We start from the raw sequence: 72,089 nt of genomic DNA, 5'->3' as shown, positions 1-72,089 counted from the left end.
GGAAAAGGCTAAGCTGAAATTTCTTTCTCAGTCTGCATTCACACATTCATGCTTATTTTTATATCCATGTAAAATGGACCGTTTTTCCTCTTGTGTCATCCATTCTGTCTCCATTTTGCATCTTTGTTGCATTATTAATTTTCTCATCCACTTTTAAACTTTTAAAACTCAAGAAAGTAAACTATCTTTACTTTAAGTTATCAATTGACTTTTAGGGTATGTGCCCACGTTGCAGTTTTGCCTGCAGAATTATCTGCACAGAATCTGCACCTGTGGCGCCCATGAGGGTCCAGTCACCACAGAGGTACTGCACCTCCCCCTTGAGGTGTCGTACCCCATTCTCAGGTAAGGAGGGAGCACCACCCAGGGTTCAGACACCTGCACCCAACACACACTATAGAAACAGTGCACCTTGGACTTACCCTACAGGAAGTTGGTCTCATCCCTGGCTGGGTAGTAAAGGGTGTTGGGAGGTGGTGGCGCTGGTAGGAAGAGAGCAGGGGAAAGACAGTGCAGTCTGTCAGGAGGAAGGGAAGTGGAGAGATGTGTTCTAAAGCAGCTCCCTGTCAGAAGGAGCTGCAGAAGGAAGGAAAGAGACAGAAGGAAGCTCCTGGAGAGCAGAAGGGGTCTTAGGGGCACAGGACCTGTGACAGCCACATTTGGGGCCTGATCCAGAATTGGATAGACCAGGTTGTATGGGGGTACTGGCCCCCTAGCCTCGTAAAGAAATCATCAGACTCAACTAGCAAGCCGGAGGCAGAGGCAGCTGTAGGTACCTCAGCCATAAGCCAAAGTTATCTTCTACGGAAAGGCAGCCATAAGGGAGCAAGGGGATGCAGAGAGGACGTCACCCGACATGGTCCATGGCTACTGGCCTGGGACACTGACTGTTAGGTGTTCGGCAGGAGAGGTGGATAGCCAACACAGTGAGACAGCCATGAGAGGCATATATTGAAGGGAGTCCTGGGAAGGTTGATCCTGATCTACCAGGGAGTTTGCTGGACCCCTCACCTGGAGGACGCAGTGCCAAGCGGGCATAAGTGCACCAGAACAGTGAGTAAAGCTTTGGAACTGCACTTCACTTGTGTCCTCTGATCATTCCTGCGTCACCCACCAACTCTGCTACATCTATCATCATTACCTCTAAGGCTGGAGTCACACTAACCTGCGCAAAATACGCTCCATATTTTACATGCGTAATACGGATGAATGACCCCTAAACAGTGCTCCGTAGGTCATCCGTAAGCAAGGTGAGGTCGCGTATTTTGCGCATGTGTGCATCCGTATGTAATCCGTGTGGCATCCGTATGCAATCCGTATGGCAAGATTTTCTCGCAGCCCTGCAAAATGGACATTTAACGGTTTTGAGGCCTGCAAACAATTTAAATCATTAGCCTGCACCCTATTTAGACACTCAGAAACAGGTGGCTGCCTACATTCTGTACATTTGTCACCTTGCTTTCACGAGATGTGTTGGTGTTCTTTGTGCAGCATGGCAGAGGGTCTGACATTCAATACAACTGAACAGGTTCTCTTTACCTGGCTTTTGTCACGGCGCTTTGGCCAACCATATCCTGTGATAGTGGATCCGCGGAGGAGGAGACGCATGTGGGTACATCCACTTTTGAGGCAACAACTCACAAGAGGTCATTTTCACCGCCTCTATTTGTCTCTGCGGGAGCATCCGGAGAAATTTTACCAGCACTGTCGAATGAGCATTTCCACATTTGATCGCCTCTTGGAGACAGTGCGCCCTGGGATCACCTTTCAGGACACAAGGATGCGCAAAGCCATATCTGCAGAGGAGCTACTCACAATACGGTATGTACTACACAACCACATTCTCTATGTTCATAATGTGTGTGTTAATTTATGTTTTTTGGCCTTCTTGGACAAAGTTTAATACCCTCATCTTACTCAAAATATGTTTCACCTGACACAGCAGAATGTTACATCTAATATGTCCTGCATATCACTTAGTCATTGTGCCACCAAATATGTGTGTGTTGTTCTCTCTCATTTCCTAACAAGTTTGGTCGGCATGTAACTGATTTTTTTTTACTTTAGCCATTCTAAACTGTACTATTTCTGTTGTTCTACAGCTTCCTGTCCACTGGCCTGTCTTATGCCGCCCTCCACCATGAGTTTCTCATTGGAAAGTCAACCATTTCAGCATAGTGAGGTCTACATGTGCACAAATCTGGACAAGACTCCATCAGGTGGTCCTACCCGAGCCCAGGATGGAAGACTGGTTAAGGATTTCAAGGGACTTTGAGGAGGACTGCAAGTTTCCAAATTGTATTGGGGCCCTGGATGGCAAACATATCAGGGTGCGTAAGCCGCCGAACTCAGGCTCCCATTTCTTCAATTATAAACAATACTTTTCTGTTATATTGTTGGCTCTGGTAGACCCTCAATACAAGTTTATAATTGTTGACATTGGGGCCTATGGAAGGACGGGAGACTCTAGAGTCTTCAATACTTCCATAATGGGTCGGCGGCTACGCACCAACCAGTTGGATCTACCACCACCACGCCAGCTACCAGGCTCCCCCGAACAATCAGTCCCTTATGTCCTTGTGGCAGATGAGGCCTTTCAGTTATCACGCATTGTCATGAGGCCATATCCCCGGCGCAACCTTGACCACAGGCGCAGAATTTTTAACTTGCACCTATCACGTGCTAGGCGACTGGTGGAGTGTTCCTTTGGGATTCTTTGTGCCAAATGGCGGGTACTCCAGTCTGCCATTCAGTTGAGTGAGCAAAATGTGAATGAAGTTGTCAAAGCCTGTGTTGTTCTGCATAACTTCACCAGGATACATGATTGTTCCTCCTCTGATGGTGTTGTGCGTAGGCCGGACAATGTGCGCAGGGTGAGACCACCTATCATCCCTCAACGTAGACCGCTCTCTGGCCTCAAAGTGCGTGATATATTCACGAATTACTTTATCTCACCTGAGGGGGCAACTTCTTGGCAAGAGAATGCTGTGTCTATGTTATAATTTGTTTCTTTAAAAGTGTGTCTAAATATATATTACTCAAGCCTTTATGATTCTATGACTGTTTCATTGCATTGGCTGGTGTCTGTTAGTATGTTGTGAGGGATTGTGAAAAATCACACAGAGACGTTAACTAGAGTAGACAAATTTTTAGTTTTGCCTTTTTTTTTTGTTTTGCTTAAAGGCAAACATAATTTTGCCATAACACAAATTTGGCAATGGCCAAAATGACCCTTTGTGCCTTCTTTAACTTGGTGTAACATTAACATTACAGAAAAAAACTGCAACAAACATTATGCAATAACAACATTGCTGCATGCCTACATTAACCTTGATTAGGCAACAAAGGGTGAGCTCCATCACCTAAATAAAGTCAATAAGATAACACTCACATTTCCTTATAATGTTATCCAATCATAGAAAGATTCCACCATGACAGGCAAGGCTACCTCACATCTTTCACACAGATATTACGTGTCTGTAGAACAGACAATATTTAAGCATGCTATACTGGAAAGGATGAAAATACAAAACTCACTTGTTAAGATATAGAGAGAGCGTGATATTCTGAATGCTGGTTGCCTCAAATTGTTTTACTAGAGATTGCTAACAACAAAGTTGACTACTTAACTAAAGGCAAGCACGCCTTTCCTATGCGTTAGCAAGTGACTAGTGTATTTTCATCCTTTCATGTAACAGTATAGCACATTTAAATATTCTCTTTTATACACACATGTAATATCTGTGTGAAAGGCGTGAGGTAGCGTTGCCTGTCATGATGGATTGTTTCATATGTTTGGAAAACATTGTTTAAAAATGTGAGTGTTAAATTATGTTCTAAATGTTTTTGAAGGAGAACACCTGTTTTTTTGTCTAGATTAGAAGCACCAGTTACACGTCACTGGACATCTCCAAACTTTTGAATCATAAATCCTCATATGTAGGGGAAGGGGAACGTGGAGGACCAGCCTGTGGGTGCTGCTGGACATTGTGGGCAACATCGCCCCGTGTGGGGCCATACTGTTGCCCATGATGCTGTAGTTGTCCAGCCTCCTGGGCCTGTTGGGGATACTGGCCAGAGTAATGATGATGGTGAGGGGCTTCTTGTTGGCTCTGGTAGGCCCGTGGCTCATACCCACCAAGATAGCCAGATCGTCCCCAACCAGGTTGGGACCAGCCTCCAACACTGGGTGGGTACAAGTGGCCATATTGGTGGGGTTGGCTTGAGGAAGACATTTGGGGCTGCGGAATAGAAGGATGGGTAGGGGGAGGAAGGGGTTGAGGTGTTGGCCCACATATTAGGGGCTGTTCAGACCCTGCTTGAGCACGCATCTGTGTGGATGGTCTCATGCGCATTAAATTTCTTGGTGAGAGCTGCCACCTCTCCAGAAATTCAAACACCTCATATAGGGTATTGGGGGGGGTGCTTGCATCAAGCAGGATCTGAATACATCCCCTAATATGGAGCCTGACCTCACGGGTAAGGGCACGGAGATAAAGGGTGAGGCTACGTGCATAGGCCTCCTCACCATCATCTGTAGTGACTCTGGACAAGTAATTCAGCACCCCTGTGTCCACATTGGTCCTGCTCTCTTGAATGGTAACCTGGCGCCTTCTTCTTATTCGCCGTGATGCTAGAGCAGCCTGTGGGGAGGGCCTGATCTGGGCAGTTGGGCTGCTGCTCAAGTTGCCCGGCTCTTCCAGGATGGGTGAGGTTGCAGCAGCAGACCGCCCTGGTGGTGTGTTGTGTAGGGCAGCCATTGTGTGTTCTGGTGATGCCTCCTCTTCAGCCATCCTTCTTGTAGGGGGAGAAGATGGGCCAGCCACCTCATCCCCTACAGGATCTATAATGGGCTCTGCCTCTGAGGCCGTTCCTCGATCCGTAAGATTGGATTGAGTTCTGTTATGAAATAGAACAGAGGCAAAAATACATCAATATTTTTGTCCCTGTAAAGTATTTGTGTAATGTTTTTGTGTCATGTGGTGTGAGGTATGTACTTACGGTCTCAGAGCCAGAATTGGGGCGAGGAAGTTCAGCCGGTCATAGTATATATATTTGCGCTTTACATGGCCAGCATCACCACTCCTGGACCGCTGCTGCTGTTCCCGGCGGTACTGGTCCCGGATGCTTCTCCACCGTTTCATCACATCTTCCACTGCAACGTGACAGGAAAGATTGTCAAAATCACATATTTGAGAGGTCACATTTTCTACCAGTAGTCTAGGCATGGTGCCTTCTGGGGTGTGGGTTCTACCCATGGTGGCATATGTAATTGGGCCGATACCCAGGGTCTCATTAGCTCCACTGAAACTAATTTTATTGGCTAGGAGGATGAGGAGCTTGTGGCCTAACCCCTAATTATGGCTGTGTGAAGCCACGTGTCACATCCTAATGTAACGGCCTCATGAGGCTAATAAAAGTACATGCACAGGAAGGGGGGGTGCTGATTGTAGATTCATTTTACAGCGCGCGCTAAGGTTAATGATATTTTTATGGTTGCACTTATGAATTTTCTGCTGCTAATCACGTGGTCTGTCACCAAAGTCATGGTACATCTGGCGACAGATGCGCCTCCATGACGCCTCCTATCTTGTGCGGTTCGCATAGTTTGCATCGCGTGGGTCCCATATTTCTGGACGCTCCTGCACCAGCACAATGAGCATCTCTACATTAATATATGTGGACGCCATGCTGCTGCTGTACTCCGTGGAGGCTGACTTCCTGGATGTCTTGAGCGGTTTTTTAGCTCATTTGCATGTCTAGGCTTCCTGATGATGGATTGGCCCATTTCCTGTTCACCAGCCAAAAGACCTGCGTATTGCTCGCAGGTCACATGTGTGTTCCGTGTGTAATCCGTATTTTTTGCGCACCCATAGACTTGCATTGGCGTACTACGGGCGTAGTACGCTGACAATCGCAGCATGCTGCGAGTGGCACGGAGCGTAGGATACTGAGGAGAGTGACCCCATAGAAAATCATTTGTCCGTGTCTAATGCATGCTTTTTGCGCCTCTCACTCTCCCGTATTCCTCGCCAGTGTGACTCCGGCCTAACATCTACATACCAACTGCCCTGGGACAAAGCTATGCCTGTGGAGAGCTGTACCAACTCAGCTTCATTACCATTGGTCCTGGAGGATTTGCTCTGCAGTGCTGGTCAATTCTGACTAGAAACCATAGGTGGCTTCATGAACACGTTATTACAAACTTTATAAACTTTATCCCTTGTAAATATCCCCTTTTATTGGATGCCAAGGGCCACGGACCGGATCACAGCTGCCGTGACACATCCCTTTAACCCCTTCACCCCAAGGGTGGTTTGCACGTTCATGACCGGGCCAATTTTTACAATTCTGACCACTGTCCCTTTATGAGGTCATAACTCTGGAACGCTTCTATGGATCCCTGTGATTCTGACACTGTTTTCTCGTGACATATAGTACTTCATGATAGTGGTAAAATTTCATTCAAATAACTTGCGTTTATTTGTGAAAAAATGGAAATTTGGCGAAAATTTTGAAAATTTTGCAATTTTCCAACTTTTAATTTTTATGCCCTTAAATCACAGAGATACGGCACACAAAAAACTTGATAAGTAACATTTCCCACATGTTTACTTTACATCAGCACAATTTTGGAACCAAAATTTTTTTGTTAGGAAGTTATAAGGGTTAAAAATTGACCAGCGATTTCTCATTTTTGCAACACCATTTTATTTTTACGGACCACATCACATTTGAAGCCACTTTGAGGGGTCTATATGATAGAAAATACCCAAAAGTGACACCATTATATAAACTGCACCCCTTAAGGTGCTCAAAACTACATTCAAGAAGTTTATTAACCCTTTAGGTGAGTCACAGGAATTTTTTTGAATATTTAAAAAAAAATGAACATCTAACTTTTTTCACAAAAAAAATACTTCAGGTTCAATTTTTTTTATTTTACCAAGGGTAACAGGAGAAATTGGACTGCAAAAGTTATTGTGCAATTTGTCCTGAGTACGCTGATACCTGATATGTGGGGGCGAACGACTGTTTCGGCGCATGGCAGAGCTCAGAATGGAAGGAGCTCCGTTTGACTTTTTCAATGCAAAATTGTCTGGAAATCAGATCGGACGCCATGTCACGTTTGGAGAGTCCCTGATGTACCTAAACAGTGGAAACCCCCTACAAGTGACCCCATTTTGGAAACTAGACCCCCCCAAGGAACTTATCTAGATATGTGGTGAGAACTTTGAACCCACAAGGGCTTTACATAAGTTTATAACGTACAGCGGTACAATTAAAAAATCATTTTTTTCCACAAAAATGATCTTTTCACCCCAATTTTTATTTTCCCAAGGGTAACAGGACCCTAAAAGTTATTGTGCAATTTGTCCTGAGTACGCTGATACCCCACATGTGGGGGTAAACCACTATTTGGGCGCATGGCAGAGCTCGGAAGGGAAGCAGCGCCATTTGACGTTTTTGGCTGGAATTAAGATCGGACATCATGTCGCGATTGGAAAACCCCTGATGTACCAAAACAGTGGAAACCCCCTACAAGTGACCCCATTTTGGAAACTAGACCCCCCAAGGAATTTATGTGGTGAGAACTTGGAACCCACAAGGGCTTCACAGAAGTTTATAACGTACAGCGGTACAATTAAAAAACCATTTTTTCCACAAAAATGATCTTTTCACCCCCAATTTTTATTTTCCAAGGGTAACGGGACCCTAAAAGTTATTGTGCCATTTATCCTGAGTATGCTGATACCCCACATGTGGGGGTAAACCACTATTTGGGCGCATGGCAGAGCTCGGAAGGGAAGCAGCGCCATTTGACGTTTTTGGCTGGAATTGAGATCGGACACCATGTCGCGATTGGAAAACCCCTGATGTACCAAAACAGTGGAAACCCCCCACAAATGACACCATTTTGGAAACTATACCCCCCAAGGAACTTATCTAGATGTGTGGTGAGAACTTTGAAACCCCAAGGGCTTCATAGAAGTTTATAACATACAGCCTTACAATTAAAAAATCATATTTTTTCCACAAAAATGATCTTTTCATCCTCAATTCTTATTTTTCCAAGGGTAACAGGACCCTAAAAGTTATTGTGCAATTTGTCCTGAGTACGCTGATACCCCACATGTTTGGGTAAACCACTATTTGGGTGCATGGCAGAGCTCGGAAGGGAAGCAGCACCATTTGATGTTTTTGGCTGGAATTGAGATCTGACACCATGTCGCGTTTGGAAAGCCCCTGATGTACCAAAACAGTGGAAACCTCCCACAAATGACACCATTTTGGAAACTAGACCCCCCAAGGAACTTATCTAGATGTGTGGTGAGAACTTTGAACCCCCAAGGGCTTCATAGAAGTTTATAACATACAGCCGTACAATTAAAAAATCATATTTTTTCCACAAAAATGATCTTTTCACCCTCAATTCTTATTTTCCCAAGGGTAACAGGAGAAATTGGACCCCAAAAGTTGTTGTCCAATTTGTCCTGAGTACGCTGACACCCCATTTGTGGGAGAAAACTACTGTATGGGCACACGTCGGGGCTTGGAAGGGAAGTAGTGACGTTTTGGAATGCAGACTTTGATGGAATGGTCTGCGGGTGTCATGTGCGTTTTGAGAGCCCCTGATCGACCTAAACTATTGAAACTCCCCACAAGTGATCCCATTTTGAACACTAGACCCCCCACGGAACTTATCTAGATGTGTGGTGAGTACTTTGAACCCCCAAGTGCTTCACAGAAGTTTATAATGCCCGGGCATGAAAATAAAAAATCATATTTTTTCCACAAACATGATCAATTAGTCCCCAATTTTTTTATTTTCCCAAGGGTAATAGGAGAAATTGAACCCCAAAAGTTGTTGTCCAATTTGTCCTGAGTACGCTGACACCCCATTTGTGGGCGAAAACTACTGTATGGGCACACGTCGGGGTTCGGAAGGGAAGTAGTGACGTTTTGGAATGCAGACTTTGATGGAATGGTCTGCGGGTGTCATGTTGCCTTTGGAGAGCCCCTAATGTACCTAAACAGTGGAAACCCCCCACAAATGACCCCGTTTTGGAAACTAGACCCCCTAAGGAACTTATCTAGATGTGTGGTTAGCACTTTGAACCCCCAAGGGCATCACAGAAGTTTTTAATGCCCGGGCATGAAAATAAAAAAATCGTATTTTTTCCACAAACATGATCAATTAGTCCCCAATTTTTTATTTTCCCAAGGGTAACAGGAGAAATTGGACCCCAAAAGTTGTTTTCCAATTTGTCCTGAGTACGCTGACACTCCATTTGTGGGAGAAAACTACTGTATGGGCACACGTCGGGGCTCGGAAGGGAAGTAGTGACGTTTTGGAATGCAGACTTTGATGGAATGGTCTGCGGGTATCATGTGGGTTTGGAGAGCCCCTGATCTACCTAAACTATTGAAACTCCCCACAAGTGAACCCATTTTGGACACTAGACCCCCCACGGAACTAATCTAGATGTGTGGTGAGCACTTTGAACCCCCAAGTGCTTCACAGAAGTTTATAATGCCCGGGCATGAAAATAAAAAAATCATATTTTTTTCCACAAACATGATCACTTAGTCCCTAATTATTTTATTTTCCCAAGAGTAACAGGAGAAATTGAACCCCAAAAGTTGTTGTCCAATTTGTTCGGAGTACGCTGACACCACATTTGTGGGAGAAAACTACTGTATGGGCACACGTCGGGGCTCGGAATGGAAATAGTGACGTTTTGGAATGCAGACTTTGATGGAATGGTCTGCGGGTGTCATGTGCATTTGGAGAGCCCCTAATCTACCTAAACTATTGAAACTCCCCACAAGTGACCCCATGTTGGACACTAGACCCCCCATGGAACTTATCTAGATGTGTGGTGAGCACTTTTAACCCCCAAGTGCTTCACAGAAGTTTATAACGCCCGGGCGTGAAAATAAAAAAAATAATTTTTTTCCACAAAAATGATATTTTTGCCCCCAATTTTTTATTTTCGTAACGGTAACAGGAGAAATTGGTCCCCAAAAGTTGTTTTGCAATTTGTCCTGAGTAGGCTGATACCCTACATGTGGGGGTAAAACACTGTTTGGGCGCATGGCAGAGCTTGGAAGGGAAGGAGCACCATTTGACTTTTTCAACTCAGAATTGGCTGGAATTGAGATCAGACACCATGTTGCATTTGGAGAGCACCTGATGTGCCCAAACAGTGGAAACCCCCAATTCTAACTCCAACCCTAACGCCAACACACCCCTAACCCTAATGTCAGCCCTAACCCTAACCCTAGCCCTAACCCTAGCCCTAACCCTAACCCTAGCCCTAACCCTAACCCTGGCCCTAACTCTAGCCCTAGCCCTAACCCTAATGTGAAAATGGAAATAAATACATTTTCTTTGAATTTTACTATTTTTCCCTTACTAAGGGGGTGATAACGGGGGGTTTGATTTACTATTTATGGCGGTATTTATTTTTGGCGGTTGTCGCACGCTAAAAGACGCTTTTTATTGTAAAAATAGTTTTTGCATCACCACATATTGAGAGCTATAATTTTTCCGTATTTTGACTCACTGAGTCATGTGAGGTCTTATTTTTTGTGGGACGAGTTGACGTTTTTATTTGTACCATTTTCGGGAACGTGACATTTATTGATCGCTTTTTATTCCGATTTTTGGGACGCAGAATGAACAAAAACCAGCGTTTCATGAATATCTTTTGGGGGGGTGCGTTTACACCGTTCCGCGTGCGGTAAAATTGATAAAGCAGTTTTATTCTTCGGGTCAGTACGGTTACAGCGATACCTCATTTAGGTCGTTTTTTTATGTTTTGTCGGTTTTATGCAATGAAAACTATTTTATATAAAAAATAATTATTTTTGTATCGCTTTATTCTGCAAGCTATAACTTTTTTATTTTTTTGCTGACGATGCTGTATGGCAGCTTGTTTTTTGTGGGACAAGATGACGTTTTCAGCGGTACCATGGCTATTTATATGCGTCTTTCTGTTCGCGCGTTATTGCACTTTTTGTTTGGCAGTATGATAATAAATCATTATTTTTTGCTTCGTTTTTTATTTTTATTTTTTAAGGGGTTGGCTAAAGGGGTTAACTAATGGGATAGTTTTATAGGGCAGGTTGTTACAGACGTGGCGATACCTAATATGTATACTTTTATTTTTTTTTTATTTCAAAAAAATGGATTTATTGTGGGAATATTTTTTTTTTTTTTCTAATTAATTTGGCGATTTTTTAAAATTATTTTAACACTTTTTTTTTTTTTTTTAAACTCTATTACATAGTCCCAGGTGGGACATCACTGTCCTGTGACAGATCGCTGATCTGTCACATCACAGATCACTGATCTGTCACATCACAGATCACTGTGACAGATCAGCAATCTGTCACAGGCAGTTCTGCAGACTTCCTCATGCCTGCGCTTTGCAGGCACTGAGGAAGTCAGCTCCCTACAGGCCCCTGAAGGCCCCCGTCGCCATCTTGGATTCGGGGGCTTGTAGGGAAAGAGACCCCCCAGCAGCGCTGCACATTGCGCTGCTGTGGGGGGCTCAGGGAAGCACGGAGGGAGCCCAATCCTTGCCGATGCTTCCCTTTAACCCCCGGTACACCGTGATCATGTTTGATCACGGTGTGCAAGGGGTTAACGTGTCCGCCCCTGACACATAGTGCCGGGTGTCAGCTGTGATAATCAGCTGACACCCGGCCGCGAACAGCGGTGCCCACGTGTAGGCGTACTATCCCATCCATGGGCATAGGGGCCGGGTCCCATGGACGGGATAGTATGTCTGATGTCAGGAAGGGGTTAAGAACCGACCCAGTACCGAGTATTCCCCACTGCCCTGGCGGCCAATCTTACACCTCTTAGCAGAAAATGCAGGTAAAAATCTGAGCGCTTTTGATGCGTTTTTCATGTGTTTTTGATGCGGATTTTCATGCATTTTTCATGCGGATTGTATGTGTTTTTGTAAGCTAAATAAACATATGTTATTTAACAAAAAAAATTTGTGATGTCAGTTCTGGCCCAACCTCCTCTTTTACTTTTGTGCAACCCACACTCCATTACAGATAGCTAGATAGATAGATAGATAGATAGATAGCTAGATAGATAGATAGCTAGATAGATAGATAGATAGAGCCTTGATAAAGTCTCATTGTGAGACGAAACATCACCATGTTATGTGGATCTGAATAAACTCCACTTTTTTTCACCTTTTGCAACTTGGAGTGCTGCCTTCCTATTTGTTTGGTATAGATAGATATAGATATATCTATAGATAGATATAGATATACCTGAAAAAAAATTAGAAAAAAAAAAAAAAAAAAAGCGTAAACTCCCTGATCTGATGCAGTCCCTCATTAATAGTGACAATCTCCCCGATAGATCTGTCATATTAGCAGATGTGACCACTCTATAGGCCTCCGATGACACACTGACTGGATATAACCCTCCCGCAGTGTGTCATCGGAGATAAGCCTTTCGCTTTATGGCACTAGAGCATGAGAAAATTCTCACGCTGTAGTGCCGCAAAGTGACAGGTGAACTCAGGTGACCTGTCGGCGGAGGAGTAATACAATGTGGAGGATTATCTCTGTCATTGTATCACTGGAACCCCTGGAGAGTGGTCACATCAGCTGATGTGACAGCTCTCCAAGGGAAATCGTCGTGAAATTATCATATTAATTGGACTACATCAGACACAGGAAGTATAGTGTTTGTTTATTATTTACATTTTTTTTCAGGTGAGAGTGGGCTTTGGGGATTAGCAGAATAGGGTGAGTATGAACTATATGTGTACTGTATGTGTTTTTTTTTTGTTCAATACATTAGCCGGATGATGGGACTACTACTGCCCCATCATTGGCTAATGTGTCACTGTCACTGTAACAGACATAGCCGGATGGGACTTGTAGTCCCATCGGACAATGCCTGCCTACACACACACACACACACACACACACACACACACACACACACACACACACACACTGAAAAAGCCCTTCAGACCCCCGCCAACCCCACACACAGCCCTGCTGACCCCACACACAGTCCTGCTGACCCTGCACACAGCCCCGCCAACCCCTGCTGACACCACACACAGCCCCACAGACCTACACAGACACGCAGACTTCACCCCGCACACAGACACGCACACAGTCACCACCCACAAACATGCACACAGTCACCGCCCACACCCCGCCCACACACTTCCCTCCTCTCAATCTGCAGCTTTTCATCTGCAGCAAAACCACAGGTCTTTTTTTAGACCTGCGGTTTTGGTGCAGAAGCGCCCGACTCAATGCAAGTCAATGGGTGCAGAAACGCTGCAGATCAGCATAAGGAAATGACATGCTGCAGAAAATAAAATTCTGCGAATCCGTGCGTTTTTTTCCACAGCGTGTGCACAGCATTTTTGGGTTTTCCATTGATTAACATTGTGTGCACTCTGCACTGTGGATTTGATGCAATTCCGCGCGTCCAAAAATGCCGCAAAAACGCATCAAAATCCGCAATGTGTGCACAAACCCTTAAAATGGTTTACTGAAAATCAGATAAAACAGAGATGGAACATCAAAGTATAAAGGTTGTATTTGTTTTTTCCATTACTGTTTACTGGATCTCAATCGAGTTTAATGAGTCTTATCTGCAGAATGAATGAGAATAGGACATTCATGAGTCTCAAGTTCAAACAAGCAAATCCAATTTTAAAAAAGATTTGTGTATGGAGCAATGAAGAATTATGCCTCTATTTGCTGTCCATTTAGCCACTTAATGACCTTGGACATACTATGTCCTTCATAGGTCGCCTCCCCCTCTTTGGTGTGGGCTTCGGTGATGAGCCAGCACCTTTTCCGGCACATGACAGCTGATCCGATCACTATCAACCCATGGCGATTAACTAGTTAAATGTAACTGTCAATCGCTGACAGTGGAATTTAACTTGCACAAACCGCATGCGCGTCTGCGCTTCTTAGCAAACAGCACACAGACATAATAAATAAGAGTATTTAAATATAATGTGGTGTGAGCATGTGCTACTGTTGAGCTACTCAGGGAACAAAAAAAATCAACCTCTTCTTAAAACTTATCATAGGCATTATTTATTGTGATCTGTGAAAGTCAGAACAATAGTGATTCTGGCATATTTAACATAGCAGAGATGCATATGCTTTGACTTTGAGAAACCAAAAGCCTTGATTGTGTGACAGTTAAGACACTTAAAATGGATAGTAAATGCTGCAATGTCATTTTCATGTCTTTGAAGTCAAGGCTGAAGCTTGTCTTTTTTCAGCTTTAAAAGTCTTTTGCAAAAGTCAAATAAACCTAAAATATCAAAATCTTTAAAGGCAGGATGTCAAAAATAATGAAAACAATGTTTTCCTAAAATGGATGACATGAAGTTTGATCCTGCAAGCACCATTATGAAATGATGGCTCTTTTCGAATGACATACAAAGGACATTTTCAACTTTTTTTAACTTCATATTTATTATAAAAAATAGTTTATTAAAAAGAATGTGTTATCGCATTTTATTATCATAGAAAATAAAGCACAGACTTTGTATTAAGCAGAAAAAAACACTTTTTTCACTGTAACATATGCAGTACAATGCAATGGCTTTTGCAAGCAAAGTCACAAATGTTGAGTTTTGCAAGACCATTAACACAAAAAGAAAAGGAAATCACAACGGATAAAGAAATATCACATGGAGCAATGTCACATATCAATTGCATTCTCTTAGATAAGCATTTGTATAGCAAGGTTTTACTAAAGCAGAATTTGCACACATCACTTATACATTTGGTTCGGAAAATATTGAGACCCATTTAAATCTTTCACTCTTTGTTTCATTGCATCCATTTAGTAAATTCAAAAAAGCTCATTTTTTAATCATTAATGCACCCCATCTTGATTGAAAAAAAAACAAAAATGTAGAAATTTTTGCAAATTTATTACAAAAAGAAAAACTAAAATATCACATGGTCATAAGTATTCAGACCCTTTGCTCAGACACTCATATTTAAGTCACATGCTGTCCATTTCCTTGTGATCCTCCTTGAGATGGTTCTACTCCTTCATTGGAGTCCAGCTGTGTTTAATTAAACTGATAGGATTTGATTTGTAAAGGCACACACCTGTCTATATAAGACCTCACAGCTCACAGTGCATGTCAGACCAAATGAGAATCATGAGATCAAAGGAACTGGCCAAGGAGCTCAGAGGCAGAATTGTGGCAAGGCACAGATCTGGCCAAGGTTACAAAAGAATTTCTGCAGTACTCAAGGTTCCTAAAAGCACAGTGGCCTCCATAATCGTTAAAAGGAAGAAGTTTGGGACCACAAGAAGTCTTCTTAAACCTGGCCATTCAGCCAAACTGAGAAATCATGGGAGAAGAGCCTTGGTGAGAGAGGTATAGAAGAACTCCAAGATCATTGTGGCTGAGCTCCTCAGATGCAGTAGAGAGATGGGAGAATTTTCCACAAAGTCAACTGTCACTGCAGCCCTCACCAGTTGGACCTTTATGGCAGAGGGGCCCGACGGAAACCTCTCCTCAGTCAAAGCCATATGAAAGCCTGCATAGAGTTTGCTAAAAAAAATGAATGACTCCCAGACTATGAGAAATAATATTATCTGGTCTGATGAGACAAAGATAGAACTTTTTGATGATAATGCTAAGCAGTATGTGTGGAGAAAACCAGGCACTGTTCATCACCAGCCCAATTGAATCCCAACAGTGAAACATGATGGTGGCAGCATCATGCTATGGAGGTGTTTTTCAGCTGCAGGGACAGGACAACTGGTTGCAATTGAAGGAAACATGAATGCGGCCAAGTACAGAGATATACTGGATGAAAACCTCTTCCAGAGTGCTCTGGCCCCTAGACTTAATCAAAAGTTCACCTTCCAACAAGACAATCACCCTAAGCACACAGATAAAAGTAGTGGCTTCAGAACAACTCTCTAAGGCTATGTGCACACGTAGGAAAAGTGGTGCCGAATTGTCTGCACAAATGTTTTTATGCGGATTTTGTGTGGATTTGCCGCGGATTTTCTGCAGTTTTTGCCGCTGCGGATTTCTATCATGGAGGGGTCCAGAAACGTTGCAGATCCGCACAAAAGAAGTGACATGCACTTCTTTTAAATCCGCAGCAATTCCGCACTGATTTTTCTGCACCATCTGCACAGCTTTTTTTTTCCATTGATTTACATTGTACTGTAAATCGCAGTGCGGATCTGCAGCGTTTCTGCGTGGAAAAATCCGCTGCGGATCCGCAGCAAATCTGCATTGTGTGCACATAGCCTTACCATTCTTGACTGGTGCAGTCAGAGCCCTGACCTAAACCAAGTTGAGCATATCTGGAAAGACCTGAAAATGGCTGTTCATCAACGTTGACCATCCAACCTGATGGAACTGGAGAGGATCTGCAGGGACGAATGGCAGAGGATACCCAAATCCAGATGTGAAAAACTTGTTGCATCATTGCCAAGAAGTCTCAAAGCTGTACTACCTCAAAAGGGTGATTCTTTGCAATACTGAACAAAGGGTCTGAATACTTATGACCATGTGATATTTCAGTCTTTCTTTTTTAATAAATTTGCAAAAATTTCTATATTTCTGTTTTTTTCAGTCAAGATGGGGTACAGAGTGTTAGAAGTCAGGTTCCTGCCTCTACACGGGAGGAAGCCCGAGCTTTGCTTTCTGCGGTCTCCCATTCTGCTCCAGTTGCAGAGGAGGCTGCTCAACAAAGGTATCGATCCCGGCGTCTTGTTCAAGCTAGTGCTGTCATTTTGGTATCTGCTGCCACCTCTGCGCCAGCTTTAGCAATCTGCATTAGCCAGCAACGAGCAGCTCCAGAGTCTATGTCCTTTTTGCAGCCTACTGAGCATGTCCGTCGGATGACCTCTCATTGGAGGTCGGAGGTCACATGCTCACGTCCTCAAGCAGCTCGGATTGGACCATCAGGAAGGTCCCGGAAGGACACTGCTATAAAAGGTTCGGATGGCTGCTCGGTCATGCGCTAGTATAGACTCTATTTACTATTTGTGTGTGTGATGATGGATGCTTGAGACTGGTGACTGACTCATTATGACTCCCCTCCCTCTGGTTGTGCTTGTTTGTAGGGTTTAGAGTCAGTGCCACTAGTGGCATGGTCTTTCACCACTAAAGCTACCTAGTCGCAGCACCTCACTTAGCGCCATACAGTGCCGTTCTCTTCAATGCACCTTTGTACCTAGTTAAGTAACTGCATCTGCCAGTGCGGCGCCGTGCGCAAGTCTAGCGATTTTCTCCCTAGTCCGAGTGGTTAATGGCATCCGCCAGAACGGTGCTGTGCGCACATAGTGCACTTTATCTATTTATTCGTCTCTTCCTGGCACCGCAGTTGCGGTGTCGAGCACTAGTGTGTCTAGAGGGATTCTAACTCAGTGTCTCAGGGGCAGAGTCCTGTGACTATATACTAGCGCTCACACTGCCGAGCTCTGTGAGCATAAACAGGCTATGACATTTTTATTTGGCAGTCGTGCGGCTCTGTGAGGTAACAGAGTCCGCTTCTGTACACACTGGATGAAGTTAACCCTGTGTGTTCCTCTATTATACCGCCATATAACATCCGCCATTACCGAGCAACAGTTAACATCTCTGCACGGTGGACCCCGGGCTGCGAACATTCCTAAATACCATCTTTATTATTTGGTGTGTTCCACCAGCCATTAACAGTATACTAATGCCAGGGTCTGACTAGTAATGGCGACCGAACAGAGACTGCTGCGGCACATCTGGCAGCGGGAGGGCAGGTTGGCGGTTCTCAAACATTCAGCCTCAGTTGCAGATGTTACTGCAGTCGCTGTTCCGGCAGCCACGGAGGCTGTCTTCCATGTGACCACTGCCATCCATGCCCCGTCTTTGTCCCGCCTCCCGCTGCCTGAGAAATTCTCTCGTGATAATGCTTCATGTAGGGGTTTCATGAGCCAGTGCGCTATACAGCTAGGGCTGCAGGCTGCACGATTCCGAGTGGGCTAAGGTGGGATTTTTCCTTTCCATCTTGTCAGGCAGGGCTTTGGAGTGGGCTACACCACTGTGGGAGCATGGTGATCATATGGTGCAGAGTGCCTCTCAGTTCTTGGTCACTCTGAAGCAGGTCTTCTTGGGACTGTGAGACACCCATGTCACCGCGCTCCAGCTGCTGGCATTGTCACAGGGATCGTCCTTGGTCAGCTATTTCGCCATCCAGTTCCGGACTCTGGTCTCAGAGTTGTAGTGGCCAGATAAGGTCCTCATTCCGGCATTCTGAAGATGTCTGGCTGACCATGTGATCCTTCACCTGGCTACCAGGGAGATTCCAGCCACACTGGAGGAGCTTATCACTGTCTCCACCAGTGTAGATCTTTGCTTCACCGAGCAAAGGTTGGAGCGGTCCCAGTGTAGGCAGAGGTTTAGGTTGGCACCTAGTTTTGTTAAACCCCTGGAATCTCCCGATCGGGCGTCCGAGCCTCAGGGGGCATCTCACGCGGGATCTAGGTCCTGGCCCCCTCGAGCACCTGTGGTCTGTCATGTTTGCCGGCAGTCTGGTCACATTGCCAACCGGTGCCCACAGCGGTCGGGAAAATGCTTGCTTCTAGTGGTCATAGGAGGAGTCTCACTACAATCAGCGGCATTTTCCTCCAAGCTGTCCTTTAAAGGGACGCTTGAGTTTGGTTCGTCCACTCTTTGCGGTGGAGGTTTGCATGGACTCCGGAGCTGAGGGCAATTTTATGTCATCTACCTTAGCTCAATGGCACACAATACCCCTGGTTATGATATCTAAGCCAGTCACCGTCAGACTGGTGAACAGCGTGACTCTACCCTCACAAATTACCCACCAGACCTCCCCGTTGATACTCTTGGTGTCTCCATCTCATCAGGAGATGATATCCCTCCTCGTCATGCCTGAGGGTTTCGATCAGGTCCTTCTAGGGGTTCCCTGGTTGTGGTATCATTCTCCCCATATGGAGTGGTCCTAGGGGAGAATTCTTAGTTGGGGTAAATCCTGTGAAGGTAGATGTCTGAGGGAGTGCATTCAGTTTGCCTCCACTGAGGTCCCTGCAGATCTTTCCTCTCTCCCCAAACACTATCGACAGTTTGCAGATGTGTTCTCCAAGAAGGCGTTGAGACACTTCCATCTCAACGCTCCTATGACTGTCCTATTGACCTCTTGCCTGGTGCTGAGCTTCCCCGGGGTCGGGTCTATCCCCTATCTCTACCGGAGACTGAGGCTATGTCTCAATATATCATATCAAGGAGAATCTGGCAAGAGGATTCATTATTAAGTGGGTGTCACCAGCGGGGGCGAGATTCTTCTTTGTTCAAAAGAAGAATGGAGAGCTACAGCTCTGCATCGATTACAGGGGTCTTAACACTATCACCGTTAAGAACAAGGATCCTCTGCCCCTGATATCGGAACTGTTTTCACCAAATTAGATCTGCGGGGGGCCTATAATCTGATACGCATCCGTGAGGGGGATGAATGGAAGACGGCATTTAATGCCAGGTATGGCCATTATGAGTATCTGGTCATGCCCTTTGGGCTCTGTAATGCTCCGGCCGTCTTCCAGGACTTTGTAAATGATATCTTTCAGGATATACTCTCCACCTCGGTGGTTGTCTGTCTGGATGATATTCTCATCTTCTCTCAAGATTTGGACTCCCGCCGGAGAGAGGTTTGCAATGTCTTCGACCGCTTACGAGCTAACTCCCTCTATGCCAGAGTGGAGAAGTGCCTGTTTGAGCAGGAGCCCTTGCTTTTCCTGGGCTATATTAACTCTGCCCAGGGTTTGGCTATGGATCCTGCCAAGCTGCAGGCAGTGTTAGAATCTGTTTAGTTTGTGACTATCCACCATTTTCTTGTAGTGTTCTGGCTGCTGGCCTTTTTCCTCTGGTGCTGGGTTTGTCTTTGGTCAGGTGATTGTATCACCCTTTATTAACCTGGACCTGTCCTTAGATCCTTCAGGGACCCCCTTCCCCCTACCTATAGGTCTTCACTTGAGATTAACCTAGGATCATCGGTGGGTCTATTCACAAGGAATGGGTCGTCCACTCCATCGTAGGGTATCAGCCTACTCGTAGTGCTGGTTCAGTTTTCCCCCTTCTTCCTCAGTCCTGTGCTGCAGATCCATAACAGTTTGTTAAGCCTGAGAAAGTATATATATAAAAAAACCCTCCTGGATTTTTGCAATATGATCAGTGTTCAGAATCTTGCTCAACGCCTGCAAAGGTTAACGTTGGAAGTTGCCAGCTTCCAACAGCACATGAGTAATTGCACTGTAATCCATCTTGAGGAACCTAAGGTGGGTGTGCCTGAATGTTTTTCTGTTAAGCGGCAGGGATTTTTTTCATTTAAAAATGCATGTTTGTTTTATTTTCGGCTTAGACCCAGGTCTTCAGGGGCTGAATTACTGCGTGTGAGGATTATTATGTCGTTATTGCGAGGTGAGCCGCAAGTTTGGGCATTTTCATTGTGTCCAGATGACCCTTGTTTGATGTCAGTAGAAGTGTTTTTTTTCTACTATGGGGGTATTATATGATGACCTTGATCGGGTCACTACAGCCGAGGAAAAACTCAGATGGCTGAAACAGGGTTCTGACGACGCTGAAAGATATTGTGCCCAGTTCAGACGATAGTCTTCAGAAGTCAGCTGGAATGATCCAGAACTCAAGAGTCAGTTTTTAGCAGGTTTGAATGACAGGGTTAAAGATTTACTCATTGCTTACCCTGCACCTGCTACACTTGAGGCTGCCATGCAGTTAGCTCTCCGGGTGGATAGAAGATTGAGAGATAGACAGAATGAGGAGAAGGTTTCATTTGTGCTGGACCCTGTCTCTCAAGAGACCCCCATGGACTATGGGGAACTGATGCAACTTGGGGCGATGTCCTCTCATTCCCAAGAAAGGGAGAGAAGGTTCTCTGAGGGGCTATGCCTTTATTGTGGTAAGACTGGCCATTTTATTAAGCAATGTGAAGGACGCATAAATCAGGAAAAGAGAAAAAACTGTTAGTCAGAGTAATCCTCCCGTTCATATTGCATTTTTACAGTCCACAGGAGTTTCTTTTTCTGGTTTCTCTACCTGTCATGGTCATTCTCTATTGATTTTCAAGTGATGGTGGACTGTAGTACTGCACTTAATTTGATTGATCAGCAATTTCTGGACAAGTCTAAGATAGATTCTGTACCTTTATCATCCCCTTTTCCTGTAGTGGTGATTGATAACACTCCTCTAGAGCATGGTTGCGTTTCTCGAAAGGTCACCGGGTTTCCACTCACTGTGAATATGGAACACCAGGAATCTTTAGATTTGTTTGTACTTGATAAACTGCCTTTTCCAGTTGACCTGGGGTTACCCTGGTTAAAGATGCACAATCCTGTATTGGGCTGGTTGGCAAGTACGATAAGATCCTGGGGTCAGGGGTGTTATGGGAAATGTTGTGATGTGCACATTGCTGCTGTGGTGAAAAATGAGCTACCTGAAGCCATTCAGGAATAGTGGAAAGTATTTTCAGAAGTGGAGCCACAAGCGCTATTGAGTTCGTCCCAGGTGCTACTCTCCCTAAGAGTCATTTATTTAATCTGACGATTCCCGAGAGGGAGGCCTTAAAGGAATACCTGCAGACTAGTCTTGCTGCAAGTCATATAAGACCCTCCAAGTCCCCTGTGGCCATGGGATTCTTTTTTGTAAAAAAAAAGATGGGGGTCTTAGGCCGTGCCCGGATTTCAGAGAGATTAATAAGATCACTGTGCGCAATCCTTATCCCTTGCCGCTAATTCCGGATTTGTTTAATCAATTAGTTGGAGCCAAGTGGCTCTCTAAGATGGATCTCTGTGGGACATATAATTTGCTGCGAGTAAAAGAAGGCAATGAATGGAAGACAGCCTTTAATACCCCGGAAGGTAATTTTGAGTGTCTGGTAATGACTTTCGGCCTTGCAAACGCCCCGGCATTCTTTCAAAATTTCATTAACGACATTCCGAGGCCGTTGATCGGTAGTAGTGTTATTGTTTATTTGGATGATATTTTGATCTACCCGCCCGATCTGGAGTCGCATTGGCAGAGAGTCCGTGAGGTTTGGCAGATTCTGAGAAAAAAACACGGTTAGGCATCGGGTTCCGGCCTCTGCACAGGAGGAATCCCGGGCCTTGCCTTCTGCAGTCCCCCATTCCTCTCCAGCTGTAGAGGAGCCTGCTCAGCAAAGACATCGTTCCCGGCGTCTTGCTCAGTTTACTACTGTTGTCTTGGTTACTGCTGCCAAACAGGGTTCAGATATAGTAACCTGCAATAGCCAGCAGCGAGCAGCTTTTGGGACTAAGTCCTTCTTTCGGTCCTCTGAGCATGCCCGTGGTAAGTCCTCTCATTGGAGGTCTGAGGTCACATGCTCAGTTCCTATTGCTGCTCCCAATGGACCACTAGGAAGGTGCCGGAAGGATGCTGCTATAAAAGAGTCACATTGCCGCACGGCCATGCGCTACAATAGACTCTTATAGTATTAAGTTGTGGTATGTGTGATGATGGATGCATGAAACTGGTGAATGACTTATTTTGAAACCCCGACCCTTGGTATGCAAGTGTTGTGTAGCCTAGCCTGTCCAGCACCCAGACTTAGGGTTGGTAGTTGGTGGAGTCAGCACCGAGTGGTGGCACTGCATAGCGCCGCAGTGCTTCCTGCTCCTCTCACACGTTATGCCAGAGAGTGTCATCTGCATGAGACACGTCTGTACCGCATACACCGCAGTGTCCATCTCAGCGGCACCATGCGCAGTTACTGCGCTTTCCAGCGCTAAGCTTAGGCTGGCTAGTGGCATCTGCCAGGGTGGTGCTGTACGCACACAGTGCGGTAACACAACTGTCGGCTGCACCATGTGACTGCTAACAGGGCACAGCAATTCTCTAGGGTTAATCCCTGGCGCCGCAGTAGCGATTCCCTTAGCCGTAGTCTGTGAGGTAACAGGCTTCGGCGTCTCTTTCTGCGGCTATGTGCTGTAACAGAGTTTGCGCCTGCACACACCGGGTCAGTGGTTACACCGCTGGCGTTCAGTTACTGCCCGCCAGTACCAAATAGCAGTTTACCATCTCTGCATGGTGGACTCTGGGTTGCGATCGCATTTTATTATATTTTCTATTTAGTGCGATCCGCAACTCTAACAAACACACTCTTTGCTAAACTGGAGAAATGCGAGTTTGCGGTACAGAAAATCAGCTTTTTGGGGTACTTTGTTTCCAGTGATGGGTTTGAGATGGACCCGGTGAAGGTTCAGGCAGTATTGGAGTGGCTTACAACTGAATGTTTGAAGTCGATTCAGAGATTCTTGGGGTTTGCTAATTATTATAGAAAATTCATAAAGAATTTTTCTGTTATCGCAAAACCCCTTACTGATCTGACTAAGAAGGGTTCAAATACTGTCCAATGGTCCCCTGAGGCTGTTAAGGCCTTTGAGCATCTCAAGGAGAAGTTTAGCTCTGCTCCTGTTTTGATCCAGACAGATGAGACTAAGCCATTTCTGGTAGAGGTGGATGCCTCATCAGTAGGGGTAAGGGCTGTTCTGTCACAGGAAGGAGAGGATGGGGTACATCCCTGTGCATTCTTTTCTAAGAAATTTTCAGAGGTGGAGCTCAACTACGATGTTGGGAAATGAAAATTGCTGGCTATTAAGTTTGCATTTGAGCATTGGCAACACTTTTTGGAGGGCGCTAGACATCCTAAACAAGTCTTTACTGATCATAAAAATCTGATCTATGGATGCTGCTAAACGTTTGAATACCCGTTAAGCTCAGTGGGCATTGTTTTTTGCCGGGTTCCATTTCTCCAGCACCAGCAGCAGGGTTGCTGTGCCTGTTAGAGGTTCCTAGTTTCCCATGGACGTATCTTGCAATGGATTTTATCACCGACCTGCCGGTCACTGATGGTTTTTCTATCACCTGGGTTGTAGTGGACCGATTAAGTAAGATGTGTCATCTGGTCCCATTCAGTGAATTATCCTGCGCTAAAACACTTGCCAGGGCATTTGTGAAAGAGATTGTCAGATTCCATGGTGTTCCCACGGAGATTGTTTCCGATAGGGGACCACAGTTTGTGGCTCGATTTTGGTGTGCCTTTTGTGACAGACTTAAGGTTCATTTTTCATTTTCGTCCGGTTATCATCTGGAGTCCAATGGACAGACCGAGAGGAAGAGCCAGAGCGTTGAGCATTTTTTGAGATGTTTTGTAGCAGAGAATCAGGAGATGTGTTCGGAATATCTACCATTAGCTGAGTTTGCTCTCAATAATCATACGTCTTCTTCGGCTGGGTGTTCTCCTTTTTTTGTTGTACTGGAAGCATTCAACTTTCGGTCCTTTCTCCAGGATTGGGGCGGTGGTGCCTGAGGAGGAGAGTTTCTCTGGAACTTTGGAAAAGGTTTGGACCAGTGTGCACCATAATCTGAATTAGGCTAATAGGAGATGTAAGAAATATTTTGACAAGAGAAGAAAGGAGCGAGGTTTGTTGTTGGGGAAATGGTGTGGTTGTCCTCTAGGAATCTGCAGTTAAAAATCCCTTCTAAAAAGTTGGGGCCTACGTTTGTAGGACCCTTCAAAGTGGTTCATATTGTCAACTCGGCAGCGGTGAGATTGGACGTTCCTTCGTCCTGGAAAATTTTTTCAGTTTTTTAAGTATCTTTGCTGAAGAAAGTTGACACTCCAGATAAGGTAGCTATGCCGTCTGCTCCTCCAATTGATGAGGACTGTGAGTTTGAGATTTCACGCATTCTTGATTCCAGGTGGCATAGAGGAGGCTTACAGTATATCGTGTCCTGGAAAGGTTTCGGTCCCGAGTACAATACCTGGGTGAAAGCTGTGGACGTCTCAGCCTCAAGATTAATTAAGGCTTTTTGCAGGAGATTTCCGAATAAGGCCCGGCCTAGAGGATCCGGGGGATCCTCGTTAAAGGGGAGGTATTGTTAAAATCTGTTTAGTTTGTGACTATCCACAATTTTCTTGTAGTGTTTTGGCTGCTGGTCTTTTTCCTCTGGTGCCGGGTTTGTCTTTGGTTAGGTGATTGTATCACCCTTTATTAACCTGCACCTGTCTCCCAGTCCTTGCTGGACAACAGTGTTAATCCACTTGAGTTCTGGCTTGGAGCTTTGCTTTGCCTTCTGTGTGTTTAATTAGTTCAATGCTGGGATCTCTGGTTCTGCTAGTCTTAGTTTGTGTTTTCAATTTGTTTCTGCAGTCTTCTCTTTGTTTTCTATTAGGAGGTTACCCGTTTTTGTAACCAGTCCTTAGATCCTTCAGGGACCCCCTTCCCCCTATCTATAGGTCTTCGCTTGAGATTAACCTAGGATCATCGGTGGGTCTATTCACAAGAAATTGGTTTTCCACTCCATTGTAGAGTATCAGCCTAGTCGTAGTGCAGGTTCAGTTTTCCCCTTCTTCCCCAGTCCTGTGCTGCAGATCTGTAACAGGCGGTAATGGACTGGCAGGAACCCCACTCTCTCAAAGCAGTGCAGTGCTTTTTGGGGTTCGTTAATTACTATCGCCAGTTCATTCCCCAATTCTCTACATCGGTAGCACCCTTGGTGGCCCTCATCAAGAAGGGAGCAAACCCCAAGTTGTGGTCGGAACAGGTCTCCAAGGCCTTCTCCTCCATCAAGACCCACTTTGCTAGCGCTCCCATTCTACATCACCCCGATGTAGATAAGCCATTCATCTTGGAGGTTAATGCCACTTCCGTCGGTGCTGGAGCAGTCCTCTTCCAGAAGGACACTCAAGGTCGGAAGCAGCCTTGCTTTTTCTTCTCCAAGACCTTTTCGCTGGCATAGAGGAACTATTCCATCAGGGACAGGGAGTTGCCAGCAATGAAGTTGGTCTTCTCATAGTGGAGACAACTCCTGGAGAAGGCCCGATTCCCCTTCCAGTTTTTCACCGACCACAAAAACTTGCTGTACCTGCAGACAGCCCAGCGTCTAAATTCTCGCCAGGCCAGGGGGTCCCTATTCTTCTCCCGGTTCCATTTCACCCTTCATTTTTTGTCCGGCGAGAATAACGTCCAGACTGATGATCTCTCCCTCTCCATGGTGTCTGTGGAGGAGGAGACAGAGCCTCAGCTGATCATCCCATCCAAGAGCCTGAGGACCGTGGCTCCAGTCGCCCTTGAGTTGGTGCCTCCAGGCAAGACATTTGTCCCCGCCCGTCTATGACCAGAGGTTCTCTCCTGGGCTCACTCGTCCAGGGTGGGTGGATACTTCGGGACAAAGCAGACCTCTGAGCTCCTGGCGAGGATGTACTGATGGCTGCATATGGCCCGTGACATCGGAGACTACATTCAGGCATGCGTCTCCTGCGCCAAGAATAGGTCTCCTCAGCAACGGCCTGCTGAGATACTTTACCCTCTGCCGGTGGCGGACAGGCCCTGGGAGATGGCTGGCATGGACTTTGTGGTAGGCCTACCCAAGTTCAGTGGCAGCACGGTTATTTGGGTCATCACCGACCATCTCCCGGTTACCTTCTGCACGGGGCCGGGCAGCGTTGTTCATCAAGTATGTCTTCCGCCTACACGGCATGCAAGACAAGATTGTCAGTTACCGGGGCCCTCAGTTCGCTTCTCGGTTTTGGAGAGAGCTCTGTCGCTTGCTCAACATTGAGCTGAATCTCTCCTCGGCTTATCACCTTGAGACAAACGGGTTGGTAGAGAGGGCCAACCAGACCCTGGTCACATACCTATGACATTTTGTCTCGGTAAGGCAGGATGACTGGGCACCCTTGCTGCCGTGGGCGGAGTTCGCCTTGAACAACGCTATGGCCAACTCCACCGGTCAGACCCCATTCCTCTTTAATTATGTCCAGCATCCACTCGTCCCTGTGCCCATGCCAGTGTCATCCACCTACTCTAGGGTGGCAGACTGGGCAGTGGAGGCACGTGACATTTGGGATCGCACCCAGGATGCTATCCGGGCCTCAAAGGAGAGAATGAGGGTCTCCATGAACACACACCAGCGCCCTGCTCTGACCATCGCCCCTGGCGACTTAGTGTGGCTCTCCTCCCATAACATCAGGCTGCGGGTCAAGTCCACTAAGTTCACGTCTCGCTACATGAATCCTTTCAAGGTCCTCGAACAGGTTAACCCTGTGGTCTACAGGCTGGCCCTTCCTCCACCCATCCCTCCTTAAGCCCGCCCACATGTCCCGGTTCTCCGAGACATCTGTCAGGACATCAGTCTTGTCAGACAAGTTTGAGGTGAATGTCATTGTGGGGTGCAGGGTGGTACGTGGAAAATAGTATTATCTGGTCGACTGGAAGGGTCATGGTCCAGAGGATCGGACCTGGGAGACTATGGAGAATATCCACTTTCCACTACTCATTGCAGCCTTTGAGTGTACCGAGGCTCAAGCGGAAGGGGCCCTAGGGGCGTAATGTTAAGCGTCAGGTTCCTGCTTTTACATGGGAGGAAGCCTGAGCCTTGCCTTCTGCGGTCTCCCATTCTGTTCCAGCTGCAGAGGAGGCTGCTCAACAAAGGCATTGATACCTGCGTCTTGCTCAAACTAATGCTGTCAGGTTGGTTGCTGCTGCCACCTCTGGGTCAGCTTTAGCAATCCGCACTAGCCAGCAGCGAGCAGCTCCTGAGTCTAAGTCCTTTTTTCAGCCTGCTGAGCATGCCCATGGGATGACCTCTCATTGGAGGTCGGAGGTCATGTGCTCAGGTCCTCAAGCAGCTTGGATAGGACCCAGAAGGACGCTGCTATAAAAGGTTCGCATGGCCACTTGGCCATGAGCTAGTATAGACTCTATTTGCTATTTGTGTGTGTGATGATGGATGCTTGAGACTGGTGACTGACTCATTATGACTCCCCTCTGGTTGTGCTTGTTTGTAGGGTTTAGAGTTTAGGCTAACTCATTTATATTTGGTGGTCGTGCGGCTCTGTGAGGTAACAGAGTCTGCCTCTGTACACACTGGGTGAAGTTAACCCCGTGTGTTACTCTATTATACCACCATATAACATCCACGATTACCAAGCAGCAGTTAGCATCTCTGCACGGTGGACCCCAGGCTGCAAACGCACCAAAATACCATCTTTATTATTTGGCGCGTTCCGCCAGCCCTTAACACAGAGTGTACATTAATGAGAAAAAAATTAACTTTTTTGAATTTACCAAATGGCTGCAATGAAATAGTGAAAAATTTAAAGGGGTCTGAATACTTTTTTGTACCCACTGCAGCTTGGTGTACATGAATTTGATTACAAAATATATTATTTTCTGAAAAAAATGCGGTGAGATCCCTTGACATTTTATTAACTAGCAGAGGGAAAGCGAACAGCTGGGGGCAGATACTTATAGCCTGTGAAGGGGGTAATACCATGGAGCTTCCTAAGCTATTAATATCAGCTCACAACTGTATACTAAGCCTTTAGTAGTTATTGAAATGGGGGACCCTGAAAAAAATGATGCATGGTCCCCCTAGAACTAATAACCAGCAAAGGCTAGGCAGACAGCTGCCGAATCATATTAATAGCCTAGGAAGGGACAATAGATATTGGTCCCTTCTAAGGCTAAAAACATCAACTCTCAGCTGCCCCAGAAAAGGAGCATCCATGACATTCACCAATTTTGGTGCTTAGCCTTGCTCTCCCAACTTGTCCTGGTACGTTAGCAAGTGGGATGATAGTTGGGGGTGTGAGGTAGCGCTGTTATTTGGGTAGGGGTTACTCACTCAGCAGCCACAAAATCAGATCCGGCACAGATTTTCCATAAAGCAAGCATAGTCCATGCGGTTTATTCAACATCATAAACCCACAGTAGCAACAAAACTTCATATAAACAGCAGAGCGTCCATGGCAGAGTTTCACTCTTTAAACCCTGTGTTCACACAGGTTGAACAATGTCCAGCATACAGGCTCTCTTAGCCTCACTTATCTCACCCACGTCCGGGTTTCCTCATGGCTGCTTCAGCTTACTGCAGACATTCATTCCCTCCCCTGGGAACTCTCAGACATGTGCAGCCATTCACCACAGCCACTTCACAGGCTGTTAGCCAGGAAGCTCCATCTCAGCGGGACCTTCCACACTGGACCAATCGGGTCCCAGCATTCACCACATGTGACCTACCCTGGCCACATTATATGGTCCATAGCCACGCCCACTGGGTCACATGACTATGACCTCATCACAGGTCCTTCACACACACATACACACTTTACAATAGCATTATTAAACACACCCCCTGGGTGGGTTTGTAGGTAACTAGTCCCTGACACATTGAACCAGCACCTCAGCAGTATCACTGCTGATTAACACACACGTAAACCTCCATCTCAAGGCCACCCACCTTGAGATACATAACGGTCATTCAGTATCTTGCCATTCATCCACTCTCCTGGGACATCCATACAGTGCCCCCTAGTGGACACAGTGGTCACTACACCACATACCTCCCCCCTCTGTTCAAACTTGTGGGGTTGGACACACAACCTTACATCAGGCTCTCGAGACCGGGCACTCATTACACCTTGCCCCACAGGTCGAGAGAACCATCTCCTTCTATCATACGGCCTCATCTCTACGCTAGGCCTCCCCCACCCCCAGCGGTCAGAATATCCGCCCTGATCTTTGGCCCTCCAGTTACAGTCTGTCTGCGTCATCAGACACTGTCTAGTCACCACATTCCTCTCCCTGTTTGTTCCGTTCCCTGAGCAGCTCCCCCGGTTGGTACAGTCATCAGTCTTAGTTGGGCCTACTGTCTGGCCTGAGTCTGACCCATTCAGCGTCTCACAGGAACTAATGTCTCTCAGCCTTGTATGGCCCATCGAACTGCCACTTGCTGACATTCTTTGGCCACCTGCCATGTCACTACTTGGAGGAACCCTTCGGGTCCTTAAATCTTGGGTTGGAGGCGGCCGCCACTTGGTGTTCCGAACCTCTTTATTGATTCGCTGACGGTCCAGCCTCAACTGCTCAATCTCTTGGAGTACCCCACTTGATACTCCAAGAGCATCCGAAAGTTTCTCAGACTTTCGAAGGAGCCAACCACCAGGATGGGAATCCTACCCTCTTCACTGGATACCTGGTCTTCATCATCAGGAGGGATCCTCACTCTCACCACACCGGAGCTATTTACAAGGTCTTGCATTACCTTTCCGAATCTTCCAATGATTCTCCCGATCAGACCTTTGGTACCAGAACCACATCTTTCCACAAACCCAGCCGATCCATAGCCTCCCTTGCTAACTCTAGGCGTCGAGCAGCCTTCACATTACTCTGCCTGACCAGCTGTTTGACGTGGAGACATTGTAGATGTATCTCCTTCAGGACAGCTACTCGGTTTGATGTATCTTCTCTGGCTGATACTATCACCAACTGCCGAGTCTCAGGTGCCCAGCGCACCTTACACGCTTTGACCGCCTCTTTGAAAGCCTCATGCACACCTTCCTCAGCACAGGCCTCTTGCATATCTTTTGGTACATCAATCACAAACTTGAAGGTCGTGGCCTTGCTCTCTTCCTGGCCAGGAGGCTCTGGCTTTACCACGGACACTTCCCTCAGTACAGTTGCCCCAACCGAGTGACTGTCTTCTTCAGTTCTTAGCCCCCCAACTTCACGAGATCTTATCTCTTCATGACCATCTGCCAAGACGGGCACCAGCAGCTCCATTCCACCACCAGTTGGACCCGGCCGTTGTTCAACACTGTCATTCAAATTTCTTCTCCCTCAGAAGATCACTTACAGTTTCTTTGAGCTCCAAGACTTCTTTCTCGAGCTCCTCAACCTTGTGCTCGGCCAGTTGTCACAGGACTCTTTCTCGTTTGACATGTTCTTCCATCTCTTCCCTAAGCGTCTTGTTCACGTTTTGCCACGTTGACAGGTGACCTCTGAGCTCAGAGACTTCCTTCTCTAGCCCTTCTATTCTGTGCTCTCTTTCTCTCTCAGAGCCACAGCCACCCCCAGAGTCGGAGTCATCCCAGCCTGTCGAGTAATCCTTCCAGTTATCCACTAACCGTGTTTTTCCACAGTCGTCTCATCTCCCAGCCCACCATCCATCATATCACGAGACGTCAGGTCCGTAAGTTGGGCAGATGTACTTCTTCTTCCGGTCAGTTCTACCTCTGACCTGTCCACGTCAGGAGCCGTCACTGTCTCAGTTTCTGATGGCCCCACAGTAGAAACGTCTCCATCGTCCGTCCATACATCATCAAACAAAACAAAGTGCCGGCCCCTCTCCAAGACATAGACTAAGTCCCGTGGTATCCTGCCCTCTTGGCACTCACCGCCTATGGGCCCCTCAAACATCACTCTGTCTACCGTATAGTTCACCGTGACCCCATGTTTACAGTGAACCTGGACCATTCTCTCAGTCAGGCAGAAAGTGAGAGGAGATCCTGTCAGAGTCACCTGACACTTTGAGTCCAGCCGACCCGAGACTCCTTCTCGGTGCAGCATTACGGTACACACCTGTGGCCCGTCTTTATCCGGAGAGAATATTCCACATTCAGAAAACAACATACATGAACATTGCTGTTCCTCTTTTGACACACCGACCCCTTTCTGGACCACCCCAATTTGGGTCACCGCCCCCTCCCGGGACTCCACCCCTTTTTGGGTTACCACCCCAATTTGGGTCACCGCCCCCTTCTGGGACTCCACCCCCTTTTGGGCTACCACCCTGATTTGGGCCACCGCCTCCTTTCGGGATTTCCCCATGTCCGTTATACCGGTCTCCTTAGACCACAGTTCACACAACACAGTTTGTCTCTTTTACGATACCACACAAGTCCTTGTTGGCACCAACACAGCTCCTGCTGTCACAGATCACCGACACCACTGGCTGCTATTCACACACAGCGGCTGGTGTCCTCTTCGTAACCCCGCCGAGTTACCGGAAACCGCTTGTCCCCTTCGTAACCCCGCCGAGTTACAGGAAGCCGCTTTTCACCTTCTTGACTCCCACTGAGCCACCGCAGGCTGAGTTGAGAAGAGAAAAAAAATTCCACACAAAAAACACCGTCCAACACACAGGGCGCACCGGGTGCTATTCAGGGAGCAGCCCTCCTCCCAGGGTTTCCCAACACACCAGCCTCACCAGGTCCAGGGGCTTAGCGGGTGCTCTTCAGGACATCCATCTCCTCCTGAGACTGCTCAACACTCACGCCTCACCAGGTCCAAGGTCATACCATGTGCTCCAGGGATCCAATTCTTCTCCTAGAATCTCCCAACACTGACCCTCCAGGACCTTGCTCACTGAACCCTCCAGGTACACAGTCTTTCCCAATGACCCAGGTCAGTACAACATGAACACCTGTCCGTTACCTGTGTCGGCCCCACAGGTCCTCGGGTACCTCATATCCACAGAGGCACCCTATCAATCACCAGTTTCTTTCTCACTGACCCCGGTCAGTACAACACAGTTTTCACGACCGTCACCTGCTGGCCACACATGTTTTCGGACCCCTCTACCGCAGAGGTATCCTATAAGTCTCTTTCTCCTGGGGAAACGGTTGCACTGGGCTCACTGATCCGGACAGTGCCTTACTCACTAGCCAGCCCCACGGTTCCAGAACCACAGTCAAGCAGTGGCTTCCCCAACCGTCAGCCTTCCATACTCAGCGTTGCCCTTAGCAACCGACTTTGCAGTCCTCTTCCGTTGCTCCCAGCAACAAGGCTACAACAATGCCCACATTCTCCACCAATTGTGAGGTAGCGCTGATATTCGGGTAGGGGATACTCGCTCAGCAGCAACAAAATCAGATCCGGCACAGATTTTCCATAAAGCAAGCATAGTCCATGCGGTTTATTCAGCATCATAAACCCACAGCAGCAACAAAGCTTCATATAAACAACAGAGCATCCATGGCAGAGTTTCACTCTTTAAACCCTTTGTTCACACAGGTTGTACAATGTCCAGCATACAGGCTCCCTTAGCCTCACTTATCTCACCCACGTCTGGGTTTCCTCATGGCTGCTTCAGCTTACTGCAGATGTTCATTCCCTCCCCTGGGAACTCTCAGACACGTGCAGCCATTCACCACAGCCACTTCACAGGCTGTTAGCCAGGAAGCTCCATCTCAGCGGGACCTTCCACACTGGACCAATCGGGTCCCAGCATTCACCACATGTGACCTACCCTGGCCACATTATATGGTCCATAGCCACGCCCACCAGGTCACATGACTATGACCTCATCACAGGACCTTCACACACACATACACACTTTACAATAGCGTTATTAAACACACCACCTGGGTGGGTTTGTAGGTAACTAGTCCGTGACACATTGAACCAGCACCTCAGCAGTATCAGTGCTGATTAACACACACATAAACCTCCATCTCAAGGCCACCCACCTTGAGATACATAACGGTCATTCAGTATCTTGCCATTCATCCACTCTCCTGGGACATCCATACAGTGCCCCCTAGTGGACACAGTGGTCACTACACCACAGAAGGTTGATGTCAACTTTGTATTGACAGCTGAAATCAACCCCAGGGGTAAGTAATGAAGAGGCATCTATAAGAAGCACCCATTACTAACTCCTAAGTCATATTGTAAATATAAAACACCCTGAATAAAGACCTTTTTTTGAAATAAAGACACTGACAATTTTTTGTTTATTTAAAAAAGCAAACTTATACTCAGCTTTATGCCCAATCTGCTGGAGCCAATGTCCCCTGTAAATGAATTCAAATAATAAACAACCACATTCCTCACTTGTCCCCAATGTGAAGATAATCCTCTGATGCCTATGTCCCCTGTAAAAGATTAAAAAAATAAACAACCATATTGCTCACCTCTCTGAGGAGAAGATAATACATTTGTTAGGAACGGCGGAACGCACTGAATAAAAATGATAATAAAGTGCATTCGTCGCTCGGGGTCCACCGTGCAGTAGTGTTAGCACGCCGGTAGGCAAGGCGGGCTTCCCGGAGTGGACCCTCTGGACCATGACACCGAGGGGCCCCGGATGAGCAACCAGGTGGAACCGAGGGATTGTTTGGAACAGGTCCAGGGGTTCGACTGCCACGGCAGCCGGAACCAAGAGGGGCGGCTCGGAACGGAGTGTAGGGCTAAGACGGATCAGCGGAATGGGGGCAGGACTGCCGGAATGGACACGAGTAGGCAGGACTGGAGCGGGACAGTAGGTATGGACACAGTCAGGCAGGACCAGAGTAGGACAGCAAGTGTGGACACGGGTAGGCTGAACTGGAGCAGGACTGTAGGTAACAGCAGGTGCGGACACGGGTAGGCTGGACTTGAGCAGGACTGTTGGTATGAACAAAGACAGACAGGACCGGAGTAGGACTGCGGGTGCGGACACAGACAGGCAGGACCGGAGTAGTACTGCAACTGCGGACACAGACAGGCAGGGCTGAAGTAGGACTGCAGGTATGGACACAGACAGGCTGGACTGGAGCAGGACTGCAAGGAAGCAGAAGGCAATAAGCGAGAGCAGAGGCGAATTGCACAGACAAACCACAGAGCCTAGACAGAAGCTAGAACAACAACGGTCAGGCGCCTCCACTATGGGAGGGCAGCCTGATATACCTGCAGGTGTGCCCCCATTGGTCTGGCGGTGCTACTGGGTCAGGGCACCGCCGGAGGATAAGATCATTGGCAGTGAGCCGGCCGCGGCCTATGGCGCATGCGCAGAGCCCGCAATAACGTCACAGGCCGCGGGCCGGTCAGAGGAGGACACCGTCGCTGGAGCAAGAGGGAGCGAGGCAGTGGCGCCGGGTGAGTATGGACACTTGTGACGGAGGGGCAGCGTGGTGCGCAATAGGAGGCACGGAAGGCACGGGAACCATGACAAGTAGGTGTTACAACTGCTGCTGAGTGATGCAGGAGCAATATGGCGGAATAATGCGCACAGGTTCAACTTCACCCGTAGTGCGCAGAGCGGGCTCTGTTCACACACAGAGATGCCGCAGCATAAAAACACAAAGAAAACTGAACCTGTTAGTGTCACAGAGTTCAGTTAAAATGCACACACGGTATCTGGTCACAGGAGCAGGCCCTAAGACAGAGGAGCTGCGTCCTTCTAGACCTACTGTGTGTGTGGCATCCCTACTGCGAGCTCCAAGGGGGGCTGCAACTGCAGCGCGTCTTAGAACACTGCCGCTCGATGACAAGGCTGGAAGGCAAGCGCGATGTTGGATGCTAGCGTAGCATTGCGGTGAGCACAGTGGCTTAAGGCTTGCCACTGACTGGCGCTGACTACTAAACTAATTCCCTATCACCAATGCGTAATATCAGAGGCAAAGGGTTTCAAATAAGTCAGTCACCAGAGTCATACATCCGTTACCATTCACACATAGCAATATAGTCTATACTAGCGCATGGCGGAATGGCCATGTGCGCTTTTTATAGCAGTGCGGGACCTTCCAGATCTCCGAGATGGACCAATGAGATCTGGAACAGGACCTGGGCACATGACTCCCGATCTCCAATGGGAGATCGTCTCGTGAGCATGCCCAGTAGGAGTACAGAGGGACTTAGTCTCTGGAGCAGTCTGCTGCAAAGTAATCTCATCTGTAGTAGAAAGACAGCAGGAGACCGCAAAATGTGAGGCTTAAGATTCCTGCAGAGCAGACACAGAAACCTGACGCCTAACACAATTTTTGTACATAGGCAACTCTAACTCTGCTACAGTTACTTGGCATGCTTAGCACTGACATGATGCGAATGATCAGCATATCAGGCAGCCAAGACACTGAGCTGCGCATGCTTGCACAGCTCAGTGCCTCGCGGAGATGGGAAAAAGGGGATATGAGTTCATATCGAATGAACTCTGTTCACCTCAATGACGTCAGCGCGAGTGCTGTGGGAGAGTCAGCTATAGATGAATGGATTATTTTCTTCTCATCGGAGATGTGAGGAAAATAGTTGTTTATTTTTTAAACTCTTTTACAGAGGACATGAACTACAATGGATTGGATGTAAAGGTGAATATGAGTGTTTTTTTATTCTTAATTATTTAAAATAATGAACTTTACTCTGTGTTTTTTTAACAATTTTACTATGGGGTTAGCAATGGCGGTGTTTTATATACACATCTCTTTTACTAACCCCTGAGCTTGATCTAACCTGACAATGCAAGGATGACACTAACCACAACCCTATTACCCCACTTGTCACTGCCAGTGGGCAAGTGGAAAGAGCCAGTCTAATTGCCAGAATTAGTGCATCTTATGTGGTGACTGAAGGCTCAGGTTTTTAGTCTGGGAGGGGGCCAATATCTATGGCCCCTTGCTAGACTATTAATATCAGCCCGCAGCTGTTTTCGCAGCCTTTGCTGGCTAGAATATATAGGGTGGACCCCACATCATTTTTTTCAGGGTCCCCCATTTTAATAACCAGCAAAGGCTAATTATACAGCTGTGAGCTGATATTAATAGTCTGGGAAGTTACATGGGTATCACCCCTTCCCAGGCTATAAAAATCTGCCCCCAGCTGTCAGCTTTCCCTCTGCTGGTTAGGAAAATTACGGGGTAGCCTACACCACTATTTTCAGAAAATAATTAATTTATTAATTAGAAACATGTACAGTAAGCTACACATACGCACTGTAATAATTATATATGTAACTGACATCTTTATGTCTATACTATGTGTATATATGAATTCTATCTATGTATTCTATCGGGTCACAGTGTGATTTTACTGTACGCAGCAGATAAAATGTCAGGTTTTTAAGGACATGGGGTGTAAAAATTGGGACAGTACTCACATTGTTTGAGTCCCATGCAATTTTTTTTTGTCACACCCATTGACTTGCATTGGCAAGTCTCGTCCAAGATATGAGGTCACTCACAACATGCTGTAAATTTTTTCTCAGTCTGATCTGAGCCGAGAAAAAAAATTGCAAATGAGCAAGGACACGTAGGTTAACTTTGGCCAGAGTGCAATCCGATTTCTTATCGTATTTTTTTAATAGTATTTGGTAAGTATTTTTTTACATCAGTATTTATAAGGCAAAATCAGGAGTGGAACATTGAGAGGAAAAGTATAATAGAACCACATTACCACTTCCACATTTTTCACATACTCCTGGTTTTGGCTTACAAATGCTGATGTAAAATACAGACCAAATAATGAATGTGAGAACGCGGCCTTAACAGAATAATATTTTAGGTTTGTCCTTATTGAACAGTGGTGCACTAATTTTTATTGTTATAAAGAATGTAACTTAATAGTTTTAAAAGCATAAATAAAATTGAAGTTTTACTGTATATATTTTTGGATGCTAAAAGTTTGGCAGATATTATCCTATGTTGCCAAACCACAATCTTAAGGTCCATTCTTAATTCATTTGATATTCTCAATTCCATATTTATTAGACACATGGATAAGCCACAATTGTCTGTGATAGAAGTAAACCTTTAGCTGAATGATATTTTATATGTCTTAGATTGAAATAGAGCTGTTATTTTTGAAAACACAATTAGTATCCTCTAGTTGAAAAACTATAAAGTTATAGTAGGACAGAACATATTAGCAGAGCATTAAAGTTAATCCTACACATGCTGTTGCCTTGTAACTAATAATTGAACTTTTTTTAATAATTTAAGAACAAAAATGTGCATTTCAACGTAATGGACATGTTTTTATGCAGTAAATGTTCATTTTACAGAATATGTTTTAACAAATATTTTTTCACACATCAAAAACTACTTATGGAATTGTATTTTTTTTTAAAAAACTCAGTACTATTTCTCCTTGTGTTATCAGACATGAAAAGCTTGTGCAGTTTGATCACAGCTTGAAAATTAGTAAATTGCATATGTAATACAGATAGAAGTCAGTAAAAGTTATTATTTAATCATTTATAAACAACAGGTATGTTTGTATCCAGTAGTAAAACCTACGTACATGTATTGTACATTCTGGTATAGTAAATGTCCTCATTAACTAAAAACAACATGTGATAAACTCTACATTTTGAACAAAAGTAATAACTATATTATATTGGTGAAATTCGTTATGAAATATGTGCTTTTTTTGTGCATTTCCGCAGCAGAAATGCACTTACAGGGAATGTGTCACCCATTTGATGTATCTAACCTATTAATATGGGCATACAAGTCATAGAATGCTGAAAAATAGTCCTCCCTGTATGCGTCATAGGAGATGTGTTGTTGTTGAGGAGGAATCATCTTCTATCCGTTTATGTTAATGATTCTTCCACGCTATGGGGTGTACACTACCCTGAAGATGATGCTGCCTCGTCACTTCATTAGCCTGGCTATCACCATCCATCAGCATCACAATTTCCCTGTGACGTCCGGTCCTTGTCCAGATATCCCATGCCTACACACTGCAACTGTCGTTGTTACACTTTACTTTTAGGCCTTTCTATGTGCATTGGCTGTGTTTTGCTTCTGCGCATGTGTCGGAGAGACACTGCTACTTCTGATAGATTGATAGGTATGAGATAGATAATAGATAGATATACAGTACTGTTCAAAGTAATAGCAGTGTGTTCAAAAACATGAGTTAATTACAAAATCTTTATACTTGTTTTTATTTCCATGCACTGGAAATGTTTTGTAGTTCCAAACATGAAGAGAAATGAATATAATTTGTAATTACTTTACAAAAAATAGCAAAAAAAAGAACATTGGGCTGTTCTAAAATATAGCAGTGTCTGCATTTGTCTTTACAAATTCAGAATATGTACTATTTTTTATGACGATTTACAGTAGCATTCCTGTGAATCACTAACCTAATATTTAGTTGTATACCCACAGTTTTTTAGAACTGTTATACATCTATGTTGCATAGAGTCAACCAACTTCTGGCACCTGTCAACTGTTATTCCAGCCCAGGATGCTTTGTTTACAGCCTAGAATTTTGTGGCATTTGTTGACTTTGCCTCAGAAACTGAATTTTTGACGTCACCCCACAAGTGTTCTACCGGATTAAGTCCGTGGATTAGATTGCCCACTCCATAACCTCAAATTTGTTGGACTGGAACCAAGATTCTGCTCATTTACTGGTGTGTTTAGGGTCATTGTCTTTTTGAAACAACCATTTCAAGGGCATATCCTCTTCAGCGTATGGCAGCATGACCTCTTCAAGTATTTTATTATATGCAAAGTGGTCCATGATCTCTGGTATGTAGCAAATATGTTCAGCACCATTGTATGAGAAACATGCCCATATCATAATGCTTGCGTAAGGGACACAAAGGAGTGTCCGTAAGTGTACAGATATATATTTAATGTCGGATGTTATGTACCCTTTCCCTTTAACATTATTCATATTTATTGTACATACCATGTAAATGTCTATTTAATGTATCTGTTGTATGTATTTAACTTGAGACACTGTTATATACTGTAGATACGGAAAGTGTAATACCCTAGTTTGCCCACTAGATGGGGTTAGAGATGCTTAGCTTGTAAATAGTTAAAGTAGGAGGGGCTGTTTAGCCAGGGAGCATCTGGAATTTGAATCAGTTGGGCGGGAGCGCCCCTACAGGGCTGTTGGCTATGTAACGTTAAAATCAAGAGCCCAGTCAAACAGAATTCGGGCTAGTATCTCATCAGGGAGTAACACCAGAAGTGCTGACAATTCAGAATTAGCGGGTCTGCAGTTGTCAGAAGAAGACTAAGCAGTACGGGCAGGTCAATCAAAATGTGGCGGCTTATTTCATCTGTGGATATTCTTGAGACAGGGGCTAAATGGTTAAGAGGGTCCCCTACTTGAATAAGACTGAGCAGAGTTGATGCTGAAAGACCGGAGAGAACATTCCGTCCCGGAAGCGAGCTTAGTGGTAGAGAGGGATTGCCAACCCTGATGCTGATGCTGGAGTGAGTATGTATGTGATGTGCAAAGGAAACAGTAAAGCTGATTGTTCAAGTATTGAACAGAACTGTGAATCTGTTCACATCATCTGAGGAGAATGTGCAGCGGAAAACAGAAAGCCCTGAGGGGGAGATGGAGAAAGCGACAGATATGCTGACAGAAAACTGTCATGTCTATGTGAGAGGAGGCCAGGACTCTGTTGCCCTGGAGTCCTCAGCCACAACTATGGTCCTGGCTGAACTTTACACTTGCACCACCGTGCTTCACTGTCTTCAGAGTGTACTGTGGCTTGAATGCAGAGTTTGGGGGTTGTCTGACAAACTGCAGCCCTTGGACCCAAACAGTCCACAAAATGTTTCTCCATTTTTCTTTAGGCCAGTTTGGTAAATTGTATCCACTTCAGTACATGTCGTTTTTAACAGTTGGAGTTTAGAGGGACTTCTTGCTAAGAGATTAGCTTCACACAAACATCTTCTAAGTATCACAGTACTCACAGGTAACTTGAAACTGTCTTTGATCATCCTGGAGCTGATCATTGACTTAGCCTTTGCTGAGCCTGGCTATTCTTCCATCCATTTGAAAGGTAGCCTTCCGTTTTCTTCCACGTCTCTCTGGTTTGGCATTCCATTTTAAATCATTGGAGATCATTTTAGCTGAACAGCTGATCATTGTTTGCACTTCTTTATAAGTTTTACCTTCTCCAATAAACTTTTTAATCAAAGTACGCTGTTCTTCTAAAGAATGTCTCAAACGGACCATATTTCTCAGGCTTTCAAGGAGAAATGCATGTACAACATGTCCTGGCTTCACCCTTAAATAAGGGCCTCCTGACTCACACCTGTTTCGTCACAGAATGATTGACCTCACTAATTGAACTCCACACTGCTATTACTTAAAGCACATCCACTTATAATTAATGATTCTAATACAGAGAATCAAAAAACTGCAGATCATGAATGCTGAGCCTGATGGTTTTCTTAGAATCTAGTGCACCAACAGGTGAATTGTTTGACATGTGGTAAGATAACTTATACCAAAAACAGTGATTCATCTGGTAGTAATATTGGAATGCTATTATTTTGAACACTACTGTATCTATCTTATTATTTAAATGTTATTATTCTCATAGGATAGACTAAGCTTTTTGGTTTATTAGGTTTATGTTTTTGAAGGATTTTACTATGTCTCCTTCACCAATTTATTAGAAAAAAAAGGTCTCACACAGGTCCAGATCGTAGAGTTCCAAGAAGAAAAAAGTCCAGCTCCAAGAATTAAAATTCAAGAAGTTTATTTAATACTGTTTAAAATTGAATACATGGCTGCTTGTGATGAAAAAATTGGTAAACCAAAAGGAGTTACCACATGGGGATAATCCAAGAATCTCTGAACGCGTTTCGAGCAAACATTACTCTTAGACTTAGAGTAACCTCAAAACATCAGCTGGATAATATATAAAATCAAGACACAGGAGATCAAAATCAATTAATCAAAAATGCTAATCATGAATCAAAATAGTGACAAACAATACATATATAGAAAGAGAAAAGAAAAAAATATAAAATAAAAAAAGGAAAATCAAGAAATCAGTAGTGCAGCATAAATTCTTTTCTTAAATTCAAGCCTAAATGTGCCCATGTATCAAGTACATAAATCCAATATGCTTCTCGATTTCGTAAGAATTTTTTTTCTCTGTCTCCACCTCATATATTTCTTTTGATTCTTTCCACTAGCTGAAGAGCCCGGCGCTGCCCGGGCATAGTAACTAACTGTGGTTAGTTATAACAAATTATAATTATCCTCCAGCCCATAGTCCCGTGCCCATATACCCATCGTACACATCCACCATCCCATAGGCCTGAGCCCATATATCCATCATACATAACCTCCATCCCATAGTCGAGTGCCCATATACCCATCACACATCCTCCATCCCATAGTCCCATGCTCATATAACCATCATACATATTCTCCATCCCATAGTCCCATGCCCATATACCCATCATACATATTCGTCATCCCACAGTCGAGTGCCCATATACCCATGACACATCCTTCATCTCATAGTCCCATGCCCATATACCCATCATACATATCCTCCATCCCATAGTCCCGTGCCCATATACCCATCATACATATCCGCCACCACATAGTCCCGTGCCCATATACCCATCATACATATCCTCCATGCCATAGTCCAGTGACCAAATACCCATCACACATCCTCCATCCCATAGTCCCGTGCCCATATACCCATTATGACATCATCATCACCAAGGCAACCATTATGACATAACCGTCACCATTGCAACCTATTAAGACATCATCGTCACCATGGCAACCATTGTGACAGCATCTTCGCCACTGCAACCTATTATGACATTAGCATTACCATGGCAACCATTATGGCATCATAATGAGAGGTGGGGCTTGCAACCTATGATGACATCAGCATCGCCATGGCAATCATTATGACATCATAATGAGGGGTGGGGCTTGATACACACACTTTTTCCCCGTTATGTAGATAGAGGCAAAATTGTTTGGTGAATTGGAACGCGCAGGGTTTAAATTTCGCCTCACAACATAGCCTATGACGCTCTCGGGGTCCAGACGTGTGACTGTGCCAAATTTTGTGGCTGTAGCTACGACGGTGCAGATGCCAATCCCGGACATACACACACACACACATACATACACACCCACATTGAGGTTTATATATTAGATGGGCACACACCCACACACGTGGTCAAAATTGTTGGCACCCCTCGTTTAATGACAGAAAAACCCACAATGGTGACAGATATAACTTGAATTTGACAAAAGTATTAATATATAAAAAATCAATGAATGAAAAAAGGAAAGTCAGACATTGCTTTTCAACCATGCATACACAGAATTTTTTTTATAACTCAGTCCTATTTCATGAGTTTTGACAGAAATGATGGTACTCTTACATTAATATTTTGTTGCACATCCTTTTGAGGCAATCACTGCAATCAAACGATTCCTGTAACTGTCAATGAGACTTCTGCCCCTCTCGACAGGAATTTTGGCCCACTCCTCAAGAGCAAACTGCTCCAGTTGTCTCGTGTTTGAAGGGTCCCTTTTCCAGACGGCATGTTTCAGCTCTTTCCAAAGATGCTCAACAGGATTTAGATCATGGCTCATAGAAGGCCACTTCAAAATAGTCCAATGTTTTCCTCTTAACCATTCTTCCTCTTAACCATTGTTTTTAGCTGCATGTTTTGGGTTATTATCCTGTTGCAAGACCCATGACTAGCGACTGAGAGCAAGCTTTTTGACACTGGGCAGCACATTTCTCTCTAGAATCCCTTGATAGTCTTGAGATTTCATTGTAACCTCTACAGATTCTAGACACTATGTGCCAATTGCAGCAAAGCAGCCCCAGAACGTAACAGAGCCTCCTCCATGTTTCACAGTAAGGATAGTGTTCTTTTCTTGATATGCTTCATTTTTCCTTCTGTGAATATAGAGCTGAAGTGCCTTCCATTTTTGTCTCATCTGTCCATAGGACATTCTTCCAGAAGCTTTGTGGCTTGTCAACATGGAGTTTGGCAAATTCCAGTCTGGCTTTTTTATGATTTTTTTTCAACAATGGTGTCCCCCTTGGTCGTCTCCCATGAAGTCCTCTTTGGCTCATACAATGACAGATGGTGCGATCTGAAACTGATGTTCCTTGAGCTTGAAGTTCACCTGTACTCTGTTTAGAAGTTTTTCTGGGCTCTTTTGTTACCATTCGTATTATCCGTCTCTTTGATTTGTCATTAAATTTCCTCCTGCGACCACGTCCCAGGAGGTTACAGTCTCATGGAGCTTAAATTTCTGAATAATATGTGCAACTATAGTCACAGGAACATCACGCTGCTTGGAGATGGTCTTATAACTTTTACCTTTAACATGCTTGTCCATAATTTTCTTTCTAATCCCCTGAGACATCTCTTTCCTTCACTTCCTCTGGTCCATGTTGAGTGTCATACACACCATGTCACCAAACAGCACAGCGAGTATCTGTAGCCCTCTATACAGGCCCACTCACTGACTCCAAGATTGTAGAAACATGTGATGCTAATTAGTGGACACACCTTGATTTATCATGTCCTTTTGTCACATTATTTTCAGGGGTACCATCATTTCAGGGGTATCATTTCATTTTTAAAAAATTCTGTGGAAGCATAGTTGAAAAGCAATGTCTGGCTTTCATTTGTTCATTTTCATAGAGTTTTGATTTATTATTACTCTTGTCAGATTCAAGTTTTCTGTCACCATTGTGGGTTTTTCTGTCATTAGTCGATGGGTACCAACAATTTTGACCACGTGTGTATAAAAGTGCATGCATGCGCAGACACACAGATATACACCTATATGTATAAACACACATAAATATATATATATATATATATATATATATATATATATATATATACAGTATGCTGTATAGTATTTTCAGAGCAACTGTGAGACATAGAATCTAAAGATGCAAAACAGTAAATCACATTGTATGATTTTTAAATAATTAGAAAGCATTCTATTGCATGTAGTATGTAATTGATCACTACCAACCAGCAATAATTATGCCTATCACAGGTCTGTCAATTTTTCTTTAGCAAGCCCTCCTACTCTGCACTCATTACCAGTATTAATTGCACCTGTTTGAACGTGTTTTACTTGTATTAATTGCATCTGTTTGAACGTGTTACCTGTAAAAAATACACCTGTCCACTAATTCAATTAATCCCTTCCTGACCTTAGATATGTCCATACATCCAGGTCACCTAGTACTTACCAACCTTGGGTGTATGGATATGTTCATGCACTTTTGAGCACACTGACACTTAGCGCGATTGAATGCCGCTGGGTGTCAGCTGCTTCTAACAGCAGACACCTGGCAATAAGTGCTTGAAAATTATTTTAAAATCCAAAATGTTGGCCTACTGAAATGTATGTTCAGTAAATGCACTCAATACTTGGTTGAGGCTCCTTTTGCATCAATTACTGCATCAATACGGCGTGGCATGGAGACTATCACCCTGTGGCACTGCTGAGGTGTTATTGAAGCCCAGGTTGCTTTGATAGCAGCCTTCAGCTCATCTGCATTGTCGGGTCTGGTGACTCTCATCTTTCTCTGGACAATACTCCATAGATTCTCTATGGGGTTAAGGTCAGGCGAGTTTGCTGGCCAATCAAGCACTGTGATATCGTTGTTTTTAAACCAGGTATTGGTACTTATGGAAGTGTGTACAGGTGCAAAGTTCTGCTGGAGATTGAAATTTCCATATCCAAAAAGCTTGTCGGCAGAGGGAAGCAAGAAGTGCTCTAAAATTTCCTGGTAGATGGCTGCGCTGACTTTGATCTTGAAAAAACAGAGTGGACCTATACCAGCAGATGACATGGCTCCCCAAACCATCACTGATTGTGGAAACTTCACACTAGACCTCAAGCCGCTTGTATGTGTGCCTGTCCACTCTTCCTCCAGACTCTGGGACCTTGATTTCCAAATGAAATGCAAAATTTACTTTCACATGAAAACAACACCTTGGACCACTGAGCAGCACGCCAGTTCTTTTCCTCTTTGGGCCAGGTAAGACGCTTCTGGCGTTGTCTATTGGCCATGAGTGACTTGACACATGGAATGCTAAACTTGTAGCCCATGTCCTGGATAGGTCTGTGTGTGGTGCTTCTTGAAGCAGTGACTCCAGCAGCAGTCCAATCCTTGTGAATCTGCCCCAAATATTTGAATGGTCTTTTCTTAACAATCCTTTCAAGGCAGCGGTTATCTCTGTTGCTACCACACTTTTTCCTTCCAATCAACTTTCCTTGAATATGCTTGAATGCAGCACTCTGTGAACAGCCAGCTTCTTTAGCAATGAACTTTTGAGGCTTGCTCTCCTTGTGAAGTATGTCAATGGCTGCGTTCTGGACATCTGTTAAGTCAGCGGTCTTCCCCAGTATTGTGGAGCCTACTGAAACAGATTAAGGGACCCTTTTAGATGCTTAGGAAGCCTTTGCTGGTGTTTTTATTAATTATTCTAATTTACTTAGATAATGACTTTAGGGTTTTCATTGGCTGTAAGCCATAATCATCAACGTTAATAGAAATATACACTTGAACTAGATCACTCTGTTTGTAATGACTCTTTACAATATATGAGTTTCACATTTTTGCATTGAACAACTGAAATAAATTTTTGATGATATTCTAATTTTGTGAGAAGCACCTGTAATTAAAAATGTTACTTCTGAAAACATGTTGGTTGCAAAAAACAAGCTATCATACAGCTCCATCAGCAGAAAAATGAAAAAGTTATAGCTCTCAGAATAAAGCAATGCAAATATAATTATTTTTCTATAAAATAGTTTTTATTGAATAAAAGCGCCAAAACATAAAAAAGATATAAAAATAGTATAGCTGTACTCATACTGACCTGAAGAATAAAGCTGACTTATCAGTTTTACAACATGCGAAAGTCATTAAAAAATATATATATTCCTGAATTGCTGGTTTTTGTACATTTGCCTTCCAAAAGTCAAACTGTAAAGGGGTCAAAAATGTTGTGCGCCTGAAAATAGTACCAATAAAAATATCAAATTGTCCCGCAAAAAACATGCCCCCACATGACTTTGTTGGATGAAATAATGAAATATTGTAGCTCCCAAAATATGGCAATGCAAAAACTAGTTTTTGCAAAAAAAAAAGTGTTTTTTATTGTGTGACAGCAACCAAACATAAAAACCCGATATAAATCTGGCATTGCTGTACTCACACTGATCCGAAGAATAAAGTTGCCTACTCACTTATACTGCATGAGGAACTGCATGAAAAATAAATAAAACCAATTTTTCACCTGCTGCTGTTCATTCTGCCTCCCAAAGGTGTCCGTAAGGCTTTGCACACTTATATTCTGTGCTCTACACTGAGCGCTTACATCAGGGTTTCCGTTTGAATCTCTGAAATGTGTTATTCAGACTTGACCGTCGGTGGAAGATACCCTAGAATGAGGCAGATGGAGGCACTGTGGACGCCTTCTGGCCTAAGATATAGAGGTGGTGGTCTTTTGAGGCATGTATAAAAGTGTCGTCGGCCACAGTTTTGTGCTGCCGCATTATAGTGAATGGATCCCTTGAGGGTTTCATCTGAATCACGTCACTCAGAGATTTAAATGGAAACCCCAGCAAAGGTATTAGGTTTTTGACAACTATGAGAGAAAATTACCTTTCACAACTGGTTCATGACCCAAAAAGAGGGGGGGCACTGCTAGATCTAATATTAACTAACAGGCCAGACCGCATATCGAATATAAGGGTTGAGGGTCACTTGGGTAATAGTGATCACAAAATAATAAGTTTTCATGTATCTTTAATAAGATGTGTAGTAGAGGGGTTACAAGGACACTAAACTTCAGGAAGGCAAATTTTCAACGGATGAGAGATGATCTTGGTGCAATTAACTGGGACGATATCCTGAGACATAAAAATACACAAAGAAAATGGGAGACATTTATTAGCATCCTGAATAGGACCTGTGCGCAATATATACCGTATGGGAATAAACATGCGAGAAATAGGAGGAAACCACTATGGCTAAATAGAGCTGTAAGGGGTGCAGTAAGGGACAAAAAGAAAGCATTTAGAGAATTAAAGCAAGTAGGTAGTGATGAGGCATTAACTAAATACAGAAGATTAAATAAATTCTGTAAAAAGCAAATCAAGACAGCAAAGATTGAGACAGAGAGACTCATTGACAGAGAAAGTAAAAATAATCCCAAAATATTCTTTAACTACATAAATAGTAAGAAACTAAAAAATGATAGTGTTGGTCCCCTTAAAAATAGTCTGGGTGAAATGGTGGATGAGGATGAGGAGAAAGCCAATATGCTAAATGACTTTTTTCAACTGTATTTAAACAAGAAAATCCCATGACAGATAACATGATTAGTGATAAAAATTCTCCATTAAATGTCACCTGTTTAACCCAGTAGGAAGTACGGCGGCGTCTAAAAATCACTAAAATTGACAAATCCCCGGGCCTTGATGGGGTACACCTCAGAGTACTGCAGGAATTAAGTACAGTCATAGATAGACCATTATTTTTAATCTTTAAAGATTCCATAATAACATGGTCTGTACCACAGGACTGGCGTATGGCAAATGTGGTACCAATATTCAAAAAGGGACAAAAACTGAAATTGGAAATTATAGGCAAATGAACTTAACCTCAACTGTGGGTAAAATCCTGGAGGATTTTCTAAGAGATACTATACTGGAATATCTGAAGAAGATTAATCTCATGACCCAATATCAACATGGGTTTATGAGGAACCGTTCCTGTAAGACTAATCTGATAAGCTTTTATGAAGAGTTAAGTCCCAGACTGGATCAAGGAAATGCAGTGGACGTGGTGTACACGGACTTTTCAAAAGCTTTTGATACGGTGCCACACAAAAGGTTGATACATAAATGAGAGCAATGGGGATAAGGGAAAATATGTGTAAGTGGGTTAAGTGCTGTCTCAGGAATAGGAAACAAAGGGTGGTTATTAATGGAGCGTAATTGGATTGGGTCACGGCTAGCAGTGGGGTACCACAGGGGTCAGTATTGGGCCCCCTTCTATTAAACATTTATTAATGACCTTGTAGGAGGCATAGAGAGTAGAATTTCAACATTTGCAGATGACACTAAACTCTGCAGGGTAATCAATACAGAGGAGGACAGTTTATATTACAGGAGGATTTATGTAAACTAGAAGCTTGGGCTGATAAATGGCAAATGAGCTTTAATGGGGATAAATGTAAGGTCATGCACTTGGGTAGAGCAAACAAGATGTATAATTATGTGATTAAATGTTAAACACTGGGCAAAACTGTCACTAAAGAAGACCAGGGTGTATGGGTGGATGGCAAACTCACATTTAGTGGCCAGTGTCAGGCAGCTGCTGCAAAAGCAAATAAAGTAATGGGATGCATTAAAAGAGGCATAGATGCTCATGAGGAGAACATAATTTTACCTCTATATAAGTCACTAGTGCGAAAAAACTTAGAATACTGTGTACAGTTCTGGTCTCCGGTGTATAAGAAAGACATAGCTGAACTGGAGTGGGTGCAGAGAAGAGCAACCAAGGTTATTAGGGAACTGGGGGGGTCTGCAATACCAAGACAGGTTATTACACTTGGGGTTATTTAGTTGGAAAATCGAAGGCTTAGGGGTGATCTTCTTACAATATATAAATATATGCGGGGACAATACAAAGACCTTTCTAATGATCTTTTTACTCTTAGACCTGTGACGGGGACAAGGGGGCATCCTCTAAGTCTGGAGGAAAGAAGGTTTAAGCATAATCACAGATGCGGATTCTTTACTGCAAGAGCAGTGAGACTATGGAATTTCCTGCCATATGATGTTGTAATGAGTGATTCCCTACTAAAATTTAAGAAGGGACAGGATACTTTTCTTGAAGAGAATAATATTACAGGTTATATACACTAGTTTCCTTGATATTGCGTTGGTCCAGGGAGCTAGTCTGATTGCCCTATGTGGAGTCGGGAAGGAATTTTTTTTCCCCAATATGAAGTTTACTGTTTGCCACATGGGTTTTTTTGGCCCTCCTCTGGATCAACATGTTAGGGCAAGTTAGGATAGGATTTGGGTTGAACTAGATGGACTTAAAGTCTTCCTTCAACCTTAATAACTATGTTACTATGTTACTATGTAAGTGCTCAGTGTACAGCGCAGGATAATTGTGATCCTAAACGTTATGCAAAATGGGAATGCCACGTAACTGGTATTACAAAGGCTCTTGAAAAGCGCTATGGCTCCTTGACTCCAAAAAGAAATCCAGCGAATTCTGCACTCCCATCTGAGTCCCAGTGTGCATAAAGAATATATAGGAAAACGAAGGGAGGTATCACTCATGCACTGCTGAGATGAAAACTTCTCAAAAATCAAATCATTTATTGGAACAGGTTACAGTTTCGGGGTCACACAGGGCCCTTCATCAGGACAACCTAAATAATGTCCTAACAAAAAAAAAATTATGCTTTCAAAATTGTTCTGATGTAAAGCAAACATGTGGGAAATGTTATTTATTAACTATTTTGTGTGATATGATTCTCTGATTTACAGTTGTGGCCAAAAGTATTGACACCCCTGCAATTCTGTCAGATAATACTCAGTTTCTTCCTGAAAATGAATGCAAACACAAATTCTTTGGTATTATTATCTTCATTTAATTTGTCTTAAATGAAAAAACACAAAAATAATTGTCCTAAAGCCAAATTGGATATAATTCCGCACCAAACATAATAAAGAGGGTGGACAAAAGTATTGGCACTGTTTGAAAAATCATGTGATGCTTCTCTAATTTGTGTAATTAACAGCACCTGTAACTTACCTGTGGCACCTAACAGGTGTTGGCAATAACTAAATCACACTTGCAGCCAGCTGACATGGATTAAAGTTGACTCAACCTCTGTCCTGTGTCCTTGTGTGTACCACATTGAGCGTGGAGAAAAGACTAAAGAACTGTCTGAGGACTTGAGAAACCAAATTGTGAGGAAGCATGAGCAATCTCAAGGCTACAAGTCCATCTCCAAAGACCTGAACGTTCCTGTGTCTACCGTGCGCAGTGTCATCAAGAAGTTTAAAGCGCATGGCACTGTGGCTAACCTCCCTAGATGTGGACGGAAAAGAAAAATTGACAAGAGATTTCAACGCAAGATTGTGCGGATGTTGGATAAAGAACCTCGACTAACATCCAAACAAGTTCAAGCTGCCCTGCAGTCCGAGGGTACAACAGTGTTAACCCGTACTATCCGTCGGCGTCTGAATGAAAAGGGACTGGCGGAGGTTCACTGATGTTTTGGGGTTGCTTTGTTGCCTCTGGCACTGGACTGCTTGACCGTGTGCATGGCATTATGAAGTCTGAAGACTACCAACAAATTTTGCAGCATAATGTAGGGCCCAGTGTGAGAAAGCTGGGTCTCCCTCAGAGGTCATGGGTCTTCCAGCAGGACAAAACACACTTCAAAAAGCACTAGTAGAAAATGGTTTGAGAGAAAGCACTGGAGACTTCTAAGGTGGCCAGCAATGAGTCCAGACCTGAATCTCATAGAACACCTGTGGAGAGATCTAAAAATGGCAGTTTGGAGAAGGCACCCTTCAAATATCAGGGACCTGGAGCAGTTTGCCAAAGAAGAATGGTCTAAAATTCCAGCAGAGCATTGTAAGAAACTCATTGATGGTTACCGGAAGTGGTTGGTCGCAGTTATTTTGGCTAAAGGTTGTGCAACCAAGTATTAGGCTGAGGGTGCCAATACTTTTGTCTGGCCCATTTTTGGAGTTTTGTGTGAAATGATCAATGTTTTGCTTTTTACTTCATTCTCTTTTGTGTTTTTTCATTTAAGACAAATTAAATGAAGATAATAATACCAAAGAATTTATGTTTGCAATCATTTTCAGGAAGAAACTGAGTATTATCTGACAGAATTGCAGAAACAAAGAAACAAATCTCCAAACACTAAAAAACACACATATGGAAAAAGTACACAAAGTTACTAAATGAATCTTGTCCTGCTGTGTGTAAACATACTAACGTAGATGCATAAAAATGGTTTCCTTAGAGAACAACACAAAAGTTTCAGATTCATAGATTAAATTAGGTCTCCAAAGACATCTGAATATTAAATTGCAGCCCTAAGTCGAGTTTTGCAGTCCCTATAGAATGCAATAAATTGTTTGTTTTAAACAAAGAAGTCAAATAATGCTTGCTCACTCGCAATTTTAACGAAAGCTAATGTGACAATATAAATAACAAAACTGCAATTAGTGTTCCTAAACTCTCATAGATGCCAAATTTATTAAACTGAAAATATAATACATTTTGTTGCAAACCAGTAAAAAAATCGAATATTTCCAAATAACTATATCAGCGATATTTTTGAGGGAATTGTTAAGTGTCAGTAAGAAGTTGTATGTCAGCTTGCTGGGTTCCTTGTTTCTCTGTACTATGGAGCCACATGAGGACTGTATTTACTAAATGTCCAAGCCATTTTTTGTGAAGAAGAATATCTCCGTCATACGGCACACCATAAAGCATGTTGTTTATTTAGCAGGATTTGAATGGAATATTATAGAAAATAAATGTCTGGCTAGGTGTGCAAAAAATTCTAGTTACTATAAAGGCACAAAACGCTTCCACAGGTGGCTGAATATAGCTCCATGCAAGAAACCATAATAGAGTCACATGCACAAGGTCCCAGGCTGGGTATACACACACTGATGATTTATATAATTATGTCCATACTGTGGGATTATTGTGGCACAATTGTTCCCGTGTGTCCCTTCTTGCGTTTGTGCATGTGGTTCCATGTGCAATCCACTGGTTTCCTATGCCTGTTACCTATTTTTTCTAAATAAGGTTGTTACTTTTTTACTAACAACTGACTTTTTGGTCGTTTATGGTAAATTCTTTTTACCTTGCCCTTTCTCCCTGGGTATGCACAGTAAATGTTGCTGTAGATAGTAACATAGTTAGCAAGGCCGAAAAAAGATATTTGCCCATCCAGTTCAGCCTATATTCTGTCAGAATAAATCCCCAGATCTATGTCCTTCTAAAGAACCTAATAACTGTAAGATACAATATTGTTACGCTCCAGGAAGACATCCAGGTCTCTCTTGAACCCCTCGACTGAGTTCGCCATCACCACCTCCTCAGGCAAGGCATTCCAGATTCTCACTGCCCTAACAATAAAGAATCCTCCTCTATGTTGGTGGAAAAACCTTCTCTCCTCCAGTCGCAGAGAATGCCCCCTTGTGACCGTCACCTTCCTTGGTATGAACAGATCCTTGGAGAGATATTTGTATTGTCCCTTTATAAACTTATACATCCTTATTAGATCGCCCCTCAGTCATCTTTTTTCAAGACTAAATAATCCTAATTTTGCTAATCTCTCTGTGTATTGTAGTTCCCCCATCCCCTTTATTAATTTAATTGCCCTCCTTTGTACTTGCTCTAGTTTCATTATATCCTTCCTGAGCACCAGTGCCCAAAACTGTACACAGTACTCCATGTGCTGTCTAACCAGATATTTGTACAGAGGCAGTATAATGCTCTCATCATGTGTATCCAGACCTTTTTTAATGCATCCCATGATCCTGTTTGCCTTGGCAGCCACTGCCTGGCACTGGCTGCTCCAGGTAAGTTTATTATTAATTAGGATCCCTAAGTCCTTTTCCATGTCAGATTTACCCAGTGGTTTACCCTTCAGTGTGTAATGGTGATATTGATTCCTTCTTCCGATGTGTATAACCTTACATTTATCATTGTTAAACTGCATCTGCCACCTTTCAGCCCAAGTTTTCAACTTATCCAGATCCATCTGTAGCAGAATACTATCTTCTCTTGTATTGACTGCTTTACATAGTTTTGCATCATGTGAAAATATTGATATTTTACTGTGTAAACCTTCTACCAGATCATTAATAAATATGTTGAAGTGAATAGGTCCTAACACCGACCCCTGCGGTACCCCACTGGTCACAGTGACCCAGTTAGAGAATATACCATTTATAACCACCCTCTGCTTTCTATCACTAAGCCAGTTACTTATCCATTTACACACATTTTCCCCCAGACCCAGCATTCTCATTTTGTGTACCAACCTCTTGTGTTGGATGGTATGAAACACTTTGGAAAAATCAAGATATCCCACGTCCAAAGACTCATCTTGGTCCAGTCTATAGCTTACCTCTTCATAAAAGCTGATTAGATTGGTTTGACAGGAGCGATTCCTTATAAAGCCATGCTGATATGGAGTTAAACAGCTATTCTCATTGAGATAATCCAGAATAACTTCCCTCAGAAACACTTCAAATATTTTACCAACAATAGAGGTTAGACTTACTGGCCTATAATTTCCAGGTTCACTTTTAGAGCCGTTTTTGAATATTGGTACCATATTTGCTATGCGCCATTCCTGTGGAACAGACACCATCACTATAGAGTCCCTAATTATAAGAAATAATGGTTTGTCTATTACATTACTTAGTTCTCTTAGTATTCGTGGGTGTAAGCTATCCGGACCCGGAGATTTATCTATTTTGATCTTATTTAGTCGGTTTTGCACCTCTTCTTGGGTTAGACTGGTGACCCATAATAAAGGGTTTTCTTTGTCTCTCGGCATTTCACCTAGCATTTCATTTTCCACCGTGAATACCGTGTAGAAGAACGTGTTTAATATATTAGCTTTTTCCTCGTCATCTATAACCATTCTTTCCTCACAATTTTTTAATGGGTCTACACTTTCACTTTTGATACTTTTACTATTGATATAGTTGAAGAATAGTTTGGGATTAGTTTTACTCTCCTTAGCAATGTGCTTCTCTGTTTCCTTTTTGGCAGCTATAATTAGTTTTTTAGATAAAGTATTTTTCTCCCTATAGTTTTTTAGAGCTTCAGCGGTGCCATCCTGCTTTAGTAGTTTAAATGCTTTCTTTTTACTGTTAATAGCCCCTCTTACTTCTTCGTTTAGGCACATTGAGTTTTTCCTATTTCTTGTCCTTTTATTCCCACAAGGTATAAACCGCTTACAGTGCCTATTTAGGATGTTCTTAAACATTTCCCATTTATTATCTGTATTCTTATTTCTGAGGACATTGTCCCAGTCAACCAGATCAAGGGCATCTCTAAGCTGGTCAAACTTTGCCTTCCTAAAGTTCAGTGTTTTTGTGACTCCCTGACATGTCCCCCTAGCGAAAGACAAGTGAAACTGTACAATATTTTGGTCACTATTTCTTATATGCCTGAGGACCTGCAGATTTGTTATTCTGTCAGGTCTATTAGATAATGGAGTAAAATGGAGTATGCTCCGAAATGCGTGTCGGGATTCAGGCTGATACTACTGTTTTCACTGCTCCCAGGTAATTGCACCGCAATTATAATGATCCATTTGTTATTGAATCTATTGTGAGCATTTGATCTGAAATGCCTCCTTATGTATTATGTCACGGAGTCTTGTCAGTTCAACCATAGGTTTTAGCACTTGCTATGTGATGTTTTCTTTAGTATATTCATTAATTAATGTATCCATATTGACATCTCTCTGACTCCCTATGAAGGGTATTCATTTGCTACTCTGCATATTGGGTTAATCTTCCTGGTGATGTGTTTACAGTGTATCTGGCCTTCATTGCCACTGTGCACGTTCATTTTTGTACTCCCCCCATTCCATGTACTGTAGTGTCCATATTTTATATGGACTATTAACAAAATATTACTTTTTATGGATTTCTTGACTGCTTGTCCTTTTGGTTGTTTTCCTGGTCTATTAGATAGTATTAAGTCTGAAAGTCCTGCTCCTCTCATTGGATTCTGCACCAATTGTGGAAGATAATTTTTCTTTGTTATTAGCAGAAATCTGATGCCTTTTTGGGTTTTGCAGGTCTCTGTTTCCCAGTTAATATCCGGGAAGTTAAAGTCCCCCTTAACAAGGACCTCATTATGGGTTGCAGCTTCATCTACCTGCCTTAGTAGTAGACTTTCCATGATTTATGTTGTATTTGGGGGTTTCAGGATTTTGCATAGTAACCTATAAACAGTGTCAGGTTGGCACTGTTATACTGAATAAAATAATACCTTGGTTGTTGAAATCCGTCTTATGGCTGTTTTTTAATCTTTATTTTGAGTTTTGTGTTAATGAGATTCTCGTGCCCTAAGGCGGGGTTAGTGTATGTGGTGCTCTGATTAGGTATTCATAATGCAGACTGCTGACAAGTCACTGATCCCTCACTGACCAGCCCCCTAGTTTGCATAATGAAAACTATCATATACTGAATTAAAAAAAATGCTTCTGCAGTCAGGTGTACTTAATCCCGTTTGCAGATTTACTTGAGCAAGTAAAAAAAAAAAATTTTTTTCAAATGGCGCCAACTGCGCCTGCACAGTAGCAGCTATCGGTTTGTTTAGAGATCCAATAGCTGCTGATGCGCTGCCCGCGCATGTGCAAGAGTAGCTGTCAGCCATCTCTGAGAGCTGCTACTACACAGGCACACACCTGGCTGCAAAAGCCTTTTTTTGTATTCAGTATGTGATGGTATTCATTATGCAAACTAGGGGGCAGGTCAATGAGGGATCAGTGACCTGTCAGCAATCTGCATTATACCCCAGCCCCACCTTAGGACACGAGCATATCATTAACACAAAAGTGAAAATAAAGATTAAAGCACAGCCACAAGACAGATTTCATCAACCAAGGTATCATTTTATTCAGTATAATGGCGCCGACCTGACACTGTGTAAGTTGCTAAGCATAGTCCTGCTGACAGATTCCCTTTTAACTCAGCATACAGCAATTAGACTATTCCCCTGATTCAAAATATAATAACCAAATGCACTGCTCAAAAATTAAAAGGGACACTAAAATATCACATCCTACATATCACTGAATTAAATATTCCAGTTGTACATTTTTATTCATTACATAATGGAATGTTTTGAGAGCAATAAAACATAAAAGTGATCAATGTAAATCAAAACAAAAATCCCATGGAGGTCTGGATTTGAAATGATACTCAAAATCAAAGTGGAAAATCAAATTATAGGCACAACTCCAGTGGAAATGCCTCAAGACAGGGAAATAATGCTCAGTTGTGTGTGTGGCCTTCATGTGCCTGTATGACCTCCTAACAATGTCTGCACATGCTCCTGATGAGGCAGTGGATACTCTCCTGAGGCATCTCCACCCTGACCTGGATTAAAGCATCCGTCAACTCCTGGACAGTCTGTGGTACAATGTGGTGTTGTTGGATGGAATGAAACATGTCATCCCAGATGTGCTCGATTGGATTTAGGTCTGGGGAGCAGGCAGGCCAGTCCATAGTATCAATGCCTTCATTATGCAGGTGCTGCTGACACACTTCAGCCACATGAGGCCTATTATTATTATGCATTAGAAGGAACCAAGGGCCCACTGCACCTGCATATGGTCTCATAATGGGTCTGAGAATCACATCCTTGTACCTAATGGAAGTCAGGATACCTCTGGCTAGCACCTGGAAGGCTGTGCAGCCCTTCAAAGAAATGCCTCCCCACAGCATTACTGGCCAACTGCCAAACCGGTCATGCTGGATTATGTTGCAGGCAGCATAACATTCTCCATCACATCTCCAGACTCTGTCAAATCTGTCACGTGCTCAGTGTGAACCTGCTCTCATTTTTAAAGAGCACATTGAGCCAAAGTCAAATCTGCCAATCTTGGTGTTCTCTGGCAAATGACAATCACCCTGCCCTGTGTTGGGCTGTAAGCCTAACACCAAGTTGTGGATGTCGGGCCCTCATACCACCCACATGGAGTCTGTTTTTCACAGTTTGAGCAGATACATGCCTGCTGGAGATCATTTTGCTGGGCTCTGGCACTGCTCCTCCTGTTCCTTCTTGCACAAAGTAGGAGGTAGCGGTTCTGCTGCTGTATTGTTGACCTCCGACAGCCCTCTCCACGTCTCCTGGTGTACTGGTCTGTCTCCTGGTATCTGCTCCATGTTCTAGACACTATGCTAATCCTTAAGGATAAAGTTATTCTCGGGCTTACTGTGCGCTGCTTGGCCGGAATAAAATCACCACAATATGAACAATTTGTCCATTTATTTCCCTACGCGTTTCAAAGTGGTGATTTTATTCCGGTCAAGCAGCGCACAGTAAGCCCGAGAATAACTTTATCCTTAAGGATTTGCATTGGAGGTCACGAAGTGGACCTTCAGGCGTGCAGCAAGCTGACGGCGAGTCTATATGCTTATACCTCTCCTGGAAAGGGTGAGTAGACTTTTTTCACATCTATTTCATTTATCACCAGATAAGACCCTATTGCGCTCTTTTGTTTCCTAGTTTTATTATACTAGACACTATGCTGACAGACACAGCTACTCTTCTTGCCACAGCTTGCATTGTTGTGCCATCCTGGATGAGCTGCACTACCTCATCAACTTCTGTGGGTTGTAGACACCACCTCATGATACTGTACAGTACCTCTAGGGGTGATAGCAATGACAAAATGCAAAAGTAACCAAAACAATATCAAAAAGGATGAGAGCAGAGAAATGGTCTGTGATCACCCTCTGCAGAACCACCCCTTTATAGGAGATGTCTTGCTAATTGCCTATTATTTCTACCTGTTGTCTGTTCCATTTGCTCAACAGCAGAAGAAATTGATTCACAATCGATGATGATTCGTAACTGAACAGGTTGATTTCACAGAAGTGTGATTGACTTGGAGTTACATTCTGTTTAAGTGTTCCCTTTATTTTTTGAGCAGTGTATAATACCCATAACCTTTAATATCATATTTTTCAAGAAAGTCATCCAGGCCCTCCTTGTACTTTTATAATGAACCAATATTACAACATCATGTGGCAGAGAGTTCCATAGTCTAGCTGTTTGTACAGTAAAGCTTTGTCATGTGTGATAATGAATAACCCTTTTTTCTAGATGTAGGTTGACCCCCTTGTCTTCATAGCAGGCCTATATGTAAAAAGATTATTAGAAAGAGTCCTGTACACTTGATTCATATATTTGTAGTTCGTAACAAAATTGCTCCATAGCCTTCATTTTTTCCAAACTGAATAACTCAAGGTTTGACACATTATGTTGGCACTGCATTAGTAAAGTAAACATTAGCAAATATGTCACTAGGCACTGGAGGTCCACTGGTAACTGCTGCTAATAAAAAAATTACATTTTTTAAACTACTCCCCTCTGCCTCCTGATGGCCTAGCCCTTTTTCATGTCAAGATGGGAGGGTAAGGGGTCAGTCATTAGAGTATCCACTGGATAATCTGAGTAAACAGAGAGAAATATGATGAGCTCTCTCTTCCATGATCTTAAGAGTGCACAGCACTGATTGATAGAGCAGAGGATGTTTCACCCATCAGTGAGTTGAATACAGATTATAATATATATGGAGATGTGGTCAGGATGGAGGAAGCTAAGCTCTGACATCTGCTGCCTGTCTCACAATACCATCATGACCACTTGCCCTGAGCACCCAAACAGGATGTTGACTTCAAGTGTAATTAAAAGACATATTCTTATAAAAAAAAATGTATAGGCATGCTTATAGGACTGTATATATACAGACCAGATATGTTTTTACAGATGATAGATAGATTACATACATGTACTGTATGTACACTCCTCACATTGAAATTCCAACACTAACAAGAAAAGTTGTAAAAGTTGTAGAATTACGTAAATAACTGGTGTGACAAACTTGTTAATGACGTAAAAATAGTCATAAAAAAAATTCAAAACATTTTGATTTTTCAGTATTAACCCCTTAACGGCGGCAGTGAAAGGGCCTTATTCCTCAGCGCCACTTTTTAATGGAGGTGAGAAATAAAGGTATAGCGCACCTCGCTGAAAAATCACCGGGGGTAGCCGAAACCCCAGAGAGCATGATTCTGATCTGTTTTTACCTTCTTGTGATAGTAAAAAAAGTCTGATTTCCCATTCATTTTTCTCTCCTCTGATATGATCTAGCATTCCAGAGGAGAGAGAAATATTGTCCCCCGAGCTCTCCCCGGTACCTTCAACATCCCTGGACCCTCCTACTACGTCCCCCAGCCCTCCACTTCATCTTCCTGGAGGAAAATGGCAGGTGCAATTCGTTCATTCTATTACCGCTGCATGTGCTTTCAGCTCCTGGCATAGCGAGAGTCTGTTACCGGCCAGAACAGCGCTCCCTTCTAGATACCCCAAAGCTGCCAATGGACTTTGGACCACCAGTAAAAAGTTAATTGACTCTAACTTATTTCATCCTCATCCTTTGGAAATGAGCATCACCCTGCTGTATTCATTACTTGAGGTATTGTGAACCGTACAATCATTAGAGTTACATCTAAATTAGCAGACTGATAATAGACATTTTATTGGAAGAATTTTTATTCATTCATTTTTTATTTATTATTTTTCATGTGGCTTCATATTTGAAGAATGTGGACTATACTTTGGCCGTGCTACTAACCTTTACTCATGCCCTATATAACATCAGTCATCTAAAAAAGGTATCTACTCACATCCTATACATGCTTTCACTCATGAGCATAAGTGGCTTGTTACTAATCCATGGGCAACTAATGCTAATCAGAATTTGCACTTTGTTTTCACAGCGCATGTATATTTTTTTATCTATTTGACTTCTACATCTTTAAGTGGTTTACATCTCTATTTGCAGCAGATTCAAAGTGTTTACACCAGTGCCGCTATTTCTACTTACTTAAATATATTTTTTGTCTACTGAATGGGATGCATGCATGCCAGTATTATAAGTTCAAGTTGTGTATGTTATCTGAAACTTATTACAAACTTTTTTGGCTTCTAGATTATCCCACAATGGAATATAATAGTCTATTAGACCACAACAGTATATGGCCTAGATGCCATTACCTATTTATATTACTGCTGAGCTTCAGTATAATTGTAAATTAAACTTTGCTTATGTGCTGGGTTATACCTACCTCTTTAACCTGGATATGTGGGGTCTTCTTGCTACTTCTCCCTGTTTTGTTTTACTATTTGATTTTTAGTGATTGTTTTACTGTAATAGTGTTCTACCATTTGAATATATAGCTGCTTCAGCTTCCCTTTCTTATTTGGGCTTTCTAATTTTTTGGAAGTGCAGTTTATATAGGCCAGTCCTCTTTCTTGGTTAGTCTCGCTGTTACTAGAGGCAGCAGGCATAGGCTGATGGAAGTAGTAATGACATCTGCTGATGCATATGTGACCTGACAAAAACTTTTTACCACCGATCACAGATGCAGGCTGTCAGATGGACCGCAGCTCTCTGACAGGCAATATTGATTTTACCAGGATCAGAGCCACCGGTGATTCTTGCACTGTCATGGAGATGACAGTGTGGGAAACAACTGATATTCTCGGTGCCGAACCCGAACAGCAACATGGACTTTCTGGAGAAGTCCGTGTTCAGGGTCTGTGCCTGAACAGCAGTGTACAATACAGACCTCGAATTTTACTGTTCAAGTTCGCCCATAACTTTTGGTGACTAAATATATTATATCTGCATACTGCTCTCTTTATTTACATTTAGCAGCCTTTATAGATGATTTCGTGATATGCCCTATATTTAAAACTAGAGAAATCTAGAATTAGTAAGGAAAGATGTTGAGTAGTGGATGTGCCATATTTTGTTTATCACACAGTACATAGAGTGTCAACCTCCGTATTTTAGCATGGAATTCATTCAGGAATTCCTAACAGTATACTTGCTACCAATGAATTTCCTCCGCTACTGAGGATCATTCTTCATATTGAGCCTCGATTTAAGGATATATATTAATAATTTATAGTAAAAGTTGTTTTTAACCCTGCGGAGCTAAGATCTCACAAACTGCTGTACATGTACGGCGTGACCTCACTTCAAGCACCTGCACAATCAAAAGCAGATGTCAGGGCTACATGAGAGCTGACACCCTGCGGCAATGTGCACGATTGATGCTAGCGTCAGTCGCTGGAGTTTCATTCCTCTGATGCTGCAGTCAATAGTAACAATGTCATCGATCTGTCGATTGTGATTGGTTGGGCTGATGGTCTTCATGGTGACCCCAGGGGGAAAGATAGCCGTGAGTTCAGGTACAGTGGCCTGTTATCTCTAGCTCAGAACTGACAAGCCTCCTCCCTGACTGCGAGAAACTGATCTAATGCCCTGCAATGCAAAAATATTGCAATAATAGAGTAATAGATCAGTCAGTGATCAGTGCAGGGAAAGTTGATGTCCCAAACTGATACAAGTTAAAAAAGTAAAAAAAGTTTTAAAACATTGTAAAAATATTTTAAAAAAGAAGCAAAATAAAGAATAAAAAAGAAGAAATATTAATTCATTAGATATATTAATTAAAGTACACATATTTAGTTTATGATTAACCCCTTCAGGAAGACCATAAAAAATAATAAATATGGCAAACTATGCTTTTTCATCATACTGCTGAACAAAACATGGAATAAAACGCAATTAAAGAATAAGATAAAAATAAATATAATATAGCTGAAAATGTCATCTTGTCTCACAAAAAACAAGCCACCATACAGCTCCATCAGTAGAAAAAAAGATATACCTCTCGGGAAAGAGCAATGAAGAAATAAATTATTTTTTATCTAAAATAGTTTTTGTGTAAATACGCGCAAATCCATGAAAAATTACGTAAACAGGGTATTGCTGAAAACATACTGACCTGAAGAATAAAGTTGTTTATCACTTTGACCACACTGTGACTGGCATAAAAAGCAAATGAAAAACAATTCCTGAATTGCAGGTTTTTGTTCATTGTGCCCTCATATGACTGTCAGCAGAAATATAGAAAAATTATAGCTCAAAATATGGCAATGTAAAAACGTTGTTTTGCAAAAAAAGCATCTTTTTTAAAAAAGATGCAATTATTATTATTTATTATTATAGCACTATTTTTTAAGTGTCACTTTACATGTTGAAAGGTGTATACATAATAAAAAATAAGTACGATACCCTCAAACAATACAAGTCACCGACTGGTACAGAAGGAGAGAGGATCCTGCCCTTGAGGGATTCTAAAAATCTGTTATTGCCATAAACACAATAACCCAAAGAATAAAGTTGTCTAATCACATATACCACATGAGGAATGGTTTAAAAAATAATTAGAGCTTGATTTGATTATTCTGCCTCCCAAAGCTCACATTTATCCTGCACTCTATGGTGAGCACTTACACCAAAGTTTCTGTGGAAATCTCTGAAATACATAATTCATCCTGGACCCCTGGGGAAGATTTCCTATAATAAGGCAGATGGAGACACTTTCGACATCTTCTGGCTTATGATATGGCGGTATCCATCTTTTTAGGCCTGCATTAAAGAGTTGTCGGACCACAGTTTTGCGCACTTATGAAATAGACACAGCTGAACAAATTCCAGACTAAATACAGAGTAGCTCTGCCTCATTATAGTGAATGGATCCCTTAGTGAATTCATCTGAATAATGTCATTCAGAGATTAGAGGATAAATGTGTTCTAAAACTTTGTAAATGCAAAATGTTTCGAGCAAAATCTTAAACTCAATCCACGCAAAAAAGCAAGTCCACACTCAGGTCTGTCATCCATCAATGGAAATATATGGGGCTTCTACATTACTGGTAGCACATAGGCACTGGGAAAACCCTCTGGCTCCAGTGTGAATTCCGTGCTCACAAATCCAAATGATTCACAACATCTGAATTAATTAGAGACACACCTGTGGATGTATTTTTTGAATCAGGCCATTTGTATTGATAAGATAGCATACATAACATTGTTACCTATATACAATTGTGGCCAAAAGTATTGACACCACTGCAATTCTGTCAGATAATACTCAGTTTCTTCATGAAAATGATTACAAACACAAGTTCTTTGGTATTATTATCTTCATTTAATTTATCTTAAATGAAAAAACACAAAAGAGTATGAAGCAAGAAGCAAAACATTGATCATTTCACACAAAACTCCAAAATGGGCCAGACAAAAGTTTTGGCACCCTCAGCCTAATACTTGGTTACACAACCTTTAGCCAAAATAACTGCGACCAACCGCTTCCGGTAACCATCAATGAGTTTCTTACAATGCTCTGCTGGAATTTTAGACCATTCTTCTTTGCCAAACTGCTCCAGGTCCCTGATATTTGAAGGGTGCCTTCTCCAAACTTCCATTTTTAGATCTCTCCACAGGTGTTCTATGGGATTCAGGTCTGGACTCATTGCTGGCCACCTTAGAAGTCTCCAGTGCTTTCTCTCAAACCATTTTCTAGTGCTTTTTGAAGTGTGTTTTGGGTCATTGTCCTGCTGGAAGACCCATGACCTCTGAGGGAGACCCAGCTTTCTCACACTGGGCCCTACATTATGCTGCAAAATTTGTTGGTAGTGTTCAGACTTCATAATGCCATGCACACTGTCAAGCAGTCCAGTGCCAGAGGCAGCAAAACAACCCCAAAACATCAGGGAACCTCTGCCATGTTTGACTGTAGGGACCGTGTTCTTTTCTTTGAATGCCTCTTTTTTCTCCTGTAAACTCTATGTTGATGCCTTTGCCCAAAAAGCTTTACTTTTGTCTCATCTGACCAGAGAACATTCTTCCAAAATGTTTTAGGCTTTTTCAGGTAAGTTTTGGCAAACTCCAGCCTGGCTTTTTTATGTCTCGGGGTAAGAAGTGGGGTCTTCCTGGGTCTCCTACCATACAGTCCCTTTTCATTCAGACGCCGATGGATAGTACGGGTTGACACTGTTGTACCCTCGGACTGCAGGGCAGCTTGAACTTGTTTGGATGTTAGTCGAGGTTCTTTATCCAACATCCGCACAATCTTGCGTTGAAATCTCTTGTCAATTTTTCTTTTCCGTCCACATCTAGGGAGGTTAGCCACAGTGCCATGGGCTTTAAACTTCTTGATGACACTGCGCACGGTAGACACAGGAACATTCAGGTCTTTGGAGATGGACTTGTAGCCTTAAGATTGCTCATGCTTCCTCACAATTTGGTTTCTCAAGTCCTCAGACAGTTCTTTGGTCTTCTTTCTTTTCACCATGCTCAATGTGGTACACACAAGGACACAGGACAGAGGTTGAGTCAACTTTAATCGATGTCAACTGGTTGCAAGTGTGATTTAGTTATTGCCAACACCTGTTAGGTGCCACAGGTAAGTTACAGGTGCTGTTAATTACACAAATTAGAGAAGCATCACATGATTTTTTGAACAGCGCCAATATTTTTGTCCACCCTCTTTTTTATGTTTGGTGTGGAATTATATTCAATTTAGCTTTAGAACAATTCTTTTTGGTGTTTTTTTCATTTAAGACAAATGAAATGAAGATAATAATACCAAAGAATTTGTGTTTGCAATCATTTACAGGAAGAAACTGAGTATTATCTGACAGAATTGCAGGGGTGTCAATACTTTTGGCCACAACTGTACAGAGGGTTTGGAAAGTATTCAAACTTTCATTTTTTTGTTTCATTGCAGCCATTTGATAAATTAAAAAAAGTTCATTTTTTTCTAATTATTGTACATTCAGCAACTCATTTTGATTGAAACAATACAGAAATGTAGAAATATTTGCAAATTTATTAAAAAACTGAAATATCACATGATCGTAAGTATTCAGACCCTTTGCTAATACACCCATATTTAAGTCACATGCTGTTCATTTCCTTCTGATCCTCCTTGAGACGGTTCTACTCCTTCATTGGAGTCCAGCTGTGTTTTTACTTAAATCTATAGGACGTGATTTGTAAGCGCACACATCTGTCTATATAATACCTCACAGCTCACAGTGCATGTCAGACCCAATGAGAATCATGAGTTAAAAGGAACTGGCCAAGAGTCAGACCCAATGAGAATCATGAGTTAAAAGGAACTGGCCAAGGAGCTCAGAGACAGAAATGTGGCAAGGCACAGATCTAGCCAAGGTTACAAAAGAATTTCTGCAGTGCTAAAGGTTCCTGAGAGCATAGTGGCTCCCATAATCATTAAATGGAAGAAGTTTGGGACCACCAGAAGTCTTCTTAGATCTGGCTGTCCATCCAAACTGAGCAATCATGGGAGAAGAGCCTTGGTGAGAGAGTTAATGAAGAACCCCAAGATCACTGTTGCCACTCGGGCCTTTATGGCAGAGTGGCCTGGCAGAAGCCTCTCCTCAGTGCCAGACATGCTAAAAAACACATGAAGAACTCCCCGACTATGAGAACTAAGATTCTCTGGTCTGATGAGACAATGATAGAACTTTTGGTGATAATTCTAAGCAAGTATGTATGGATAAAAGCAGGCACTGCTCATCACCTGCCCAATACAATCCCAACAGTGAAACATGGTGGGGGTAGCATCATGCTATGGGGGTGTTTTTCAGCTACAGGGACAGGATGACTGTTTGCAATTGAAGGAAACATGAATTCAGCAAAGTACAGGGATATTCTGGATGAAAATTTCTTCCAGAGTGCTCTGGACCTTAGACTTGGCCGAAGGTTCACCTTCCAACAAGACGATGACCCTAAGCACACAGCTAAATTAACAAAGAAGTGGCTTCAGACCAACTCTGTGACCACTCTTGACTGGCTCAGATAGAGCCCTGACCTAAACAAAATTGAGCATCTCTAGAGAGACCTGAAAATGGCTGTCCATCAATGTTCACCATCCATCCTGACGGAACTGGAGGAGGAATGGCAGAGGATCCACAAATCCTGGTGTGAAAAAAACTTGATGCATCATTCCCAAGAAGACTCATGGCTATACTAGCTCAAAAGGGTGCTTCTACTCAATACTGGGCAAAGGGTCTGAATAATTATGACCATGTGATATTTCAGTTTTTCTTGTTTAATAAATTTGCAAAAATTTCTACATTTCTGGCTTTTTTCAGTCAAGATGGGGTACAGAGTGTACATTAATGAGAAAAAATGAACTTTTTGAATTTACCAAATGGCTGCAATGAAACAAAGAGTGAAAAATTTAAAGGGGTCTGAATATTTTCTGTACCCACTGTACCATTGAATCCAATACCTCTTTCCATTGTTCTACTGTCCCAATTCTGATTCCCATTTTAACCTTACTGTCCAGGCATTTTCATCAGCATGAGACTAGAACATCTGCTGATATTTTCTAGAGATTATACCAGTCATATACTTTGCCAATGCTAATGACTCAAGTGCGTAGCTTTTTTGAATTTATTGTGCAGTAACACCAAACTGGGACCGGAACGCATGCCTCCGTTGTAGGTATTGAAACAAGGAAGCATTAGGAAGCCTATATTCTTGTTGGAATTTATTGAAGCTTTTAAGTGTTTCGTTGTCTAGTATATCGTTCATAGTTTGAATTCCCTTCAGCTTTCATCCTCTAAAGCCCTTTAACTTGTCAAACTCCACAAGAGATATTGGTCTATAGGAATCCGGCCATTCAGGGTTTTTTTTGTGACTTAAACAACAGAATAATAATTGTTTCATTCGTTGAAGCAGGCAATCTCTCAACTGTTGTTGCTCCTTACAACACCCACAACAGTCTGGGAAGTAAAATCTCTTTATAAAATTCTCCAAGGAGCCCATCAGAACCGGAGGCCTTTTCTTTTTGGAGTTTAATCAATGCCTCCTACAGCTCCTCCAGAATCAATGTTTGATCCAGAGATCCGCTAGCCTCTAGAGACAATTTAGGGAGCTTTGCCCCTGCCAAGTATGTAGATATTTCTTCCTTCCTTGCTGCACATCTGGTTTTGTATATTTCTCCAAATTATTGACTTAATGATGTTAAAATATTTGAGGTACCAGTGAGTATATTGCCCTCTCTCGATAAAAGTCTAACTATATGCAATGATCCCTTCTGCACCTTAATTATTGATGCCAACAGGTGTCCCACACTTTCCCCTTCAATAAAATAGCTTTGCTTTATGAACATATGCCTCTGTGAGGAAAATGCTAGCAGGTGATCCGCCATAGTTTTTTGGACTATTTCCCACTGTAATCTATTATCAGACACATTTTCTATACACAGTGGGGAAAAAAAGTATTTAGCCAGCCACGAACTGTGCAAGTTCTCCTACTTAAAAAGATGAGAGAGACCTGTAATTGACATCATAGGTAGACCACAACTATGAGAGTCAAAATGAGAGAATAAATCAAGAAAATCACCTTGGCTGATTTGGCAAGATTTATTTTGCAAATTATGTTGTAAAATAAGTATTTGGTTATTAACAAAAGTTCATCTCAATATTTTGTTATATATCCTTTGTTGGCAATGACAGAGGTCAAACATTTTCTGTAAGTCTTCACAATGTTGGCACACACTGTTGGTGGTATGTGTCACGCTCGCGCCTTGGCTGATTAGCGTGAGCCGGGGGGGTGTGGCCCCACTGTGCCACAACCAGACTACCCTGGAAGGGGCGTGACTATGACAGCTACCTTGGTCTTCGCTAGAGCCTCTGATGGTGAGGTCAGGCTTGTGCGGCAGGTAGCTGCCGGGTGCCACTCCAGGGTGGTGTCTGGCTGTGGCTGCTGATCCCACTCAGGGACAAGTCACTTGGACAGGTGCTACAGATAGGCTGGCAGGTAGGCGCGGCAGGCACGGCTGGTAACCAGGCCGGCATGGCTGAGACACCGGGCAAGAAGGCACGGCTGAGACACCGGGCAAGCAGGCACGGCTGAGACACCGGGCAAGCAGGCATGGCTGAGACACAGGGCAAGCGGGCACTGCTGAGACACAGGGCAAGCAGTCACAGCTGAGACACAGGGCAAGCAGGCACAGCTTGATACACTGACAGGCAGGCACAGCTTGGAGACACAGGGTAGGCTGGTACGGCTTGAGACATGGGGCAGGCAGGCATGGCTTGAAACACAGGGCAAGCAGGCATGGCTGAGACACAGGGCAAGCAGGCACGGCTGAGACACAGGGCAAGCAGGCACAGTTTGATACACTGGCAGGCAGGCACAGCTTGGAGACACAGGGCAGGCTGGCATGGCTTGAGACATGGGGCAGGCAGGCACGGTTTGAGACACAGGGCAGGCAGGCATGGCTTGAGATACAGGGCAGGCTGGCACGGCTTGAGGCACAGGGCAGGCGGGTGTGGTGTACGAAGGAATAGGTAGGGACCTGTTCACACAGCAGGAGTGGGTACTGGCTGGACAGAATGTAATATGGAGGAACAGGTAGGGTCCTGTTCACACAGGAGGTGCAGGTATGGGTACTGATAGGAGGGAGTGGAATATGACGGGACAGGTTTGGACCTGTTCACACAGGAGGAGCAGGTACTGATACTGGCAGTAGTGCTTAGTAGGCGGAGCCGCAGGAGTTCAAAGTAGGTGGAGCCACAGGTGTGCGGAGTAGGCGGAGCCACAGGAGCACAGAGTAGGCAGAGCCGCATGAGCGTGGAGCAGGCGGAGCCGCAAGGGTGCAGAGCAAGCAGAGCTGCAAGGGTGCAGAGCAGAGCCGCAAGGGTGCAGAGCAGGCAGAGCTGCAAGGGTGCAGAGCACAAACAGGGAGGACACAGGGAAAGACACAGCAGGGAAAGAAGCCAAAGACAAGGAGGCAGGGGTAGGACAGAGTCCAGACAAGGTACAGGGACAAATACTCAAGGACCAAGATATACTGTCTCCTGAAAGGCGGACAGAGGTACTAGGCATGACAAGGTCAGGAGCTATAGCACAGAGACTAGGATATTCAGCCTCCTGGAGGGCGGACAGACAGGCACAAGACAAAGCTAGGAGTGTAGCCTCCAGAGAAGGAGAAACACAGAACAGGGCCTGACTTACTCAGCATCAAAACACTAACAGAGTTTAGTCATTGCACAGGCAATGTTCCAGTGGGTGTGGCAGCCCTAAATAGTAGAGGGCTCTAGGTAGTTGGTCAGGGACACATTAGCCAGGTGCACCCTGACTCCATAAGAAGCAGAGAGTTCAGGCGCCGCCCCCTCTACACACAGTCAGGAAACATGAACACAGCAGACAGGAGATAAGAGGGACAGAGCATGGAGCTGGCAGTATACAGAAATCACAGCATGGCCTGGAGCAGTGAGCAAGTTGGTGAGTGGGGAATAGGAGGCCATGCAGCAATGCCAGCAGGGTTGTTACAGTATGTTGGCCCATTCCTCCATGCAGATGTTTTGGGCCTGTTGCTGAGCAACACGGACTTTCAAATCCCTCCAAAGGTTGTCTATGGGGTTGAGATCTGGAGACTGGCTATGCCACAACAGGACCTTCATATGCTTCTTATGAAGCCACTCTTTCGTTGCCTTGGCGGTGTGTTTGGGATCATTATTATGCTGAAAGACCTATACACGTTTCATCTTCAACGCCCTTGCTGATGGAGGGAGGTTTGCATTCAAAATCTCATGATAGATGGCCCCATTCATTCTTTAATGTACACGGACCAGTGTTCCTGATCCCTTAGCAGGGAAACAGCCCTAAAGCTTGATGTCGCCACCTCCATGCTTCACAGTAGGTATGGTGTTCTTTGGATGCAATTCAGCATTCTGTCTCCTCCAAACACAACGAGTTTTGATTCTACTTAACAGTTCTTCTTTGGTTTCATCAGACCATAAGACATTCTCCCAATACTTTTCTGGATAATCCAAATGCTCTCTAGCAAACTTCAGAGGAGCCCAGACATCTACTGGCTTAAGCAGGGGGACATGTCTGTAACTGCAGGTGCAGGATCTGAGTCCCTGGCGGCATAGTGTGTTACTGATGGTAGCCTTTGTTACAGTGGTCCCAGCTCTATGCACGTCATTCACTAGGTCCCCCATTTGGTTCTGGGATTTTTGCACACCACATTCTTGTGATCATTTTGACCGCATAGGGTAAGATCTTGCGTGGAGCCCCAGATCGTGGGGGATTATCAGTGGTCTTGTATGTCTTCCATTTTCTTATTATTGCTCCTAGAGTTGCTTTCATCACACCAAGCTGCTTGCCTATTGCAGATTCAGTCTTCCCAACCTGGTGCAGGGCTACAATTTTGTTTCTGGTGTCCTTTGACAGCTCTTTGGTCTTCACTATAGTTGAGTTTGGAGTGTGACTGTTTGAACTTGTTATCAGTATAGAAGACACCTGTCCACAACCTCAAACAGGTGCCATTACTAGAGGTAATGAGTGGAGGACAGAGGAGTCTCTTAAATAAGAAGTTACAGGTCTGTGAGAGACCGAAATCTTGCATATTTTTAGCTGACCAAATACTTGTTTTCCACCATAATTTGAAAAATAAATCTTACCAAATCAGACAAGGTGATTTTCTTGATTTGTTTTCTCATTTTGACTCTCATAGATGCGGTCTTCTTATGATGTCAATTACAGGCCTCTCTCATCGTCTTAAGTAGGAGAACTTGCATAATTGGTGGCCGACTAAATACTTTTTTCCCCACTGTAAATCACATCCCATGACATGACCTCTTGTTGCAATTCCTGAGATTTCTCTTTGGTTTTAGTTTTTATTTCACTAATTTTCCTTATACAGTACATTTACTGCACATAGGCCTTCATCGTATCCCATATTGTATTGTATTTTGCTGTCCCATCATTTAATTAAAAAAATTCCCTGATCAAACCCGACAAGGAGCCTTTAAAAGACTGCAACCAATATGGGTGAAGGCACCATAGAGATCCTCCCCCCAGGCTACCATCCCCCACCTGTAACTGAATCAATAATGGAGAATGGTCTGAAATATTTCTTTGAGGAAATTCTATTGACTTAATATAACTCAGAATGGCTTCATTCCCGATAGCCAGACCTATGCGGGATAATGAACGGTGTGAAGAGGAGTAGCAAGAGAATTGTTTGACTCCTGGATGACCTACATGCCAGAGATCCAGCATTCCCACTTTTGATAGTAAGTAATGCAGAAATATTGGCCTGACGTTTTGGGGATAGTGCACACATGAGGTTTTTCCAATACAGATGCGGATATGCATTAAAATCTCCCATCACAATAACAGGGAAATCCAGAAGATCTTTTGTAAAACAAAGGATTAACTTCAGCACCTCTGAGGAGAAAGAAGGGAGATGTACAAAGCTGCTATATTTATTTTTGTATTTGACATTACAAAAGCAATACATATACAGTATATCTACCATTTGCATCAATTTTTGTTGCTTGCCCCATAAATAGGATATCCTTGTCTAATACGCTGACTCCCCCCTGCATGAGAGAAGTAAACTGAATGAAATGCTTTCCCCACCTACGCCCTTTTCATTAAATGTAATCTGTCCTTTGTCATATGTGTTTCTTCTATGCTGACTATACTTGGCTGGTATTGGTGTCATCAATCAAACATTGCACCCCTCTTCACCGTCTCACCCAGGCCCATGACATTTCAGGCCATAATATTAACTAGATAGACCATTCCCATATATATGATTATACATCCAGACTCTCAGTTTAATGCTCCCATTAAGTGTGTCCCTTTTTCTTACACTTTCCAGATGATGAGTTATGTCTCTGGTGTGTTATCCTGTTTTTGCAACCAAAACTAGAACCATACAACTTAAAATTAAACTAAAACCTACCATCCGGTGAAAGGTAGGACTATTAGGTAGCCTGAAATTGAAAAACATAACCAATACCATTTTCCTCAAGACATAACAATCTGAACAGTCAAGCACATCCCGCAGAACTAGGATTGCTACTTCCAATAGGTGGCACTAGAGTTCTAGTCCTCTTCCTCTCTGAAGAGACAATTTGCATAATTAGCATATTTCCCAGAGTAGCATTGCAGCTTAATGTTTCCTCATCTCG

Source organism: Dendrobates tinctorius, unplaced genomic scaffold (genome assembly GCF_039654945.1).
Source record: "Dendrobates tinctorius isolate UK_male_01 unplaced genomic scaffold, ASM3965494v1 ptg000108l, whole genome shotgun sequence".
NCBI lineage: Eukaryota > Metazoa > Chordata > Amphibia > Anura > Dendrobatidae > Dendrobates > Dendrobates tinctorius.
The sequence above is the reverse complement of the archived record's forward strand: the minus strand, read 5'-3'. Positions refer to the sequence as shown.